Source organism: Helianthus annuus, chromosome 3 (assembly GCF_002127325.2).
Source record: "Helianthus annuus cultivar XRQ/B chromosome 3, HanXRQr2.0-SUNRISE, whole genome shotgun sequence".
Taxonomy (NCBI): domain Eukaryota; kingdom Viridiplantae; phylum Streptophyta; class Magnoliopsida; order Asterales; family Asteraceae; genus Helianthus; species Helianthus annuus.
This window is the reverse complement of record NC_035435.2, coordinates 91745746-91817834: the sequence shown is the minus strand read 5'-3', so window position 1 is coordinate 91817834 and position 72089 is coordinate 91745746. Positions and strand designations below refer to the sequence as shown.

The window sequence follows — 72089 nt, the reverse complement described above, 5'->3', positions numbered from 1 at the left end:
CGATTGGATTAGTAGCGTGACTAAAGGACTTCGGCTTTTGTTTTTGGAATTTAGCGATCCATATGTCTATACTATAAGTAGTATGGTTCGTGGTATTCTCACGAGTTTCTCCACCAGAGATTGGATTCGTGTTAGTACGTTCTGATTGACGAGTTTGTTGAATAACGGCCTCAGCTGTTTGAGCAACAAGGTTTGGAAGCAACCCAGCAACAGCCTGGTTGATAGCATTAATTACGGTTGGATCAACTGGAGTCTCGTTCGAAGAAGTGTTGTTACGTACATGGTTAGTGCGAGTAGTCCTACGGGGCTGACGACGAGGAGGCATCTATAAGAATAGACGTAGGAATTAGAAAAAAAAATATATAAAAGACCAAGTTGAATCCTATCCTAAATATCTACCCATTCCTCACAGGTTTCTAATTACTATCTTTAAGTTTTCTACAGGAAAGAGCCTTTGCTCTGATACCATAGCTGTAACACCCCAACCCGGAAGGGCTGACGTGTCACAATAACATTGGTATCATAAACAAAAGTCATAATTCCATTTATTTATTTGACAAGGATACAACCACACGACAACTAAACTTAAAATTAATATCCAAGCGAACACATTCGACTTGATTAACTAACATCTTCAGATTTAGTCCTACGCTTTATTCTTCTCTCTTTAACCCGCCCGAAGTAACCTGTGAACCTGTACATACAAAAGTTTACGGAATGAGCCAAATGCTCAGTACGGAATAATAGGCTCAAATAACAAATAATGCTTTATATGAAATGTTATCCGAATGGGACTTTATGTTAAAATGATACGATGTAAGTAACGAAATTTCATAATTTAAATCATACGGATGTACCCATGAGCCAAACTTAAAACGTGACAATACACAGGTAGCTACTCCTGCATAATTATCACACGAGATGGCGAGTTGGCATACCCGGTATCCACCTCCTTAACTTAAATCCTAGGATCGATCCATACGCCTCCTAGTAGCTTTGTACCATACTTGTACCTAGGGACGCCGTGAACTGATCTCTCCGTCACGGATGGAGCACATGATGTCGATGCCACAACAACATGCCCGTGGGACACTCCACGAGAAGCGACACTCAGGGTATCAGAGTAAAAATGGTCTTATTCACATAACTTATCAAAAATATTTTATCATAACAAGACGTAACATATATTGGAACATGCGATAATGAGTACAACTAAACATAATACTATCGCATGACATGAAAGCGGAATCCAATGTCATGATTAGAGTAAGAATTCAACGGACTGTCAAATGAATCGATAATCAAAGACGTACGTGAGGAGTGTTAAAAGATATATTAATTTAATGGGTTTATAACAATTTGAATATCAAGCAATAAGGAGTGGGATAAGGATCCGTACCTTTAATGTTTCAAAGCAAAATCACTTTGTTCACGAGCGATTGTTTGCAAGATTTACCTACGAGTTGTACTAACCTTTAGAAATATATAATTGTTAGTGGATTTAAAGTGCATTAGTATTTTATGTTTGGTTCTTTGAGCTCATATAAAATACTTACTGTATTACTACGTAAAACTTTCATGTTGAATTTGTAATGCTTTTAAAATATTGAACTTGATGATACTTTTATACTATCTATGTCATGTCTTAACAATTGTTTTGATACTTACGTGATTTATTTAAAATATAGCCTAAAATTCTCCAAATAACCATTATATATATATATATATATATATATATAAAATTCTGAACTAAACTGATGTTAGTTTTAAACAACAGTAATATGTTACCAAATAGTTATGTCCTTGGTGTATTTCATAATGATATCAAAATTATAAGTTGCTGGCCGGTTTAAATTTTAAAGATTAATCTTCTTTTAATTTTTTTTTCAAAAGTAAACCATAACTTTATAGATAAGTCTTCCTAATTTTATGAAATTTAAATTGATTTTTAATAAACAAAATACCTAAAGTTTATCTTTCGAAAATATATATCATCAGTAGGTTTTACAAAATTTCAAAACATGATTAAGGTAGATGTCTATTATATAACTTGTTAAAGAAAATAGCAAATAAAATCAGTTCGATAGATAATGAATATGATTTACTACTTATAATATTAATTCAATAATTAAATTAAAATAGTAAAAGAACCAGGTACTAAATTAGTATAATAGAAACTCATCTTCCTCCTTTTATAAAAGAAACACTGGTTACTATTCTTTTTCAACTTCTCCGATTATAGTCTATTGATTAGCTTGAGTATGTATGTTCTCATATAAAAGTGTATGGGGTTAAGTTTTTACCTTCTGTTTGAGAAGATCGGGATAACGAGAGGTTGCCGGAAAAGTCGGTTACGGTGGTTCAAAGGTGGAGGGGAGGTGATGTTGATCATGGGTATTGGTTTCATCCAACAGGGTTGATATACAGTCACCGGCGTTGCTAATAATTCAACGGAAAATGAACAGGTTGATAGGGAATGATCGGTTACTTTGTGACGTCGATCACGGTGGAGTTCTATTAAGCGAATCGACAGAAGCTTTGTCGAATTTATATTTTGAGGTGTGATCTTGATAGGGATACAACATGACTTCTTTATACTCCACTTTTCTTGGTTACAAAGGTAGAGAGGGACAGATGGAAAATTCTAGGATGGGACACCCTTTGAAGTTTTAACGGTTCACCACGTTGATTTTCTAATTTACCTACACGTTCTCTTCCTTGATTTGTGGATTTTTGTTGCTTATACTGGTTTTCTTTCTTTTCTTCTTTTAGTAATTTTCCTTCTGTCCTTGTCCTATACACATATTTGTCTTGAGATTTTGAGTTTATGACACATACTAACCTCTTATATCACACTACACAAATTTTATTTCATGATTTTTATTTTAGTTGATTACTTTGTAAAACTTTATATTATAAATATTTACTTTACTTATACTTTGTTTTAATAAAAAAACCACTAATACGAGGAAACTAGGTAACATTTGTTTATTTGATCTTACGTTTAATTATGTAGTAATTTTTATTTCTTTATTTTTATTTTTATGGGTATTACAGAGACACCCGGATTTTGGGGTCTTACATGTTGGTATCAGAGCTATAGTTCGAGAGATTCGGGCATCCCCTAATGCCTGGACTTGAACTGAGAATGGGATCAAAGCTAGAAATGCCAATACGGGTAGCCGCATGCCAAGAGGTACTCTTTACTGTATTGAAGTTTGTATAGATTTTTTTTTCATTGAATGCTTAATGACATTTGGTGATTGGTTGGAGGTTAATGCCTTATACGTTGATGTAACAAAAAAAATTGTTTTTTTTACTGAGCGCTTTAATGTATAATTTGTTAGATGGACTGTTAGTGCCTCATACTCGAGGTGGGATGGAACTAATGTTTTTATTAATCACAGAATGTGCTAGATGGAATGCTAATATCTTTACGCTTAGAAGTATGTTAGGATGTTTTTTTTTCCTTTGAATGCTTAAAGACATGATGTGCTACGTAGAATGCAGTGCTTTCATGCTTTGAAGTATGCATTGTTGTTTCTCATTGAGTGTTTAATTGTATGATATGGTAGATTGAATGTTAATGCCCTTGTGTTTTAGAGGTAGGATGGGATAGGATGTCTACCTTACATGGTTAATTTCCAAATTCATAGGATAGAATGTTAATGTCTTTGTGCTTAAGCTACGGTAGGATGTTTTTCTTGTGTGTATAGGTGCATTACGTGGATGGCAAAACACTCGTGTGACCGTGATGGGAAATGTTTAGAACGTCTGCGGTGACACGGACGTCCGATAGCACTTGATCAACGTTGTTGGCGGTCTATTGTCACTTCTCATGTTCTGGACGATGGCCTGTAATGAATCATGCGAATGTTTTGCCTTGGGTGGGTTGTTAGTCACAGGTTGGTGTTGGCGTTATGCTTCTACACAAGGTTTCTTGCTACATGCTTCCGGTAATTCAGATGTTTGTGTGTATATATGTGGTTGTTGTTGGATTATGTGTAGTTTACATGGCCATGTGGCAACGCTCGAATAGCTTGAATTTGTATTAGCATGATCTTTGTTGTGGTATAACGGTCATTATCGACCAATTTATGTGAATAGACTGGTATAGACATAGTTTGTGATTTCTCTGTGCTTATGGTCTGGATGGCGCTTTGCGCATGTATGAATGTTTATGATGATGTTATGCGCCCGGTTACTTTAATGTAACCTATGGAAATTGTGAAGATGTGCTTAGCCTGGGTAGGGTGTCTAGTACGATGATTGGTACGCCCACGTAAATTGTGTTTGAGTGTGTAGGTGATGGGTGGTGATAGCCACAAAACAAAATTAATGTGTTAACTAGGTTTGGAGTTTTCGTGTATGACGTAAGAAGTGGGTAGTTGGGTTACCATAAAGCAAGCATTTTATGCTTTGCTATTTTGAATGTTATGATGTTTTTTTTTTCTAGCAATATTAGTCTTGTGTAGGATGTGTCGTGTTTGTGCTTGATAGAATACCCTTATTTTTTTATATACTTTTCGCGATGAATGATATGGGAGTATGACACAATGTGTTCCGACGCCTTTCTGGATGAGTGGCGATGTGCCTTTGTGTGACGTTTGCATGCACTAATTGAGCTACAGGATGCGAAGTCTGTAGGGGAGGTTACAAAAATTGATATGGGACATATTTTTGCTGGCACGGTGGTCAGCCAGGCAACTATGACGAAACGATAGCGATGAGCGATGCTAAAGAATTTAGCATAAAGTAATGATGTGAGGTGGCGATTTTCAAGAAGACCTTTTCGTAGAGGATTTGATTGACATATCTTCTTGGGACTTAGAAAATTAGCAATGCTTGTGTTGGAATGAGGTGACAGACGAATGTGATATGCTAGGAAGTTGTGCTTTAGTAGTTTACTAAGAAATGAGAACGATCGACAGATTTCATATTCGTACGCGACGGCGATGATATGATGGTAGTTATGGTGCCTATGTTAAAGGTTGTGCATAAGCTACTAGAGGTCATCAATTGAGATAAAAGTGGTGTCTACACGGATAGATGTACGAGAAGTGTATGAGAAGTTAAGAACAAACGCCATAGTCATCAGTAGAGTTGAATAGATTATCCTTGCAGACAATACGGAAGAGTGTGCATGAATTTTGAGAATCATTAAGGGTCGATGATCATAGTATCAGTTTAGAACGACGTGTATCCATCCACCTTCCAGGTGTGATGTGTAGTAACAAAACAAAATAATGTTTTGATTTAGGAGTGGCATTGGACTTGCGATAGATGGTGGACGTTTGGATAACAGGCCCTTAGGGAGGCTATTTGAGAGACGATGATGGACATGTAAAAGAGGTAAGGATGATACAAGGCTTGACCCTATGGAAAATGTTAATGATGATGATATCGGCGATGACGTTGGTGATGATAGATGCAATGACAAAGACGGTTGTTTCTTTCAATGGGACCTTCATGTTAGGGTCAACGAGTTGAGATACAAATTGGGAGACATGGAAGCCTCACGAGTATGGATTCGAACGATATGTTGCTTAAAAAAATGTTTTAATAAATAATGTGAGCTGCGAGGTTGAAAGCAAGCGGTGGAGGGTGTTCCTTTGACTACCGCATATGGTACTTTAAGCAAGGATAAAGTTCAGTGCGGTGATGTTTTATAGTGAGTGGGTGTCACATAGAAACACAATCGTGTAGGGGTGAGGTTGTAGACATGTATGGTCTTTGACTAGCGGGATTCGAGGACGAATCCTCTTTTAAGAGGGGTAGACTTGTAACATCCCAAATTTTTCTTACCCAACTTTATTTTGTGAGAAATTACCGAATCTAGTTTGCGAGCACGAGACAAAGCATGGTTTTAAATTTTAATCACAACGAATTTATTTTGGTGAAAATTGAGGGGGCACTATGTAATTTATAAAACAATAACATATCACTTTATGGAATGTTGATTTATGGAAGAACTCAAGGGACTTTACTGTAAATTCTCAATTGATATAACCATTTGACTTTCATCACGTAAAAATCGAGAGGATCTCATCATCTTCGCGAAACCCTACTGCGCCGCAACCACCAACCAAAACGTGCATCCTTCACCTCGTTTAACATGATCAAGCACGAACCTTGATTCCTTCGTGACTTCCGATTAATCTCAAGAGGCATGTATTGTTCCGGTAGCGGTAGCAGAAACAAGATTGATCAGGTTAGTTCGTATGCTTTGATCTCATTTAGCATAAGTCGTTGTATAAGAGTTCTTGGGGTCGGGTTGTCGGATGAAAACAGAACCATGTTTAGACGCGTTAGATCACGATACCGGGGTTTCGAAGGCTGCCATCTAAATGTTGTTGAAGCTTGGTTGGTGTTGTTCTCAAACTACAATCCGAGTACATAAAAAAATAATAATAAAAAAAACTCGAAGTCTTGTCCAGTTGTTGGGTTCGGGATGAACGAAAGTGTTTGTCGGAATCGCGACCGGTACATGGTAGGGTCACGGCTTGGGTGGTTAAAAGAAATCCGATTGGGTTTACATGTTGATGGCTATCCTTAGTTAATCACGAACGTGAAGCCTTGTTACGTGATGGAACCGAACCGTGAATACTGTGTAGTTGCGTTATGCCGTGGCTTATTTGTTAGGGTGATAATGAAGGGTTGTAACGACATGAAGAGTATTAATGATGGTGGAGGGAAACGAAGGGGATGATGGTATGCATGGAGGTGACAATGGTGTACGGAGGTGATGGTGAGGGTGTCGGTGGCGTGGTTACGACGATGACGTACGACAGTGTGCGGTTCATTAAGATGGTGCGTGATGGTGTGTGTGTGTTTTGTTGTGTGATTAGAACGATGAAGAGCGTGTGATGAAGTGTGGGTAGAGGTGATGGCGTTGGTGATTGATGATGGTGTTGACAGTAGCATGGATATGGGAAATCATGTTTTGGAATGGGTTTCATCGAGAGGCCAATGATGATGATGAGGTTGAGCTGGTTGCATAAAAAAAACAAACTGATGGTTTTGGATGAGTGTGTGCACATGTTTGGGATTTAAAAAAAATAATAAAATATATAAAGATGATGTATGGACTACGAGTGTGTATGAATTTTCTACAAATTGATTTAGACTAAGGTTCAAAGCATGGGGTGTGGTTGAATGCATGAAGGTGGCGCAATAGCATGGGAAACAGTGAGTGTTTGAAATGGTTATGCATGTGTACATGCTTGAAAGTAAGGATGATGCATGGGGATTCATGGTAGGTGACGTATGAAGAGAATTTGGTCATGGTGACATTGGTGTGAGGATTGATGTTTTGCATGGTTATGTATCCTAGGGGGGATGGTGATGCAAATTGTAGGAACAAGGTGGTAATCCTAATTGTTTGACTAAAATATGTATTGTAGACACATGGGGTGGTGATGATGAAATACTTTCGGGCGAGTTTGCATGGGTGTATTCGGTTCAGGTTTAAGGGGTCGCGGTGATTCGTACTTGATGTTGTACATGTTATGGATTTGCATGGAGATCTCGTATGAGGGCGCAATTGAAGATGGTTAGCTCATAGATTTGGAAGCTTTGCAACCGGTGAGTTCTTGAGCCCACTCTTTTAAATGCTTTTAAATTTTTCGGGCTAATGTGCATGCTAAACTCGTACGGTTATTTTCATGAAGGAAGTTGTGAAGTTCTTTTTACATATTTATAAAATTCATTTTTTTTACTCATATGCTTTTTAAGCATGAATTGTGAGTAGGGTTATATGTTTTTATATACCTATTCGTGTAAAGGCAATTATTGATCAGAATAATATATATACTCATATTTATATATGTTTACATATATATAAGTATAAGTTTATATAGATATATTGTTATATAAATACTCGAGTTTATGAGGGAATATATATATTTATGAGGTGTGTAGGTATGAAGGTAGATGTATGATGGTTGAAGCATATATATACATATGTATGTGTTTAAGTGTAAGTTCATGATGCCTTTTATTTAATGTCTTAAAGTCTAAGGGCTTATAGGCATGTTGTATGTATTAAATTGTTGATGAACTTCTAAGATGTTTGTATAGTTACTTTGAATCTACATATTAACTATACATGAGGATTATTTGCTTGCTCAATTTATGTGCTAGTATGTGATGTGTTGGGTCATGCCACAGCCAGGTCGAACAGAGGAAGTCCCCTAACAGTTTATCTGTCCTTGGGGCAAGAGGAAGTCCCCTAGCAGTTTATCTGCCCTTGGGGTAAGATGAGAAGAAAAATTCCTTTATCCCCTACTTTGTGTTTGGGATTTAAGGTGAGGAGATCTGTGTTGTGTGCTTGACTCATTAAAAGATGAATTTTAAATTTTGAGGATAAAATAAATATATTTATTTATTTCGATGATGAAGATGTTTTACAGGTTTTTATTTGTTAAATTATAAACTTGAACTCACTCAGCGTAGCTGACTTTTGCATGCACGTTAGTTTGATTTCAGGTTAGACATATGAGCGCAAGACCACTTGGATGTTGCACGAAGCTACCCGGCATTGACATTGGCATCCCTAGTTGAAGACGCCGCTTTAATAAATCTTTAACATTGAAGTTTTGTATTTTTTGTTTGGATGCTTCCTATGTTTTGGTAATTTGACTTAAACGTTTTCCGCTGCGTAGTTTTTTTTTATGAAGGAAATTATAATAATTAAAATTTTCAAGTGTTTGGATTATTTATGCAATGATGTCCCAACTGTGAGACACCCGGATTTTGGGGTCTTACAATACAGAAATACGAAATACAGAAATACGTTATATCTTGTTCATACATATAGATGCACATGTGCATTTCTAATATTTGTAATGTAAAAAGTATTGTATTACTGATGGTAGTGTAAATGAAAGTGTAATTTTCTACTACTGGAAATGTATTATGGAATTTGTCAAAGAAATGATGCATATGCACATGTGCATCCAAAATTGCTGCTCGAAAAAGAAAAATTTAGAAACTAAAAGTAGCGATTTTTCTATAAAAAATAATAAAAAACTTTTGTGAGGTTTTTAGATATTTTTGGTTTTGTTCACATTGGTTTTTGTGGTTCTTGCAATAAAGGGTGGTTCCTAACCGATCCTTATCCTATATATATATATATATATATATATATATATATGTGTGAGGTTCATTGGGGAACACCAAAAAAGTGGGGAACCAGGGAACCCATCTCTTAACCTTTGGATTAAAAAAATCAAGGGTTGTGATTTAATTGATATCTCATGGTTTAAAAACACACGGAAGGGTATATTCGGAATAAAAAAAGTCTGATTTGTTTCAACTGTCCATTCCTCCATTCCAGATCTCAGACGCCGGCGAATCATGAAAATATAACCGTCGCACGCCACCGTCGTCGGAAAGTGACGGTACGGACTTGTCTACACCGTTGTGGTTGTCAATTGCACCTTTCCGTCCGTTAGAGGCAACGAAACCAGTAGACGATTCGTCATTCATGTGTCCACCTTCGGCAATGGCGAATCTGACCTAGAACTTACCGTCACCATGTTGTTTACGGTTTCCGATTACATATTCCAGATTATGAAGACGGTGCACATATCAATTTTTTGAAGATGCAACAGGACTGGTACGATCTAAGTTTTTATATATGTTTTACAAGTTAAACATAATTGTAATTTGAACTATTGCTGAATGTAAAATTGACCTCCAAATCGACTAGATCTTTTGTTTATTAACATGTTTCTATAACAATAACAATTTGCTTTTTTATGATGTATTGTTTGTGAAATGTGTTTTTTACATCTAAAACAAACTATTTTTACATTATTTTTACATGTTAAACAAATAATTTACATGTTTTAAATAAATTAGTGGCTGCAATCGAAAACACTATCTATAGAGGTTCCATGTTACAGGTTTACATAACTTTAAATCCAAAACATATAAGTTTTGAATGTTAAACAAATAATTTTACAAGTTTTAAACAAACCAGTGTCTGCAATCGAAAACTATCTATGGAGGTTCCGTGTTACTGTTTTGACCTCCATTGTGGTTAGTTAAAATTTTGATGGTTTGTAGGTTTCACGAAAATATAACGACTTTTGATGTAGAAAAATTCCAGAGACATGGTATTGATCTGAATTACTATGATTGGAAATGAGAAAAGAAATGTGGTTGTAATTGTTTATTATGTGGTTCCTCTATGTACTTGATAATCACTATCGGTTCAAAGAGATCATTCAGTTGTCATGTTCCCCTTAAAGAAGTCATAGAATGAAGGATTTCATTGTTCAACTATGGAGCCAACCATTTGCATCTCTTTTATTTGCATTACTGTTTCATAAATGGGTACGTTTGTCGTTATTACACTAATATCATAGCAATACTCAAAACAATAGTCTTCCATCAAATTACATGGGTCATAAACATTTATCTTGTAGCTATTGGAAGTCCAACTCGATAGTTCTGATCTTCTCCTTCGTTACTCATCAGCTCTTATTCAAGGTGCTACAAATGTCTTCTGGTATGGCCTTCTAAACACATTTGTTTTAAGTAACTATTTTTTCTGAGCTGAATCATTTTAATTTGTTTTACATATTTCATTTAGTCGCGATTTGCTAAGAGGATTCTGATATTTTATATGTTTATTAATAGGATTGACATCCAAACAAACACAACCCGCTTCCAGAGTCATTTCTGGGTGAGAAAAGCTTCTACTTGTTCTCATTTTGTGAGGGCGTATATAATGCACACCGACCTCTAGATTGATTTCTACTTTTATTTGGTTCTAGTATCGTCTTGATGGTGTCGTGTTAGTGCCTAAGAAGTTGAAGAAAATCCCTTTGCAGGTTCTGCTTCTGATCATTACTTTATTCTAATGTTCTAGTTCTTGTGATCTACGCAGGCGGCGTCACACTCTGCAGTAAACATTTGGTCGTTGGAGCTTTCTATCGCGCCGCACTACCTCGTTGTCGTAAACTGCAACATTTAGGTACTTACCAACTTTTGATTGGTGTTCTTGAATTCAAATAGAAGGTAACCTTTTTATTTCTACCAATACATTCTGAACTATGTATGTTCTAAATGTGAAAACTGAACCATACCGTTTAACAGCCTTTATTTTTTTGACTTAACGAATCTGCCCGTAATCTGTGTTTAACACCCAACAGACCCAGATGTGCCGCCGTACTATATCTCCGGGGACTCTACAATACATCGACTTACTCTCTTTCTTAACACCAGCTCCATCACGGTGTTGTATCAGAAAAGTTTTTATTTCAACTATGTACCAGGCAAAATGGTAAGGTCAGGTTGGGCGGTGTGTTGGTCAGAATGTACTTGCCGTGGTAATAAGTGGTCATTTTGGTTCAGGTCAAAATGAGTTCTAACCAAACTAGGTTTGGCTCATTTGGGTCAGTATATGCGGGCTCAAAATATTAAAATAAATTAATTTAACATGTTAAAGAAAAGTTTGCATTGATCAACTAAATTTGATTCGACTTTATTTGACCAAACATGTTAAAATAAGTTTTTTATAATAAACTTTATCATGTTAAATGAGAGTTTTCCTTGATCTACTAGGTTCGATTTAACTTTATTTGACCAAGTTATACATTAAATTTTGGATTAGAGTATAAAATAATAAAATAAAGTTTTGTGTGGAGTTTATGCGGGCTCAAAATATTAAAATAAATAAATTTAACACGTTAAATGACCGTTTACATTGATCAACTAAACTCGATTGGAATTTATTTGACCAAACATGTTAAAATAAGTTTTGTGCGATAAACTTTAACATGTTAAATGAGAGTTTGCGTTGATCAACTAGATGCGATTCAACTCTATTTAATCAAATTATATATTGAATTTCAGCCAAGAGTTCAAAATACTTAAATAAAGTTTTGTGTGTAGTCTATGCAGGCCCAAAATACTAAAATAAATTAATTTAACATGTTAAAAAACATTTGCATTGTTCAACTAAACTTGATTTGACTTTATTTGACCAAATGTATTAAAATAAGTTTTGTACAATAAACTTTAACATGATGAAAGGTTGATTTGTTCTACAAGGTTTGATTTAAATTTATTTGACCAAATTATATATTAAATTCTGGATAAGAGTTTAAAATACTAAAATAAAGTCTTGTATGGAGTTTATTCGGGCTCAAAATATTAAAATAAATTAATTTAACATGTTAAAAAAATGTTTGCATTGATCAACTAAACTTGATTCGACTTTATTTGACCAAACATGTTGAAATACGTTTTGTACAATAAACTTTAACACGTTAAATGAGAGTTTGCGTTGATCTACAAGGTTCGATTTAACTTTATTTGACCAAATTAAAAATTAAATTTTGGAATAGAGTTTAAAATACTAAAATAAAGTTTTGTGTAGAGTTTATGATGGCTAAAAATATTAAAAAAAATAAATCTAACATGTTAAATGAACGTTTACATTGATCAACTAAACTCGATTCGAATTTACTTGACCAAACATGTTAAGATAAGTTCTGTACGATAAATTTTAAAATGTTAAATGAGAGTTTGCATTGATCAATTAGGTGTGATTCAACTTTATTTAACCACATTATATATTGAATTTTGGCCTAGAGTCCCAAATATTAAAATAAAGTTTTGTGTGTAGTTTATGCGGGCTCAAAATATTAAAATAAATTAATTTAACATGTTAAAAAAAAGTTCGCATTGATCAACTAAACTTGATTCGACCTTATTTGACCAAACATGTTGAAATACGTTTTGTACAATAAACTTTAAAACGTTATATGAGAGTTTGCGTTGATCTGCAAGGTTCGATTTAACTTTATTTGACCAAATTAAAAATTAAATTTTGGAATAGAGTTTAAAATACTAAAATAAAGTTTTGTGTAGAGTTTATGCTGGCTAAAAATATTAAAATAAATTAATCTAACATGTTAAATGAGCGTTTACATTGATCAACTAAACTCGATTCGAATTTACTTGACCAAACATGTTAAGATAAGTTTTGTATGATAAATTTTAAAATGTTAAATGAGAGTTTGCATTGATCAATTAGATACGATTCAACTTTATTTAACCAAATTATATATTGAATTTCGGCCTAGAGTCCCAAATATTAAAATAAAGTTTTATGTGTAGTTCATGCGGGCTCAAAATACTAAAATAAATTAATTTAACAGGTTAAAAAAGTTTGCATTGATCAACTAAACTTGATTCGACTTTATTTGACCAAACAAGTTGAAATATGTTTTGTACAATAAACTTTAACACGTTAAATGAGAGTTTGTGTTGATCTACAAGGTTCGATTTAACTTTATTTGACCAAATTAAAAATTAAATTTTGGAATAGAGTTTAAAAATCTAAAATAAAGTTTTGTGTAGAGTTTATGCTGGCTAAAAATATTAAAATAAATAAATCTAACATGTTAAATTAAATGAGCGTTTACATTGATCAACTAAATTCGATTCGAATTTACTTGACCAAACATGTTAAGATAAGTTTTGCACGATAAATTTTAAAATGTTAAATGAGAGTTTGCATTGATCAATTAGGTGCGATTCAACTGTATTTAACCAAATTATATATTGAATTTCGGCCTAGAGTCCCAAATATTAAAATAAAGTTTTGTGTGTAGTTTATGCTGGCTAAAAATATTAAAATAAATAAATCTAACATATGCTAAATGGGCGTTTACATTGATCAACTAAACTCGATTCGAATTTATTTGACCAAACATGTTAAGATAAGTTTTGTACGATAAACTTTAAAATGTTAAATGAGAGATTGCATTGATAAATTAGGTGCGATTCAACTTTATTTAACCAAATTATATAGTGAATTTCGGCAAAGAGTCCCAAATATTAAAATAAAGTTTTGTGTGTAGTTTATGCGGCTCAAAATATTAAAATAAATTAATTTAACATGTTAAAAAAAGTTTGCATTGATCAACTAAACTTAATTCGACTTTATTTGACCAAACATGTTAAAATAAGTTTTGTACAATAAACTTTAAAACGTTAAACGAGAGTTTTCGTGATCTACAAGGCTCGATTTAACTTTATTTGACCAAATTATAAATTAAATTTTGGATTAGAGTTTAAAATACTAAAATAAAGTTTTTTTTAGAATTTATGCTGGCAAAAAATATTTTAGAATAAATAAATCTAACATGTTAAATGAGCGTTTAAATTGATCAACTAAACTCGATTCGAATTTATTTGACCAAACATGTTAAGATAAGTTTTGTTCGATAAAATTTAAAATGGTAAATGAGAGTTTGCCTTGATCTACTAGGTTCGTTTTAACTTTATTTGACCAAATTATATATTAAATTTTGGAATAGAGTATAAAATACTAAAATTAAGTTTTGTGTGGAGTTTATGCAGGCTTAAAATAACAAAATAAATTAATTTAACATGTTAAATGAGCGTTTACATTGATCAACTAAACTCGATTGAAAATTATTTTGACCAAACATGTTAAAATAATTTGTGTACGATAAATTTTAACATGTTAAATGAGAGTTTACGTTGATCAACTAGGTGCGATTCAACTTTATTTAACCAAATTATATATTGAATATCGGCCTAGAGTTCAAAATATTTAAATAAAGTTTTGTGTGTACTCTATGCGGGCTCAAAATAATAAAATAAATTTATTTAACTTGTTAAAAAACGTTTGCATTGATCAGCTAAACTTGATTTGACTTTATTTGAACAAACATATTAAAATAAGTTTTGTACAATAAACTTTAACATGATGAAAGGTTGACTTGTTCTACTAGGTTCGACTTAAATTTATTTGACCGAATTATATATTAAATTCTGGATAAGAGTTTAAAATAGTAAAATAAAGTTTTGTATGTAGTATATGCAGGATCAAAATATTAAAATAAATTAAGTTAACATGTTAAAGAATAGTTTGCATTGATCAACTAAACTTGATTCGATTTTATTTAACCAAACATGTTGAAATACGTTTTGTACAATAAACTTTAACACGTTAAATGAGAGTTTGCGTTGATCTACAAGGTTCGATTTAACTTTATTTGACCAAATTAAAAATTAAATTTTGGAATAGAGATTAAAATACTAAAATAAAGTTTTGTGAAAAATAAATTAATTTAACATGTTAAAAAAATTTGCATTGGTCAATCAACTAAACTTGATTCGACTTTATTTGACCAAACATGTTGAAATACGTATTGTACAAAAAACTTTAACACGTTAAATGAGAGTTTGCGTTGATCTACAAGGTTCGATTTAACTTTATTTGACCAAATTAAAAATTAAATTTTGGAATAGAGTTTAAAACACTAAAATAAACTTTTGTGTAGAGTTTATGCTGGCTAAAAATATTAAAATAAATAAATCTAACATGTTAAATGAGCGTTTACATTGATCAATTAAACTCGATTCGAATTTACTTGACCAAACATGTTAAGATAAGTTTTGTACGATAAATTTTAAAATGTTAAATGAGAGTTTGCATTGAACAATTAGGTGCGATTCAACTTTATTTAACCAAATTAGATAGTGAATTTCGGCCTAGAGTCCCAAATATAAAAATAAAGTTTTGTGTGTAGTTTATGCGGGCTCAAAATATTAAAATAAATTAATTTAACATGTTAAAAAAATGTTTGTATTGATCAACTAAACTTGATTCGACTTTATTTGACCAAACATGTTAAGATAAGATTTGTACAATAAACTTTAAAACGTTAAGTGAGAGTTTTCGTGATCTACAAAGTTCGATTTAACTTTATTTGACCAAATTATAAATTAAAATTTGGATTAGAGTTTAAAATACTAAAATAAAGTTTTGTGTAGAATTTTTGCTGGCAAAAAATATTAAAATAAATAAATCTGACATGTTAAATGAGCGTTTAAATTGATCAACTAAACTCGATTCGAATTTATTTGACCAAACATGTTAGGATAAGTTTTGTACGATAAAATTTAAAATGCTAAATGAGAGTTTGCCTTGATCTACTTGGTTCGTTTTAACTTTATTTGACCAAATTACATATTAGATTTTGGAATAGAGAATGAAATACTAAAATAAAGTTTTGTGTGGAGTTTATGCGGGCTTAAAATATCAAAATAAATTAATTTAACATGTTAAATGAGCGTTTACGTTGATCAACTAAACTCGATTGAAAATTATTTTGACCAAACATGTTAAAATAATTTGTGTACGATAAATTTTAACATGTTAAATGAGAATTTCCGTTGATCAACTAGGTGCGATTCAACTATATTTAACCAAATTATATATTGAATTTGGGCGTCGATTTAAAAAATATTTGAATAAATTTTTGTGTGTAGTCTATGCGGGCTCAAAATAATAAAATAAATTTATTTAACATGTTAAAAAAACGTTTGCATTGATCAGCTAAACTTGATTTGACTTTATTTGAAAAAACATATTAAAATAAGTTTTGTACAATAAACTTTAACGTGATTTAAGGTTGACTTGTTCTACTAGGTTCGATTTAATTTATTTGACCGAATTATATATTAAATTCTGGATAAGTGTTTAAAATAGTAAAATAAAGTTTTGTATGGAGTATATGCAGGCTCAAAATATTAAAATAAATTAAGTTAGCATGTTAAAGAAAAGTTTGCATTGATCAACTAAACTTGATTCGACTTTATTTGACCAAACATGTTGAAATACGTTTTGTACAATAAACTTTAACACGTTAAATGAGAGTTTGCGTTGATCTACAAGGTTCGATTTAACTTTATTTGACCAAATTAAAAATTAAATTTTGGAATAGAGTTTAAAATACTAAAATAAAGTTTTGTGTAGAGTTTTTGCTGGCTAAAAATATTAAAATAAATAAATATAACATGTTAAATGAGCGTTTACACTGATCAACTAAACTCGATTCGAATTTACTTGACCAAACATGTTAAGATAAGTTTTGTACGATAAATTTTAAAATGTTAAATGAGAGTTTCCATTGATCAATTAGGTGCGATTCAACTTTATTTAACCAAATTATATATTGAATTTCGGCCTAGAGTCCCATATATTAAAATAAAGTTTTGTGTGTAGTTTATGCGGGCTCAAAATCTTAAAATAAATTAATTTAACAGGTTAAAAAAAGTTTGCATTGATCAACTAAACTTCATTCGACTTTATTTGACCAAACATGTTAAAATAAGTTTTGCACAATAAACTTTAAAACGTTAAATGAGAGTTTTCGTGATCTACAAGGTTCGATTTAACTTTATTTGACCAAATTATAAATTAAATTTTGGATTAGAGTTTAAAATACTAAAATAAAGTTTTGTGTAGAATTTATGCTGGCTAAAAATATTAAAATAAATAAATCTAACATGTTAAATGAGCGTTTAAATTGATCAACTAAACTCGATTCGAATTTATTTGACCAAACATGTTAAGATAAGTTTTGTTCGATAAAATTTAAAATGTTAAATGAGAGTTTGCCTTGATCTACTATGTTCGCTTTAACTTTATTTGACCAAATTATATATTAAATTTTGGAATAGAGTATAAAATACTAAAATAAAGTTTTGTGTGGAGTTTATGCGGGCTTAAAATATCAAAATAAATTAATTTAACATGTTAAATGAGCGTTTACGTTGATCAACTAAACTCGATTGAAAATTATTTTGACCAATCATGTTAAAATAATTTGTGTACGATAAATTTTAACATGTTAAATCAGAGTTTCCGTTCATCAAGTGAACTTTATTTAACCAAATTATATATTGAATTTCGGCCTAGAGTTCAAAATATTTAAATAAAGTTTTGTGTGTAGACTATGCAGGCTCAAAATAATAAAATAAATTTATTTAACATGTTAAAAAAACGTTTGCATTGATCAGCTAAACTTGATTTGACTTTCTTTGAACAAACATATTAAAATAAGTTTTGTACAATAAACTTTAACATGATGAAAGGTTGACTTGTTCTACTAGGTTCGATTTAAATTTATTTGACCAAATTATATATTAAATTCTGGATAAGAGTTTAAAATAGTAAAATAAAGTTTTGTATGGAGTATATGCAGGCTCAAAATATTAAAATAAATTAATTTAAAATGTTAAAGAAAAGTTTGCATTGATCAACTAAACTTGATTCGACTTTATTTGACCAAACATGTTAAAATAAGTTTTGTACAATAAACTTTATCACGTTAAATGAGAGTTTGCGTTGATCTACAAGGTTCGATTTAACTTTATTTGACCAAATTATAAATTAAATTTTGGAATAAAGTTTAAAATACTAAAATAAAGTTTTGTGTAGAGTTTATGCTGGCTAAAAATTTTAAAATAAATAAATCTAACATGTTAAATTAGCGTTTACATTGATCAACTTAACTCGATTCTAATTTATTTGACCAAACATGTTAAGATAAGTTTTATACGATAAACTTTAAAATGTTAAATGAGAGTTTGCATTGATCATTTAGGTGCGATTCAACTTTATTTAACCAAATTATATATTGAATTTCGGCCTAGAGTTCAAAATATTAAAATAAAGTTTTGTGTGTAGTTTATGCAGGCTTAAAATATTAAAATAAATTAATTTAACATGTTAAAGAAAAGTTTGCATTGATCAACTAAATTTGATTCGACTTTATTTGACCAAACATGTTAAAATAAGTTTTGTACAATAAACTTTAGCACGTTAAATGAGAGTTTTCGTTGATCTACACGTTAAACATGTATTTAAATCGAGATATCAATGTGATGTTTATCAGTTCTCCTCTCCAAATCTCCGATTTGGAAGATCAGTTCTCCACTTCTCCTCTCCAAATCTTTCCGATCTGGAAGGAAATACGTGAAGCGTAAAATCCCCTCCTCTTCTTTTCCCTTCTCTCCCTGGAACATCAAATCCTTTCCACTCTCTTGCTTTCTCCTCCTCCTACATGAGGCTCAGGAACACGAACACAACGTTAGCATATTAAAGAAGCTTGAGATAATATCATGCTAGTGAAGTTCATATAGCTCTGCGCCAAAAAATAAGTAAAGTGAGAAATAGTACCCTATTAACTCAATTAAAATCCCTTTACTATTAGTAAATTTAACATGTTAAAATAGGTCTAATATTTAAAAATAGACGTGTCAAAATGATAACATGTCAAAATTGATTGGTCGGCTAATTTCTAAAAGCAATCACAAAGCTTCATCTTTAACACGAAGCTCCTACAAATACGCTTAGATCCAATAGTTGGGAATTAAAATACATCTTGATTGCAATATTACAATGTTTGATAATTTATATGCCTAATTAATTTTCTTAAATAAATGATACTTTTTTTTCAACTCAAGTGGTGCCTTGCCACCCTCTCAAGCCTAAATACATGTGACACTGTATATGGTGAATAGACTAAGCCACGACTAAGTAAGGTGATTTATAATGTTCACTTACAACTTTGCACGCAATAGTTGAAGGTCAGGACTTTATTTCTAAGTTGACTCCTTTCTTCTAGGGTCGGAACATATATAAGTGAACATAATAAGAAAGCACAAAGTAAATGATAGTACATTGTGGCTTAGTGTAAATGCATATTTTAGACAAACATTGCTTAATCAATGGCTTAGTGTAAAGTAAGCCATTTAATTGTGTGAAAAAATGACTAAATATGAGACTAAAAATAAAGAAACAGATAACTTACGTTAACGTTACAGCCATTGAAAGTTCTGTTAGGAGTTCAACATCAACAATACCCGCTATACATTCTCCAAGAATTAATACGTTGAAAAGGAAGGTAAACTATAACATATTCTTCTCAATATGTGTCCCAGCTTGATTTTTATTGGTCAAAATAATCAACAACATTTCCAGTTGTAATGCTTTTCATGTAGACAAATTATTTTGGATATACATAAAACATAAAAACTACAGGTACAAATTATGCAGTCTTAGGAAGTTTACATAGGAACTACAGGTAGTAAACTTACATAAACAAGCTTATCAACGATAACATGAGTGCTTCGGACCGTATTGACCAACATTGACTGCACCACCATTAACAAGCTTCAATGAAACCTGTAAGCACAATTTAAACAAAGAAAAACAACATCAGTTCGAAATTACTATTTCTTCCTATACCCTAAAAAATTAACTCAAAACCCTAACTAACAAACAACAGTTAGCTAATCGGGGGAAAATCAAAGAACAAACAAATCATCCAGTTATAGACCTTAACACATGAACCGAGCCATCATACCAAACAATTAGATAAATATGCAAAAATCAATAAACAAAAACAAAACATTTGGACCTGTGAGTTTTGAATAGGATCGAAACCAAGAAGAACAAAGCATTACAATAATTCAAATCTTACTTTTGGACAATTAAGTCAAAAAAAAAAAGGAAAGAAATATGAAATATCCTTCGTTTCTCTTCAATTTAACTTTACTATGTACAGAATTACCAAATTCACAGTGTATATCAATTGGAGTGATTAGATCCTGAAACCTAGGGTTGTAAAACTGAAATTAATTTGATTAACAATTGTTTATTTTCTGAAATGGAAGATGAAACCTAGGGTTTTAAGATATGATTCCATTTTGAATTGGACTTCAGAAAAGATGTATCCGCATTTATGTGCGTTCGCCGACGTGTGCGATGATGAGGCGGTGGTCTTGTTATCGGCTCCATGGAAGTTGTTGGTGGCGAGAAGGCAGCAGAGGAGATCGAATGAGGTGGATTGGGCGGAGGTGGAGGAACTGAAGTGGCGGAGAAAATGGAGACGTCGCCGGAAAAGAGTGGTGGTGAAGTCAGGATCTGGATAAGTTGATGTTGGGGATTTAATTAAAGCGAACGAAATTTATTTGGACAAAAATGCCCTTGGTTCCCCAGTTCCCCACTTTTTTAGTGTTCCCCAATGAACCTCCCCCATATATATATATATATATATATATATATATATGTGTGTGTGTGTGTGTGTGTGTGTGTGTGTGTGTGTATATATATAGGGTTGAGTTCATTTCAGAACTCTAAATAAATACAGAACTTTCAGAACTTCTAATAAACAATCATTTTATATATAAGTTTTTGTATTTACAATCTTTTTATCATCTATTATAATTATTTCTTTGATTACATACATGTTAAAAGTAGTTTACATATGTTTAATTTCCAAAATTATATGTATGTGTCATAACTAATTACATATATGTAAAAAAACTAGTTTACATATGTGTAATTATAAAATTACATATAAAAATGATAAATTTACTCTTAACAAGTATGTAATCGTAAAAATACACATAATAAATGATAAAATTATCCTAAACACAAAATATATAAATAAAAAGATTGTTTATTAGGAGTTCTGTAAGTTCTGTAAATATTTATGGTTCTGAAATGATCCTGGCCCTATATATATATATAGGGGAGGGTTATTTTGAGAACGCTAAATATTGCGAGAACCGTGAGAATGAATGAAAAACAAATCAAAACCATTTTTTTTTAATACAAACCTCATTGTAATTAAGATACAACATTAAAAAAAAAGAATTTACAACATCAAATAATTCATTTCTCCTTTCAAAATCACTCTTTTTAGATTTTTACACATGTGTAAATGCAAACTTACACATGTGTAAATTTTCTTTATTTACGAATTCACGTAAATTTAAACGTGTAAATTAAATTTCTAACATTGTATTCGAATAATAATGATAAGTGTAGAAAAAAATTTGAATTTGAATTGTTTTTCACCAAGTTCTCACGGTTTTTTCATTTGTTCTCACGGTTCTCACAATATTTAGTGTTCTCATTTAAACCTTCCCCTATATATATATATATATATATATATATATATGTATATATATATATATATATAGGAGGGTTATCTTGAAAACTCTAAATATTGCGAGAACCGTAAGAACAAATGAAAGAACAATCAAAACCAATTTTTTTAATACAAACCTCATTCTAATTATGATACAACATAAAAAAAAATTACAACATCAAATAATTCATTTCTCCTTTTAAAATCACTCTTTTTAGGTTTTTTACACATGTGTAAATATAAAAGATTTACACATGTGTAAATGGCAAACTTACACATGTGTAAATTTTCTTTATTTACGAATTCATGTAAATTTAAACATGTAAATTAAATTTCTAACATTGTATTCGAATTATAATGATAAGCGAAGAAAAATTTTTTGAATTTGAATTGTTTTTGAACAAGTTCTCGCGGTTTTTTAATTTGTTCTCACGGTTCTCACAATATTTAGCGTTCTCATTAAAACCTTCCCCTATATATATATATATATATATAGGGTGGGATTATGTTCTAGAGTGAACACTAGTGTATATACAAACTGAGCAAACTAATCCAGGCCATACATGTGTGTAAATCAATGGCCAGGATTTATTCACACATTTCGCAAATACACTAGTGTTCACTCTAGAACCATGCCATACATATATATATATATATATATATGTATGTATGTATGTATGTATGTATATAGGGTGTCACACCCTCAAAATACACATGCGGAGTATTACCGTGAGGCGTATGATTGACCAGGATCATGCCATCATATTGAGCAGCAAATAAAGTAAAGTAAAAACCACCACAATCAATACGATTAGTGTTACAAAAACAAACAAGCAAAACCGTGTTCAAGTGTCAGCAGAAGCATAAAGTTAAAAACCCAATAATTAGTTTAAGTTTATAAAGTTTAACAGGAATCCAATAAATGGTTCCCCGCCACAACGACCATTCCTCCGTGCAAGCTCCAGCATAGTACCTAACGTCCTGCAAAGCCTGTAGTAACGTATCAACAAAAATGTTGGCGAGTTCATAGTTGTTTAGTGTCGTTCTAAAACCATAAGTTTGTTAAATTTCTCTGTTCTTATAAAAACATGTCATGGGGAGCTACCCCACTGTTTTAAAGCACTAGACCTGTACCATACCGACTACTGATTGTAGTTATGTTGAGTGCCCCGAGTCAATGTCTATCATCATTGAGTAAGTTCCCAAGTATATTAGTCCACTCACGTCCTCTGCGGCATGGTGTGAGACTTGTCAAACGTAATATCGCTATTTAACTAATACCTCGTTCGCCATTGGCCGGCGATTAAGTCGGTATAAAAATGAGTGGGGACTTTCAGATAGAGTTGTTGTCTAGTACGCTTAAGACATATATTAAAATGGTTGTCGTCCTTCACCAGGAGGACGGGTTGTACGTATTCTACCCAAGGAGAATACGCAGGTTGCATCCCACCCAAGGGGGATAGTTGTTATTTGACTCATTCACAAACCACCAGGAATTACATGCTTTTAAGAAACGTGTGAACTCACCTTAGATTAGCTCGGCAGATAAGATTAAGTGTATGAAATCTAGAGGGACCGACCACGCCCTATAATAGTTACCACGGTATATTAGACTTTGTTTAAACATTGTACGGAAGTCCTACACATGTCTAGCAACTAGCACACAAACAACCAAATACATAGCACGTGTATCATATGGTTCCATAACCTTGTTCACAACCTTTCTATGATATTAAATATACTATCTATACAATTATCAAACAAGCATGGATACTAAAAGTAGCAAGTTTGGTCGTTATGCGTTCATGCTTTACTGCATAGTAAAATCACTGAAAATAAGTTGTTTTGGGTGACCCGTTTAACCTGCTTACAACTCTTCAAAAATTATCATTTTTTTTATGTGAAGCACTTCTCGGAGGGGTAGGCCTTGAGTTAAAATTTCAAGGTCTAACTCTGTACCAATAATTCATAAAAATTCATTTACTAAGCTGCAATTAGATTCGTCACTTCTGACTGCAGCTTACGGAAAAATTCATTTCAAATTTCTCGTTTATCCGATTGACAAAATTCCAGTTGGAGATTCATGCTGACACATAAGGCCATCGGCTGCATAAATCTCACAACCTAGTTCACAATATTCATTCAGATATGATAGAAAACATAAGCTACATTTTCTGCAGCTTTCGTACTGAAACAGAATAAATCTTTTAAAATAGTAAACGACGTCCAAAAATTACGATCCAGCACCATTGGAATCGTATTTCGAAATAATACGTCTTAGACTTCAGAAAATATATTTTTCGTTTTATTAAAGTCTGGTTACAGCCAACTGAAGTTGGCTAGATTTCCCGTTTTAGCTCTTGGTGACCTAAAACGAGTTTTCGAGTTTACTTGACATGTTTTAGCGATTATAGGATCATAATCAAACATTCACAGCAGGTTAATAGTTACTTATATCAGATTCGTCATACTAAACATCAAGATCATCGAGAATGTTAAACTCGAATCCATATCTAATGTCTTTACACGCATAATCAATATCACTAAGCATCAAACTTGACTATTATGAATCCTATACCACAAGCTATCATCCTACCATCAAGGATCCAGAAGTTACACCCAAAACGCAGCCAAAATATATAATAAAAATCATGCACAAACATATATATAATCATCACAAAACACAAGATCCAACTCGTAAACGAAACCCTAGCGGCACAACCAAATCCATGTTCAAGAATAACATCGACAAGCATGCTATCTTGCAACCCTATCATACACGTATCATTATAAAATTGAAAACACTCAACATAGATTATAAAACGCAGCCACTAATCAAGGGTATTACAAACCTAAAACTTATATAAACCGAAGGAACTATAATCAAAACCTAATGTACACATACCTAGAGACTAAGAGGAGAGTACAAGTCTTGAAACCGAATGTATGAATCCCTTGGTGCCCTTGGTTGCGTCTGAAGAAAAGAGAGAAAGGAAAGCAGTGGAGTTCGACCGTATGTATGATAGGTTAGGGTTTCTCTTTTTTTTATTAAATAATACGATTTGTTTACTATTTTACATTAAGGCCCCTCTAGTTCTAGAGTTTAAAACTTGTTCCAAAAGTTACTTAGTCAACTTTCATTTTGAGACAAGGTTAGCCCCTCATGGTTTACGTCAATTATTTATAAGGATTTAAGTGATAAAAATTTATAGTGTTTACCCGGAAATGAGAGGTGTCACATCATCCCGAAGTTGAAAGAAATTTCGTCTCGATATTCAGTAGTAGCTACAGTACTGAACGCATTTTTCTTAAACAACTAAGGATACTTGCACTTAATTTGGTCTTCTCCTTCCCATGTAAACTCGGGGCCACGACGTGAGTTCCTACGATCTCGAACTATAGGTATCTTGCTACGTTTAAGAGTTTTGACTTCCCATTCCATGATCTCCACCGGTTCTTCGACGAAACGTAGCTGGTCATCGGTAGTGAGTTCCTTGAAAGGAACGATGAGGGTCTCATCTGACAGACACTTCTTTAGATTCGACACGTGGAAGACAATGTGTACACCACTGAGTTCTTCTGGTAGGTTCAGTCTGTACGCCACTTTGCAGATTTTCTCAGAAATTTCGAAGGGTCAGACATAACGCGGATTAAGCATGCCCCGCTTGCCAAAACGAACCACACCTTTCCAAGGTGAGACTTTGAGTAGTACCCGATTCCCAACTTGGAATTCGAGAGGATTCGTACGCTTATCAGCGTAGCTTTTCTGACGGTCACGAGCTGCCGCCATTCGTTGTCTGATTTGGGCAATCTTTTCCGTTGTGTCGAGAACAAGTTCTGGGCTAGTGATTTGGTTGTCGCCAACTTCAACCCAACATAGAGGTGATCGGCATTTCTGTCACGGCCCCCGACCCGGTTTGACCCGTTTCAGGAGCCGCGGGACAGGAATCCCGTGGTATTTAATTTAAGCGACAGCGGAAGTCTTTTTAAAACAGGATCTTTCAATAATTTAAACTGCTCGTTTTATAACTTAGGGATAAATTCCCTTTAATTTACAATAATGTTATTTCTCAGGGAAATCTTTATTTTCAAAACATGTTCATTTATTTATTTACATTGAGCCACTTTTCTAAGCTGGGAGTGCTCCACGGCACTTTTCTTTGCTCATACCAGATCACCTGAAACATGTTTGAAAAAGGTTTTGTCAGCGGGGAAATACTGAGTGAATCATTCATTTTACTGAAAACGACACATTTGTTATAATCTACAGTATTAAGGGGAATTACAATGTTTCTGATATCAAACCAACTACCCACAGTATTTGTCACTCGACCATCCATTGGCTAGCCCATTTGTCCAATGGTGTCTGTGACTGTGGTCAGATCACCCCTTGGCCACCCGTTTGTCCAAGTGTGACGGGAAATAAGTAATGTATACAAAACCCCACATACCGGCTGTAATTTGGTGATTACATAGACTTAATCCCTGTAATTATAACTTTGAAAATAACTTGGAGTTTTGTAAAACAGTTGATAAAAAGAGAATGACTCACAAACTGTGAGAAAAGGGTTTATAAAAGAGGAATGACTCACATTGCAGATTTACGAGCAGAGTATAAGCTTTACTGATTAGCCTTCTAACCTAATTTAAATAACAATGCACACACAAACGGGATTAGTAAATAATTCAGCAGTTACGTCAATTCACGAGATTAAACCCTCACAACTATTATCAAGTGCGATACTTAACAATTCAATGGATTCACAACGAATGACAGAGCATAGTCCGAATTCGAACAGCACTCAAACATTCAAGTCGAAATCACAATGAATAACAAAGTACAAGCTCAATTTGAGCAGCACTCGGACAATCGTTGGATAGTTATAATCGATCGGACGTTGAATCGTAATAGCGATCGAGTTATTACCCTGATTGCGGCAGCACCTCGTGATCGTGTGTGTGTGGTGAACTGATTTCAGGATATCTCGACGTATACAGAAGCTTTTTACGTCGTTTTAAGTTCAACAGTTAAGTGCCAATGTCGGCTATTTATAGCAATTTTTGGGGCTCCCTTACGGACCGTAAGCCTGACCCTTTACGGTCCGTAAGCTAAGCAGTCTAATTCATAGGCTGCCTAGCTCGGGACTAGCTTGGGTGAATCAATGGAATTGGCCAATTAGAACTGTGCAACGAAATTTTTAGATAAATATTAAACTAGGGTTTACCCCCCTTGAGTTTTAGGGGCCCTGATCCTAATTCCGATCATTCTGAAAATTTTAGGGTTAGTGTAGAATTACTTGGGTGTCCCAATTAGGGTTTTCTTATTGACTAATTATTGTCCTAATTATGGATTTTAGTGACAGTTCTTACATCCTCCCCACCTTAAGAAAAATCTCGTCCTCGAGATTTACTGAAATAGATGAGGGTACTTTCGCTGCATTTCTGATTCCAGTTCCCAAGTATATTCTGGTCCTCTCTTGGATTCCCATTTGACTTTTACTAGCACTAGTCGTTTGTGTTTGAGAAACTTGATTTTCCGGTCTTCTATTTGTAAGGGTTTCTCTACGAATTTCAGCTTTTCATTCACCTCTATATCTTGAAGAGGTACTACCAGGGATTCGTCTGATAGACATTTCTTGAGATTGGATACATGAAATACATCATGTACTCCAGCTAACTCTTCTGGTAGTTGTAAACGATAAGCTACTGGTCCTATTCGTTGGATCACTGTGAATGGTCCAACATATCTGGGACTCAGTTTTCCTTTCTTACCGAATCGTACTACTCCTTTCCAAGGAGAAACTTTCAAAAGTACTTTGTCTCCTACCTGAAATTCTAATGGCTTACGGCGATTGTCTGCATAGCTCTTCTGACGATCTCTAGCTGTCTTCAATCTTTCCTTGATTTGAGTTATTTTGTCTGTAGTCTCTTGTACAATCTCTGGACCTGATAACTGACTTTCTCCTATCTCTGCCCAACAAACGGGAGTTCTGCACTTGCGTCCACAGTGCTTCGAATGGAGCAGCTTCGATGCTCGAATGATAACTATTGTTATAGGAAAATTCAATTAATGGTAAATGGCTATCCCAATTACCACCAAAGTCAATTACACATGCTCGGAGCATGTCTTCCAGGGTTTGTATCGTCCTTTCACTTTGTCCGTCCGTTTGAGGATGATATGCAGTACTCAAATTAAGTCGAGTTCCCATTGCTTCTTAGAAACTTGTCCAGAAACGGGAAGTAAAACGACTATCTCTATCCGATACAATGGAGAGTGGGACTCCATGTAAGGATACTACTTCATCTACATACAACTTGGCTAACCTTTCCATGCTAAAGGTTTCCTTCATTGGTAGAAAATGAGCTGATTTGGTTAATCGATCCACAATTACCCAAATAGCATCATTACCTTTTCTGGTTTTGGGTAACTTAGTAACAAAATCCATTGTTATGAGTTCCCATTTCCATACAGGCATTTCTAACTGTTGTAGTAGTCCTGAAGGTTTCTGATGTTCGGCTTTAACTTGTGAACAGGTTAAACACTTAGATACGTATTCGGCTATATCCTTTTTTATTCCTATCCACCAAAAATTATTTCTTAAATCTTGGTACATCTTATTATTTCCTGGATGTGCAGTATACCTAGATTTATGAGATTCTTCTAAAATCTTATTTCTTAATTTTCCTTGCTTAGGTACCCAAATTCGTTTCTTGTGGAATCTCCAAATTCCATCTTTTCCTTGTTCTAATTCCTTTAGGTAACCTTTCATTCCTTCGGCATCGTCCTTGATTGCCGTTCCCTGAATTTTCTTCAATTGTTCCATTAAATCTAATTGTAGATTTAACCTAAGAGCACGGACTCGCTTTAGCTTTTCATGATACTTACGACTTAAGGCGTCTGTGACTACGTTTGCCTTTCCTTCGTGATATTGAATATCACAGTCGTAATCACTTAGGATTTCCATCCACCTTCTTTGCCTCATATTTAACTCTTTTTGCCAAAATATATACCTTAAACTTTTATGGTCCGTATAGATAGTAAACTTACTTCCATACAGATAATGTCTCCAAATCTTAAGGGCGAAAATTATGGCTCCTAACTATAGGTCATGAGTTGTATAATTTTCTTCGTGCTTTTTCAATTGCCTAGAGGCATACGCAATTACCTTTTTGCGTTGCATCAACACACATCCATATCCTAATTTTGAAGCATCACAGTATACTTCAAAATCGTCAGTTCCTTCGGGTAAAGCTAAAATTGGAGCATTTGTCAATTTGTGCTTTAGAATCCTAAAAGCTTCCTCTTGTCTAGATCCCCATTCAAACTTAACGGTTTTACAGGTTAGCTTAGTTAAAGGTACAGCTATCTTAGAGAAATCTTTAATAAATCGTCTATAATATCCAGCTAAGCCTAGAAAACTTCTAACTTCCATAGCCGTTCGTGGAGCTTTCCAATTCGTGATTGCTTCTATTTTAGCAGGATATACGTGAATTCCTTCATGATTCACCATATGACCTAAAAATTGCACTTCTTGTAGCCAGAATTCACACTTTGAGAATTTGGCATAAAGCTTTTCCTTTCTTAACAAAGTTAAGAGTGCATGTAAGTGCTTACAATGTTCCTCCTGACTTTTGGAATAAATGAGTATATCGTCAATGAACACGATTACAAATTTATCCAAGTAGGGTTTACAGATCCTATTCATCATGTCCATAAATGCAGCTGGAGCATTTGTTAATCCAAAGGGCATGACTGTAAACTCATAATGACCATACCTAGTTCTGAAAGCAGTTTTAGGTATGTCCTCCTCTTGCACTTTCAGCTGGTGATATCCAGATCTTAAGTCTATCTTAGAGAAATACCTAGCTCCTTGCAATTGATCAAAAAGATCATCAATCCTAGGTAATGGGTATCGGTTCTTAATTGTGACTTTATTCAATTCCCTATAATCGATACACATTCTCATTGATCCATCTTTCTTTTTCACAAACAACACTGGTGCACCCCAAGGGGATGAACTAGGTTGTATGAATCCTTTGCTTAATAATTCATCTAATTGCTTTTTCAATTCTAGCATCTCAGTAGGTGCTAATCGATAAGGTGTCTTAGCTATTGGTGTAGTACCTGGAATTAAATGAATTCTAAACTCTACTTCCCTATCAGGTGGTAACCCAGGTAATTCTTCTGGAAAAACATCTGGGTATTCTGAAACTATAGGGATGTCCTGGAGTTCCTTACTTTTAGTGTTAATGATTACAGAAATCATATACACCATTTCTTGTTTCCTTGAATAACTAGCCAATTTCATTACTGAAATGAATTTTAGTGGCTTTCGAGGTCTATCTCCTGTAATTAGAATTACTTCTCCTGTGGGGGTACGGATTTCTACGGAATTCTTATCACACAGGATTTGAGCATGGTTGGCTATTAACCAATCCATTCCTAACACTACATCGAATCCGGCTAAATTCATAGGTAACAGGTTTGCAGAAAACTTATGGCCTAATAATTCTATCTTTACTTCTTGCAAAACCTTGTCTATGTTGACAGAATTTCCATCTGCCGTTTCAACAGTAAAGATCTGCCTAAGGGTATTTAGAGGTAAGTTAAGAGCTTGACAGAATGCAGTATTAATGAAACTTTGGTTTGCACCAGAATCAAATAATACTTTTGCATAGACGTTATGCACTAGAACGAAATCTCATTAGGGCTTCTGCATGAAAAACCAAAACGAAGGCGTAGTGTCACCGTGGTAAAGGAATGATAGATTAGTCTAAGTTGATAATAGTAATTAGATCGCATTAAACGGTAAGGATCGGCCAGTGCAATGGCTAGTGAAAAGATTCGTGTAAAAGAAGACTCTCATGGAATAACGACTCTTGCAATATACAGGGGGGTAAGGTATAGGTTTCAATTATCGCGTTTCATCTATAGGTTCACTAATTTGTTTCTCCGTCATCCAATGTCCCGAAGACCATTGAACCATTTGGGGAAATCTGTTTTCGGCGGCGGATACGCTAAGGTGTAAATCAAGTTAGACTAGTGATTAGCCACATAACAGGGTAATGAGGGTAGCCTTGTGATCAGTGGGGATCGTGATATGGTTATTAGCGTCTCGCTATTTCGGTTGTGGATCAGAAGAACAGGAGCTTGGTAATGCTTAGGCGAAGTATTAGGCGAAAAACAAAGAATTAGGCATATAACCGAAGAATTCTAACAATTATTCTGATCACCGACAGCAGCTCCACCAACGGCCGGCAACGTCAATGGCATGAGATCAAAGTTCGTCGCATCACGGTCATGTGTATATATCATTTGTCCAAAATGGAGTTTGGATGTTAGAGTTTCGCGCTGCGCGATAATAATCACGCATAACTATGACTTCCAGCCACTGTTGTCACACCCTAACCAATGGCGAAATCATCGGAGTGGGACTAGTTCAAGATTGTAAGAGACTTCATAACACTAGTTGTGACAATAATTAAATAATGGATTTCATTTCATTTCTACAAGTCAATTACAAAGTTTAAAATCAAATATAACAACTTCGTACACGATACGTTCAATACAAAAATACAACAAGTACAAACTGATACAACGAAATAAAGCTTAAGATGTCTATGTGTGTATCTAAGCATCATCACTACTTCAATTTCAAATCGTCATCATCCTCAACCTGGAACATGTTTAAATGCAAAAGCAAAAGCGAGTATACAAGTTTTCATACGTAGCATAAAAAGATAAGTTTTCAAACAATTCCATGTGGCAAGCCCTTGATACAAGATAAACAATAAATTCGGCATGTGTCTAACTTATCAAACCAATGATGAAACGCAATATGCTCATGACATAACCACAAGTCTACGGGGGGTGCGTTAATTCTACAGCGCTATATATGTCACGGATAGGCTCGTACGAAGTTAATGATAAGTCTAACACAAGATGTCATAAACCCAAGTTTAAAGTATCAAGTAATCAAATAAGCATGCGTGTATGAGGAATGTTTGTGCAATATGAATAAAGTTTGTGTGTAAGTTTATAAATAACATGTTACATCCCAAAAAGTGGTAAACGAAAAAGGGGTTCAAGTATACTCACAAAATTTCTAAGTCTCCCGATTATCCAATTGTTGACGAGTGTAAGAGATTTGGAGGATGGAACACCGAGGTCACCCTATATGGGCAAACGAAGGTGCACAAGTAAACGGAACAATGACAGAGGATTAGAATTGGAGTTTTAGAGTATAATCAGTTGATATAAATATGTATATATTCATATAAGTTTTATATAGTTTAAGCAATATTTCTAAATTAATTCTATTAAGAGTATTGTTGAAATGTTGTCAAAAATAATTATACTTTTATAGCTATTTTATAAAAATTGATAGAATTTGCTAGATTTCGATTTATAAAACTATCGTGTTTCATTTTACGGAATTTTACGAAAAACGGGCAGAGTTTCCCCTGTTTTTGGACGATCCCGACAACACAAGTTGTCGATCTATTTGTCAAAATTCAACAACAAGCTACACAATATAATTTTCTATATATTTTCCATCTAAATTTACAAATTATATAAAGTTTGGTTTTGCGATAACAAAATTTAAATACAATATAATATAATTGAAATATTTGTGTCGTGAAAATACTAAGTATCGTTTTAACCCGATGACCTGAACCCGTAACCAGACTGCACCGGGGCCTCGGCTGACCAGCTTTGACCAGGTTTGACCCGATAGTGACCCTTCGACGGGAACCCGACTGTAACATGAACCGAACCTGCCGAAACGAAATAAGAATCAAATCATCCTTCATCAGACTTAAAGAAAATAATAGACACCAACCAAAAAGAACAGAAGTGAGGGATTACCGATTAAACTCGACTGAACCAGATCTGAACCAATCGATCCGAATCTGAACTGACTGAACCGAATCTGAACCAATCGAACCGAATCTGAACCGAGACTGTGTTGCGAAACCCGAACCAGAGCCAGAGCCAAACAATCCAAACTAGAGCCCAAACTCAAGACCTGAACTGTTGGAGCCAAGCTGGAGTCGTTGCCGGACTGTCGAGACCCCGCTGTCGCCGCCGCCGCCGCGAATGGCGTCGCCTCTTCTCTCATCGCGTCTCTGATCTCTCTCTCATGCAACTGCCACCGTGTGCCACTACCATATGATGGTGGTCGGCCGGTTATTGGAGGGGAAAGGGTGGTTTGATGTGGTGGTTTAAAAAGAACAGATTGGGTATCTCGTCGGAGAACCCTTAGTCGGAAAAACGAACGGCCGGGTGTCGGCCGGTGTGTTAGTCAAAGAGGATCAAGAGGGAGAGTGAAACAGGTTGTGCGTGGCCGGAGGGGATCGAGAAGGACCTGTGCGTGGTCGGCCGGAACCGATGCCGGAGAGGACGGCCGGAAAAACGCCGGTCGTCGGTGTTTGCACGAGAGAGGGAGAGAGGTTTTGAGAGATGATGTTGTGATGTGATTCTTCTTTGTGTTCGTTGAGTTTATGTAGAGATTCAAAGGAGGGGGAGTGATAAGGGGGCTAGGGTTTTGAAATGAAGGAGATAGGGTTTGAGAGGTTTAAATAGTTAGGTTAAATTATGTTATAAAAAAAATATTATTTTAATAACAAAACTAACTAGGTTAACTTGTATTATCTACACTAACTTGAAACTTAACGAGACTAACTAAATTAAAGATGAAAAGAATGTAGCTTTTTAATTTGCAAATTTAGTTAATTTAATTAATTAACTAATAAGTAATCATTTCTATAATGAAGTAAATTACGAACAACTATTGTTCAATGGTTGTTTGTTTCACGAAGCTTTCGAATTTCGAGGTTAGGATCCGAATTTTAAAACGAGTCGGGTTTTGGGAATCCTTATTGGACAGATGTTACAGTCTCCCCTACTTTAGGAGATTTCGTCCTCGAAATCTAAGAGGAAGGCTTTTGAAAGATGACATCTAAAGATTCAAAAGAGGGAATATATGAGACTTGATCATAATGTTTGCTTAAGAAAATTGTTTATTGGAAGGGACGAGAAGGTTTGGTACTTTTAAAAAAAGTAATAATGGTCTACTAGTATGTTTTCACAAGAATAAAGAATAGAAGGATAGTTTTAACCAAGAAAGTACTTTTAGACTTCGCACGAGTAAACAGATTTGTTCGTAACGAGGTTTGTATGGAGGACAATGGATAACGGGGAATAATGGAGGTAGGAGAGGGAATGATTGATCCAATAGACGAATGAAAGTATGAGAAGGGTAAGTGTATTGGACGAACGAAAAACGTTGCGTTAGGGATGATGTCTCGTCGTGGATAATCGGATATCACTCGCTTAGCAATGAGTTTGTGAGTTATTAAAGTTTTGTATCAGGTCTAAAAGGTCTGTAAAACACTGAATTTCTCATGGCATGTTTTACGAAAACTTGGCAACATAGTGAAAATACTTATATATCGGAAGTACCAGTGGCGTATCCGCCATGTTTTAACCATGTTTTGTTGGTCACGTATTCGGGGTCATGTTACGTTCTGTGTCTTACCATACACAGTAGTACACTCCATGATTCTCATGCGCCTATCACTATAATCCCGTGTGCACCCGCGATTATACTGATCGTCGCATGATCCACATAGCTTGTACTAGTTGCGTATGAAGTAGGGTATACACAAATTTTGAAAATAAGAACGAGTACGTATATGGATGTCGTATGTAAGCATGTTTATGTTTAAGCATGTATGGGACCCACGTAAGCGAATCCCTCAGATTTCGCTCGCGTACGGGTATGAATGTACTATATAAGCATGTATGGGACCCACGTAAGCGAATCCCTCGGATTCCGCTCGCGTACGGGTATGAATGTATGAATCATGTGCATGAAGGAAAGTAAAAGCATACATATAAGTGTAAGTATAAATATAAAACATATGAGTATGAGTGTAGGTACGAATAATAAAGATTGCGTATATAGTATATATTGAAACGTAACGAATTTAAGCATGTGAAACGATCAAAAGGTTGAGTATGCAAAAACGAACGGTTTAAGTGAAGTTGTCGTGAGACAGTGACTAAAACATGTACGATGATATGCATGTATAGTTGTTTAAGCGAAACGTTGAGTTTATCAAATCGAAATAGATTGAGTTTGACTTGTAATGCAGATTCTGGCTTGTAAACGTAAGAAGAATACAAGGTACTTATTGGTTATACATAACGTATTTTGTAAGGAAAGGAAATGCTAATTTTGTTTTAAAAGAATATTTACGTAAGTTGAAGATTGTCGGTCCCCATGAAGTCTTCTTGCCCACGTGTTTAGAAATTTTGAATGATGTATTGAGCGGTGTATAAAGTTTCGTTGTAATTAATAAGTTCGTATTATCTCAAAGGATCTTGCACAAAAATATGAAATCTAAAACTTGAAGGTTCTAGTGAAAACGTTGATTCTTAAAAGAAATTTAGCAATGAACTTAGTGTTCGTTGAAAAGAGTTTTTTTAACAAAATGATTTGTTGGTTTTGAAAAGAGTTTGTGGTAAAACAATCTTATAATATCTATAAGATCTTATCAATATATGAGAATGTTGGTTTGATTTACGACTGAGCATGAAAGTCTTTAGTATAATGATATAACGTGAGCGCAATTTAGTGATTAGGTTAAATATGAAGTTCATGGGCAAGAGATCTATTGGACTGATTAAGTTGATAGGTAGCATTTCTGTAGGATCGTTTTCAGACCCAGACGAGTCGATCAGAAGAGTGCTTCACCAATACAAGTGGCGGAAACAAATGTATCAGTGTTATTTCAGTTGAATTGCACAAGAAATCACTTTAAACTGTCTTTTGATTGATATTAGATCGTTTACAATGCTGTAGACACTTCGACAGAGCTTCGCCGTCGGAACTAATCTCGTTACAAATGAACTAGGCACAACAGGTATTTATAGGCTCCTGATTCCGCTTGAAATGGTTCAAGCGGAACTTAACTCCGCGCGAAATTAACCCAAACGGTATTAAGCCCAAGCGGAATTAGGTTTCCAAGCGAAAATACAATTCCAAGCGGAATTATCATTTCGCGCGGAATTACCTAAAAACCTCATTCTCGTTTTGTGTGCCCTGATCTATCTATTACATTACAAGACTCGATACAAGACGAAGTCGACAGACGTATGCACCAACAGACTCCCCCTCGAATGTTGACGAGTCTTCAGTGTCGAGTCTTCGGTTGTCAAACATTCAGTCTTTATCAGTCTGCTCGCTCTCTTCAAAGATTCTTCATTTTAAGCATCCTCAATCATTCTCTTTCTCTTCTTCTCAACCTCAACCTTGCTTTCTGTATCTTCAAACTCCCTCTCGATGTCTTCAGACTCCCCCTTTCAATGTGCTGGGATCGTAGTCTGGAATTCACCATCTTCAGGTCATAAAATTGTAACCTGCCTAACAATCTGCTCAGGTATCTGAACTTGTCTTTTCCTGCACAATCTCTACCATTCACATAAGTTTCTCAAAGTTTAAAGATTAAAATTTAGAAACCACTTGCAGTAATCATTTAAAATGATTTAATCTCTGAAAATCACTTGTAGAAATAACTTCTTCATACACTTTTTCCCAAACCTGTTCATCAAGTTTAGCACTTGGAATTTTGAAAATCAGCTTTTCACTATCAGTTGTCGAAAATCTTTTTGAATTTTTCAAAAATATTATGCTAAAACACACTAAAATCTTTTTGGATTTTTGATTTTAAAGAAATGCAGTAAAGAAATATTTACAAACAATATTTTTTTGTGAGTTTGTGTAGGAGGATCATATCAGTTTTTGAGACAAATCACTAACACCGTTAAGCTTTTAACATTTTAAGTTCTAAACAATTCACTTAGATTGTCAATATACTGGTCCTCTTAAATTTTCACACAAAGTTCAACTGTTTCGAGATACGAGGTTAATATTTTAAGCACTTAAACTTATTCGCGTGTCCCACCACTTGAATATACTCACGTATCGAGATCCCAATATTCAGTCTTACAGGTGAGTATACCTAGATGATATCTGTAAAGGGTTAAATGCGAAACCGTGAGAGCTCAGGTCAGAACTTCCGTTCAGCAAAGAGATGATGGTTCGACTTTTGGTGTGTTCCCTTTAGAGAATCTTTTCTTCAACAGCATATGATTGACATTTTGCAATGTTTCATCATTTTTGCTGAGGGCGATGCTTTTATTTCAAGCAAGCAGAAAGTATTATACGGGGACTAGGCCATTGCTTCCGCAAAATCAGAAGTCCCGGGATAATACCCCAGATATCACTGAGTATAAAGACCTAGTATCTCAGAAAGAGGGACCTTTCAAACACGATTTCGGGGGCTACCCATATATCCAAGAAATGTTCCCCACGAGATAAGTAAGTATATGAATTTAGGTTTATATCTCGAAAACAATTTACTGAATGTTTAAAAACCTACTGACACGTCCGTAGTGAGATCGTTTATCACATTTTGACTTTCCATTTCTTTAGCGTGCTGTGATAGTCCACTGATGTACTATCATTTCTTCTTTTTACAACAAAACTCATTTTTTATTTTTTGATGTTTTTGGCTTTTCAAATTTTCTAATGTTTTTGGATTTTTTGAAATTTTCTTACTCCCCCTAAAATTCAAAATCTAACGAAAATTTGAAAAAAAAAAAAAAACTGTACAAGAAATGACAACTGTTGTTTCAAGCTTCAAATCGCCATCCTCTTGGCACAAACAATCAGAACTCCCCCTCTCAACAAACAATTTTCCCATTATGATTTCAAAACAATCAAATTTGTTTTAATCAAAATGGTTTTTCCAGAAAATAAGTTTAGTTGATTTTACCACTTGTAAAAATGGGGATCAATTCATCACATTGTTTACCAAACTTTTGAATGATAGTTAAATCAAGTTCAACCTAATGACCTTGATTAACCAGTTGTAAGAATAACTACCAACTTCTTGCAAGTAAAACATTTCTTTCAACCACGAGTCGGTTTGCTTACCAACACTTACCACTTGTAGTTGAAATCTCAAAATGCCGATTCCTACTCCACACTACCAACCTGGGAGTTCCGGCAAGTCACACTTAACCATTTTCAAAAACATTTTTTTTAAAATGATGCCAATTCATGCTCCGCGATTACCAACTTGGGAGCTCCGGCAAGTCAGGTTTTTATTCTTTGAAAAATATTGACACCCAGGTCTGACCATCCTTGGGTGTAACTACCTCTTCTTCACTGTTACTTTCAACAGAATTGTGAACTTTCTTTTTGGAAGCATAGAATTCTTTCACTCCTTTGGCCTTACCATTGACCATTTTTCCAAAAATATGTTTCACATTTCCATTGAAAGTCTTTTCAACATCAAATTTATTCTTTTCAGAATAAAATTGATTTGAAATTTCAACTTTCCCAACTTTCTTTTTAAAATTTTCAGCCCTTAGTGGTGGAAAGTTTTCATCATCCACAGTCGGGAAAGATTTCTCACTTTTTACAACAACATGTGGCTCCTCTGCCTTTGTGGAGACAGATTCATCGCCAGCAGATAGCTCCTCTGATTTTGATAAATCAGAATCATCACTAGAACTACTTCTTGAACCCTTAACCACCCACTTTTGGTTTTTCAGATTTTCTTTTCTTTTCAACACATTCTTTGAACATTCACCAATCTCAAATGTTGAATTTTTAAAAACTGTAAATTTTCTTGTTGAAATTTCTATTTTTTCAACAATCTTTTCTTTCAGTTTACCAGAGACTCCCTGTTTTGTCTGTATCGCCTTTAAACAATTCCTAGCAATATGACCAACCGTTTTACATTGAAAACAGGTTCTCGTCTCTGTCTTCTTCTGAGCAATACTTTTCTTCATTTCTTCTTGCTTTTTCGCAAGGAATTCTTTGTTCGTCTGCTTTCTGAATTCTTGCTCTTTCTCAGCTTCTGAAGATTTTCTTGAAACAAATACAGTTTTTGGTTTATAATTTTTCTCATTTTTATAATTTTTCGGTGGAATAAAACCTAGACCATTTTTTTTTTGAAGTTACCGTTATGGTTTAGTTTCTTTCGATAACCTGAACCAGAACTGTAACCCATTTTCTTGTTTAGTCTTTGTTTAATTCTTGAGGTGTAAGGATTAAGTTTTTTCAGAATGATTTTCATCGTTTATTTCAGAAAAAATCAATTTCTGTTAGTTTGAAAACCTTTTTAATCATTTCTGATTTAACACCTCTTATTGGGAAAATCTCATCAGAATATAATTTGTCAGAATCTTTCAAAGTATAAGCTACTTTGACCGGTTCGTCATTCAAATTAGATTTTGATAACAAGAACTCTTTATTATACACCCATTTTCCCTGTTTAACTTTTTGACTTGACGTGTCGGACTTTGACTTTGACTCTGATTTTGACTCCGACATTAACTCCTCTGTTTCATCCTTTTCCAACACCTGATCGACCACCTTTTTTATTAACTCGGACTCATGGTCAGTATCGGATGACGTGAAAGTGACATCTATACTTTCTAGCAAATTATCTGTAGACTCAAACTCCCACTGTAAATTGGTTGCCTTTTTGACTCTTTCTGAATTAGTATTTCGCGGAGAATGTGCATTTTCAACAGGAGGCAGACATTTGTTATAAACCACACTTGGTTTCTTACCAGATGTCTTCACTTCATCATTTTCTCTTGTTTCAGACTTCTTCTCTTCTGAAGTCTTCTCTTCTTCAAATGTATTCAATTCTTTCACTATCGGGTAAATCCTGTCAACCACAAAAGTAGAACATGAGTAACTTTTTAGCAAACTATTAACTCTCTCAGTTTCAATTCTTTGTGTTTCCAACTTCAATTCAAGCTCAGCACACTTCTCAGTGTAGTAGTTGACATTGTCAAGCTGTCTCATGTATGCTCCTTTGAGTGTATTCATTGCTACAACTTGTTCACTGCTTGACTCATTGTATTTATTCATCTCTTTGTTCAAGACATCATATGATTCTTTCAGCCTTTTTATGTTGTGGAGCAATTCATTGTTTTGCTTTATCAGAGAGTCACAATTCATACACTTCTCAGAAACCTTATCTGCATCAGCATCTGTTTTAATTTCAAGTTCTGGAATTTCTTTGACTACTCTTACTTTTACTTCTTCTTCAACTTCCTTCTTTTTCTCAGCTTCACCACTTAGACGTTTTCTGATTTTTTCTGCCCAATAATCATCAGTATAATCATTTATAACCTGAGCAACAACAACTTTAGCTTTTAACCTCTCTTTGTCTGGACAAAACTTGTCCCAGCTAAAGTTTTCCCAGTTAAAACCTTCCGGTAATTTCTCATCATCTTGATTTATCAGACACGCTTTACTATCAGTTGGAATATATTTATCCCAATTGAAATCCTTTGATGAACTTCCATCATTCTTATTGACCAGACACGCTCTCTTTGAATCTTTGATGAACTAAAGTTGAAACATTTGCATCACGGAAATCATCTCTTCTCGTAATTTGTTTAAACTTTTCAGCTCTTCTCAACACCCTCGCCATGCACCACTTTATATCCATCAGCTCCATTTCTTCAGCATCCACTTGATCGTAATCCTCTTTTGTAAGCATTGGATTCCCGATTCTCCCTGCAACCAAACTGCCATAAGATTCTAGCACAGTCACCAACAAAGACATATGACTCTTAGCTACTTCCTCTGAATAGTTTTGATCATTTTCCAAATTTAATGCAATGTTGCATTGAAGTACTTTGCCACTCTTTGTTGTAGTAAAATGTGGATCAAACGATGGAAACAAAGAGAATCCCATTTTGCTACTTGATCCTTGCGATGACTTTTCAGAAGAACCCATTGTATTGAAAGCAGTTTCAACTTTTGGCGAAAGATTGGTTTTGTCACCAACACCACTTTTGTAGTATAAACCAATGTCTTGCTCTCCATCTTAGTTCTTCATTCTCGCTATCTTTCGTTGCTCCATCTCTTGAGCCTCAAGCTGGTTAATAAAATCACTCAACGTTAGATCATTAAAACCCGGTTTGTTTTTCAACATCATAAGATATGTGCCCCACTCATCATGTGGCAACGCATCGGCCAACTTTTCAATCAACTCATCTTTATCTTTGGTAATGCCCAATCTTTTCATACTTTCAACAAATTGCAGTATCTCTCAATAATCTGTTTGATGCTTTCATTTCTTAAACCTCGAAACAAATCAAATTCCTTCTTCATAAGCGACTTTTTGTTCTTTAGCATATCATCACTTCCAAGAAACTTTGATTCTAATTCATTCCATATCGAACATGCACTTCCATTGTGTTGAAGTAAAATGAAGATGTCTTCTTTTATTGCCTGCTGTAACAAACTAATTATCAACTTCTCATCTTTGTATTTCTTTTTCTCCTCAGCACTCAATTCTCTAATTGGTATATTCACCTTGTTGTTCCCAAGTGGTCTACTATATTCAACTTCAATATGTTCCCATGCATCTAAGTGATAAGCTTCAACCCAGTTACCAAAACGATCAACCCATCCACTAAAATCATCAATGTCCAAAAGCTTAGGCGGTTTTTGTGTTGTTCCAGTTTCATTTTCAAGCATTGTGTTCTGAGTAATTGTCATTGGACTAGCAAAGGCATTGTAACACTCGTTGTCCATGATTCAGTTTTCAAAGGTTCACAATCAGTCTGTTTGAAACGGAATTCCACTACACACGAAATTACTTTTCAAACGGAATACTTCTATCCAAGCAGAATTATCCTCTCAAACGGAATCACCTTGAAGTTTCACACGAAATTACCCTTTCACACGGATTTACCCTTGAAGCGTAATCACTTTACAAACGAAATTAGTAATTCCGTTCGAAATGGTCAACTGGAATTTAATTCCGTGTGGAATTAAGCTAGCTTTCAAACGAAATTAGGCTCCTTTGAAACGAAATATAATTCCATATGAGAATTTCACACGGAATTACAGATTCAAACGAAATTAATCCTAATTCCGGGCGAAATTAATGCAAAGTTCGAGCGAAATTATATCAATCTTTCAAACAGAATTAAGTTTTAGAACAAATTTAAGCCGAATTAATGTCTGAAACTCTCAAGGGTTTGTTAAAACACTATTACGCACACTATATTTGAAAATTAACCCATTTTAACAGTGAAATCAAGTTTAATTGAGAAAAGAAGGTGTAGAAATCAGAAATTGCAGCTGAAATGGTAAGAACTCTTCCTCCTGAGCTCTGATACCATTTGTAGGATCGTTTTCAGACCCAAACGAGTCGATCAGAAGAGTGCTTCACCAATACAAGTGGCGGAAACAAATGTATCAGTGTTATTTCAGTTGAATTGCATGAGAAATCACTTTAAACTGTCTTTTGATTGATATTAGATCGTTTACAATGTTGTAGACACTTCGACAGAGCTTCGCCGTCGGAACTAATCTCGTTACAAATGAACTAGGCACAACAGGTATTTATAGGCTCTTGATTCCGCTTGAAATGGTTCAAGCGGAACTTAATTCCGTGCGAAATTAACCCAAACGGTATTAAGCCCAAGCGGAATTAGGTTTCCAAGCGAAAATACAATTCCAAGTGGAATTATCATTTCACGCGTAATTACCTAAAAACCTCATTCTCGTTTTGCGTGCCCTGATCTATCTATTACATTACAAGACTTGAAACAAGACGAAGTCGACAGACGTATGCACCAGCAATTTCGCAAGGTTTTGAAATTCGGGTGATAAAACGTTTTAAGGCATGATTAAGAACTTTTTTGTATATGATTTAAGTGAAATAGATTATGAGATAAAGAGTACGTTTGATAAAATAATAAATTTTGAAATTCGCATAAATAGGGATTTTGACGAATGATAAACGATTTAGGTGTAAAATATGATTGTGTTGTTTGATGAAGTCACTTTTGAAAGAAAATTTTGGTAACGATCACCTAGGTAAGGGAATCACCCCTAACTCGTCGGTGAGGTCGTTTTAAGAAAAGAAGGAGTAGAGTTAATCGTCAAGGTAAGGGAATCACTCCTATCTAGATGATATGTCTCCATTTTGGTGTTACAAAGAATGTAAACAAAATTGAGTGATGTTTTGAAATCATGCATATGTATAATGTATGAAAAGATTTAGTATGATGTGTGTGTGAGAAAAATGATCTCGAAAATAAATTTGAATTTGAAACAAGAGAATTGTATCATATAAAAGCGATGATAGTAAAGCATAGGTTTGATTTAAAACTTGGATTGTTCCAAAACGGAACTTTGACTAAACCAAAGTGGTCGAAAATTCCTTTGAATTTGAGAAACATGCTTTGGCCTAATAGGTGGAATACTCTCGCCGATGTCTCGGTTAACGGTATTCACCCTTCCAGTTATTACATGTTCCAAATCAATCCGAAATTTGAGACTTGGTGGGATTTTTGAAAATCGAGGAGCGGAACTAATCGACAAGGTGCAGGTTTCACCCCTAACTTGACGATTTCGTGTCCTAAGTGTGGTTGGTACTCGTCGGGTCAAAATTTAATTTCAACACTTTGACGAGGGTCCACTAGAATTTGAAATGGAAATTCTCCATCAAGGTGAGGATTTCACTCCTAGCTTGGTGACGAATCTCGCATAAAAGAATAGATGGATTGAGAGTCGTTCACCAAATTATGGGTTTCACGCCTATTTTGCTGAAGTCGTCTCGTCTGTGTATTACGGGTGGTTTCGATTTTTAGTATAAACAAGTAAAATGCCTTAGGAAGGCGTACGTTTCAAATATTTAAACAAGTATAAGCACGTAAAGCATTTCAAGAAATTAACACATAGGAAACGTTTTTGAGAAATTAACACATAGGAAGCGTTATAAGAACTTAACATATGAATCAAGTATGGTCGAATTTGGTACTTAACTATAGACTAGGTCAAAAGCATGGCAATTTTCCTAATTCCCTATAGCTATGGCTCTGATACCAATCTGTCACACCCCAACCAATGGCGGAATCATTGGAGTGGGACTAGTTCGACATTGTAAGAGACTTCATAACACTAGTTCTGACAATAATTAAATAATGGATCTCATTTCATTTCTACAAGTCAATTACAAAGTTTAAAATCAAATATAACAACTTCATATACGATGCGTTCAATACAAAAATACAACAAGTACAAACTGATACAACGAAATAAATCTTAAGATGTCTATTCGTGTATCTAAGCATCATCACTACTTCAATTTCAAAGCGTCATCATCCTCAACCTGTAACATGTTTAAAATAAAGTTCAATGCAAAAGAAAAGGCGAGTATACAAGTTTTCGTACGTAGCATAAAAAGATAAGTTTTCCAATAATTCCATGTGGCAAGCCCTTGATACAAGATAAACAATAAATTCGGCATGTGTCTAACATATCAAACCAATGATGAAAGCAATATGCTCATGACATAACCACAAGTCTACGGGCGGTGAGTTAATCCTATAGCGCTATATATGTCACGGATAGGCTCATACGAAGTTAATGATAAGTCTAACACAAGATTCATAAACCCAAGTTTAAAGTATCAAGTAATCAAATAAGCATGCGTGTATGAGGAATGTTTGTGCAATATGAATAAAGTTTGTGTGTAAGTTTATAAATAGCATGTTACACCCCAAAAAGTAGTAAACGAAAAAGGGGTTCAAGTATACTCAAAAATTGCTAAGTCTCCCGAAAGTGTAAGAGATTTGGAGGATGGAACACCGAGGTCACCCTATATGGGCAAACGAAGGTGCATGAGTAAACGGAACAATGACGGAGGATTAGAATTGGAGTTTTAGAGTATAATCAGTTGATATAAATATGTATATATTCATATATATTTTATATAGTTTAAGTAATATTTCTAAATTAATTCTATTAAGAGTATTGTTGAAATGTTGTCAAAAATAATTATACTTTTATAGCTATTTTATAAAAATTGATAGAATTTGATAGATTTCGATTTATAAAACTATCGTGTTTCATTTTACGGAATTTTACGAAAAACGGGCAGAGTTTCCTCTGTTTTTGGACGATCCCGACAACACCAGTTGTCGATCTATTTGTCAAAATTGAACAACAAGCTAAACAATATAATTATCTATATATTTTCCATCTAAATTTACAAATTATATAAAGTTCGGGTTTGCGATAACAAAATTTAAATACAATATAATTGAAATATTTGTGTCGTGAAAATACTAAGTATCGTGTTTAACCCGATGACCCGAACCCGTAACCAGACTGCACCGGGGCCTCGGCTGACCAGCTTTGACTAGGTTTAATCCGACAGTGACCGTTTGACGGGAATCCAACTGTAACATGAACCGAACCCATTGAACCGAAATAAGAATCAAATCATCCTTCATCAGACTTAAAGAAAATAATAGAAACCAACCTAAAAGAACAGAAGTGAGGGATAACCGATTGAACTCGACTGAACCGGATCTGAACTAATCGATCCGATTCTGAACCGACTGAACCGGATCTGAACCAATTGAACCGAATCTGAACCGAGACTGTGTTGCGAAACCCGAACCGGAGCCGGAGCCAAACAATCCAAACTGGAGCCCAAACTCGAGACCTAAACTGTCGGAGCCAAGCCGCTGTCGTCGCTGGACTATCGAGACCCCGCTGCCGCCGCGAACGGCTTCGCCTCTTCTCTCGTCGCGTATCTCGCTCTGATCTCTCTCTCTCTTGCAACTGCCACCGTGTGCCACTACCATATGATGGTGGTCAGCCGGTTATTGGAGGGGAAAGGGTGGTTTGATGTGGTGGTTTAAGAAGAACGGATTGGGTGTCTCGTCGGAGAACCCTTAGTTGGAAAAACGAACGGCCGGGTCTCGGCCAGTGTGTTAGCCGGAGAGGATCAAGAGGGAGAGTGAAACAGGTTGTGCGTGGCCAGAGGGGATCGAGAAGGACCTGTGCGTGGTCGGCCGGAACCGACGCCGGGGAGGACGGCCGGAAAAACGCCGGTCGCCGGTGTTTGCACAAGAGAGGGAGAGAGGTTTTGAGAGATGATGTTGTGATGTGACTCTCGTTTGTGTTCATTAAGTTTATGCAGAGATTCAAAGGAGTGGGGGGAGTGATAAGGGGGCTAGGGTTTTGAAATGAAGGAGGTGGGGTTTGAGAGGTTTAAATAGTTAGGTTAAATTATATTATAAAAAAACTATTTTAACAACAAAACTAACTAGGTTAACTTGTATTATCTACATTAACTTGAAACTTAACGAGACTAACTAGATTAAAGATGAAAAGAATGAAGCTTTTTAATTTGCAAACTTAGTTAATTTAATTAATTAACTAATGAGTAATCATTTCTATAATGAAGTAAATTACGGACAACGATTGTTCAACGGTTGTTTGTTTCACGAAGCTTTCGAATTTCGAGGTTAGGATCCGAATTTTAAAACGAGTCGGATTTTGGGAATCCTTTTTGGACGGATATTACAACTGCTTTGTTTTCCGGCGACTATATCGGTTGTTTCCGGCAATGTCACAGGTGGTGATGATGGGGTTCGTCGACAATCATGATCTTCACATCATAAAACACAAAGTGAGGATGATGACACAAGAGTGTGAAAAGGATAACATAAGTGAGTTTTGACCCAAGCACATAAAGTTCCAAGTAAACCCTAAGAACTAAACATACCATGAGCAATATATCGAATAACTATCAAGTAGGCAATATAAAGACAAACCATATCACCTAAAGTGTTGAGCCTTGCACGTGGAGCGGAGTGTCGTTGTGGATCGTTGAATACTGAGCAGGTTATAGTCTAGTTTTTCTCAAAAAGATTTTCCCTTTTTTAAAACCGAGTTCACTATAACCAATGGCTCTGATACCAATCTGTTAGACCCTCAAAATCCACATGCAGAGTATTACCGCGAGGCGTATGACTGACCAGGATCATGCCATCAATCATATTGAACAGCAAATAAAGTAAAGCAAAAACCACCACAATCAATACGATTAGTTTTACAAAAACAAATAAGCAAAACCGTGTTCAAGTGTCAGTCAGAATAATAAAGTTAAAAACCCAATAGTTAGTTTCAGTTTATAAAGTTTAATATGAATCCAATAAATGGTTCCCCGCCACAACGACCATTCCTCCGTGCAAGCTCCAGCATAATACCTAACGTCCTGCAAAGCTGTAGTAACGTATCAACAAAAATGTTGGCGAGTTCACAGTTGTTTAGTGTTGTTCCCAAAACATAAGTTTGTTAAATTACTCTTTTCTTATAAAAACATGCCATTGGGAGCTACCCCACTGTTTTAAACCACTAGACCAGTACCATACCGACTACTGACTGTAGTTATGTTGAGTGCCCCGAGTCAATGTCTATCATCATTGACTAAGTGCCAAATTTTATTAGTCCACTCCCGTCCTCTGCGGCATAGTGTGAGGCTTGTCAAACCTAATATCGCTATTTAACTAATACCCTGTTCGCCATTGGCAAGGGGATTAAGTCGGTAAAAAAATGAGTGGGGACTTTCAGATAGAGTTGTTGTCTAGTATGCTTAAGACATGTATTATAACGGTTGTCGTCCTTCACCAGGAGGACGGGTTGTACGTATTCTACCCAAGGAGAATACGCAGGTTGCATCCCACCCAAGGGGGATAGTTGTTATTTGACCCATTCCCAAACCACCGGGAATTACATGATTTTAAGAAAAGTATGAACTCACCTTAGATTAGCTCGGCAGATAAGATTAAGTGTATGAAATCTAGAACGACCGACCATGCCCTATAATAGTTAGCATGGTATATTAGACATTGTTTAGACATTGTACAGAAAGTCCTACAGATGTCTAGCAACTAGCACACAAACAAGCAATCACATAGCACGTCTATTATATGGTTCCATAACCTTGTTCACGACCTTTCTACAATATTAAGTATACTATCTATACAATTATCAAACAAGCATGGATACTAAAAGTAGCAAGTTTGGTCGTTATGCATTCATGCTTTACTGCATAGTAAAATCACTGAAAATAGGCTGTTTTGGGTTACTCGTTTAACCTGCTTACAAGTCTTCAAAATTATGATTTTTTTATGTGACGCACTTCTCTGAGGGGTAGGACTTGTGTTAAAATTTCAAGGTCTAACTCTTTACCAATAATTCATAAAAATTCATTTACTAAGCTGCAATCAGATTCGTCACTTCTGACTACAGCTTACGGAAAAATTCATTTAAAATTCCTCGTGTATCTGATTGACGAAATTCTAGTTGGAAATTCATGCTGACATATAAGACCATCTGCTGCACAAATTTCATAACTCAGTTCACAATATTTGTTCAGATATGATAGAAAAAATAAGCTGCATTTTCTGCAGAATTCTGCAGCTTTCATACTGAAACAGAATAAATCTTTTCAAATAGTAAACGACGTCCAAAAAATATGATTCCAGCGCCATTGGAATCGTATTTCAAAATAATATATCTTAGAATTCAGCAAACACATTTTTCGTTTTATTAAGGTCCGGTTACAGCCAACTGAAGTTGGCTGAATTCGTTTCACAGATTTCCTGTTTCAGCTCTTGGTGACCTAAAACGAGTTTTCGAGTTTACTGGACATGTTTTAGTGATTATAGGAACATAATCAAACATTCACAGCAGGTTAATAGTTATTTATATCAGATTCGTCATACTAAACATCAAGATCATCGAGAATGTCAAACCCGAATCCATATCTAATGTCTTTACACGCATAATCAATATCACTAAGCATCAAACTTGACTATTATGAATCCTATACCACAAGCTATCATCCTAGCATCAAGGATCCAGAAGTTACACCCAAAACGCAGCCAAAATATATAATAAAAATCATGCACAAATATCTATAATCATCACAAAACACAAGATCCAACTCGTAAACGAAACCCTAGCGGCACAACCGAATCCATGTTCAAGTATAACATCGACAAGCATGCTATCTTGCAACCCTATCATACACGTATTATTATAAAACAAAAAACACTCAACATATATTATAAAACACAGCCACTAATCGAGGGTTTTACAACCTAGAACTTATATAAACCGAAGGAACTATAATCAAAACCTAATGTACACATACCTAGAGATTAAGAGGAGAGTACAAAAGAGCCTTGAAATCGAACGTATGAATCCCTTGGTGCCCATGGTTGTGTCTAAAGAAAAGAGAGGAGGGAAAGCAGTGGAGTTCGACCGTATATATGGTAGGTTAGGGTTTCTCTTTTTTTAATTAAATAATAAGATTTGTTTACTATTTTACATTAAGGCCCCTCTTGTTCTAGAGTTTAAAACTTGTTCCAAAAGTTGCTTAATCAACTTTCGTTTTGAGACAAGGTTAGTCCCTCACGGTTTACGTCAATTATTTGTAATGATTTAAATGAGAAAAAATTATAGTGTTTACCCGGAAATGAGAGTTGTCACATAGGGTCAGGATTTAGGATTTAGGGAAAACGCTGAAAAGTGTGAGAACAGTGAGAGCGCTTATGGATCGTCTGATCAAAACAATCTATGGACTAGATTGGCGCGGTGGTGTTTTCGTAAATAACATCAATTTTTTTAAGTGGACACGCTTCATTAAGGGTAAAAAGGTCTTTTACTGCTCAAATTCAAAACGCCAAACTAAAATGAGAACACGCCATTCAGAACGAATAAAACGCCATTAATACAAAAGCCAAAGTTTAATGATAAAACGTGTTCCAGACTTACAGGTAGAAGAAACAAACAGTAAATGAAATTCAATTATTAAAATTTATTAGAAGAAATTCCCTCCTAAATTATGCGCCAAAAAAATCATTATATAAACGATGTTAACATCGCTTCCATAATCACTTCCATCCATCATTCTAAAAACATCTTTTACCAAAATGCCAAGTTTAACCAAAACGCCAAAAATGGCAACCATTATTTCATGGAGATACACCCTGAGAATCAGAAGATTCGGCATACGTTTTGACAACAGAAGAAGAATGTTTGTTAAGACAAACAAAGCAATTTTGAAAATGGAAGAAGATGTACAGAGAGGTATCCTATCGCTTAGCATCCCTCTTGATAACGAATGTGATGAAACACAAAAGCTTATGAGAAGATTAACCAGGAAATTTGGACCAAGCAAAGCAGATGGAAAAATGGACACAGTCATCACATCATGGCGTTTTGATGAACAAACAGACATGGTGACCGTTATATGTGACAACGGAGCGCAGGAAAACTACATGCTTGAAGACATCATGACCAAGAAGGCGGTTGGGTTCATGGAAGAGTTACACAACGCCACATATTTGAACACAGACATGGACATAAAAATGGCGTTGAAGCAGGATATGTTCAAATGGAGGCTTCAAAATCTTCAAGAACAAGAAGCCAACAAAAGTGAAAACGTTGACTTGGATGAGAGACTAGAAGAAGACTCCGAAGAAGAAGACGAAGGAAGTGATAGATACTTCTCAGAAAAAGTCCCTTCTGAAGGGGAGTTTTAATTTTTTTTTCTTTTGTGTATTTTTTCAGATCAAAAAATACTATATTTCTCTCCTTAGTTTAAAACGCCAAAAAAGTACCACAAAAGTCATTGATTACAAAACACCAAATAATAAAAACTATTTTTCCTGTGTAATATTTTATCTTTTAGTGTATTTTGTCATCATGGTCTACAAAACGCCATTAAATATAAAACGCCAAACTTGGAAGATTGGATGTCTCACACCCTTAACTGATAAAGCTGAACAAAATAGTAAATACTCACAGTAACTGAAAAGGACGGTTACTTTATTACTAGCATTTATTATAATAAAATCTCGCCTAAACTACGCGCCAAAAACATCATATAAAGAGAAACGTCTCTGCACAATCAATTGATCACACCCAAAAACAACGCCATGTTTCCTAGAAACCACTCACTTTAAAACGCCAACAAAAATAATTAAAAAAAAACATAGATGGCAATCCTCGTTTCTTCGATATTCAGTATTGTTCTGCATGAAGTTTCACTGAATGGATTATTGCCTGAGGTGGGTATCTCTATAAGCTTTTGCTGAATGAGATGGACAAATATTCAAGAAAAAGAGACTGATGACAGTGATATGTCATTATGTGAGCTTTGTTCTTAATGGATATATTGATAGCATGAAGGGATCGATACCGGTGTAAATGCTATTTTGGACTCCATGATCATAATAGCATCCACACAGGCGTTGATCTTCAACCACATGTCACCAAACAACAATAGATCACACCAAAATACAGGATGGCACTAATCAGTTTCGTCTAAAGACGAGCGTTATGTAGGAAAATCGGCATCTAGCTAAGGTATTCAAAGGTTCAAGGCACAAAAAATTCAAGAAGAAGAGGCTAATGACAATGAAGATTTGATGAGAAATTAGATTAGCATTTTTTATTTTTTTCTCATTTTCTATTTTTTAGGGGATCATTTTCTGTTGTTGGTTATTTAATTCTCCACTAATAAAATACATTATATCTGAGAAAACATGTTTATAAAACGACAAAAACTACAAACACCAAACGCGTAATAGTATGAAAACTGTGAGAACGGATACAAAGCACGTTGTTGCTATATAAACGCCAAAAAATGTCAAAACTAATAACGAAATTACTTTAACAAATTATTATTAAAAACACCAATAATTGACTAAACACCATTAAAACAATGTATAAAACAACATACCATCTTTATCTAAATGCGATTAAAAATAAAACGCCAAACCCTGAAAAGATGGGAATTGTTACAGCCTTAACTGATGAAGCTGAACAAAACAGTAACTGCAAACAGTAACTGAAATGACAGAAAACTTTATTTCTAACATTTATTATATTAAAAGCCACGCCATCATAATTGAATTTATTTATCTTTCCAAAATGACATAATTAGCTGTCACATTATAGGCCTGCATCCTAGATGACACAACAATTGATACACAAAATACACATCAAAAAAATTACTAATGTTTTATACTTCCAAAAACATATATCTACCAGGCACAAAAAAAGGTCATTATATAAGAACAACAGCTAAACAAAGCTTCACACTTCACACTCCACACATTCACTAAACACGTTACACATTGTCTAAAACGCCATACAATTAAAAAAAATAGCTATTGCATGGAGGTTTGAGAGGTCAGAAGGACGTTTCGTCCTGAAGTTCTCTGACAGGAGAAGCGTGAAAGTCAAAACAATCAGGGCCATACTTAGAATAGATGAAGCAGTTCAGAGGGATATTCTAGCCCTTGGGATTCCAATGGCCTACGATTGTGAAAGGACTCGAACAGTAATAAGAAGATTAAAGAGAAAATTTCCAGAAGATGATGATGATGATGTTGGCGATACTGATCTACCAAAAGTTGGGTTCTGGATGAACAATCAAGAACGGTGAGCGTGTGCCATCAACATGGGGTGGATTATTCATTGACAATGGACGAAGTGCTGAACACAGATAGACTACATCTTCTTGAACAACTTTGTGAGTTAGCACCTTCGAACAATGCAAGATCCAGCGTTGTGAATACATTCAAGTATAGGATGCAACAAAGAAGAGACGATATTTTGGCATTATACGCCAATGAACAAGATGATGATGACGAGTCTGATGAGAGTGATGAACAAAGCGATGGTTACATCTCATATGTAATACCATCCACAGAAGACTATTAGTTTTTGTTTGATTTCGTCTTAGCTGTACTCTTTTAAATTACTAATGAATTTAAAAACGCCATGAACGCCAAGAAATTTACCTTGATAACATATATAAACTGTTGAAATCTACAAAAACGCCTGATGAATTTGGGAACGCCATGGACGAAAAGAAGTTATAATTACTAATTGATTCTATTGAATTTGTGGACGCCATAAATGCCAAAATGTTTACTATGCACGTGATCTAAAAAAACAATAAAACGTCATTTAGTTGTTGAATCTAACTAAATGCTAAAAAAATCTTACACGCCAAAAAATGAAGCGATGTTTTGAAACAAATTTAAAAAAAGAATATAAAAGGACAAAAAAGCTCCTCCGCTCTTCACTAGATCGCGTGCCACGTGTTGGGCCAAGATCCGTTCTCACCGTTCTCACACTTTAGGGCGTTTTCTCCTGATCCCATTTCTCTCTCTCTCTCTCTCTATATATATATATAGAGAGAGAGAGTTGAGATAGAGGGTATTTGTCAATTAGAGCAACCACATGGTGTTGGTTTGAAATCCAGTCCAAAAAGCAAACTTGCACAATCCGAACCACCCTCATTATTAAAGATGACATGTGCTAGTCCGGTTTGGTGCACCAGACTAGTCCAAAAGCCCCATGTTAATCCCCTTGATTTAATATATAATTAAATGTAAAAAAAGCTATTTTTGTGTTTACATTTTTTTGTGTTTTAATTAAAAAAACTTTAAACATAATTATATTTATATATCCTTAAAATATTACACAAACCTAAATAAAATATTACATATAAACCCAATTAAAACATTACATAAACATAATAACTCCTACATAAAATCCATAAACTGTTTGAAACTAGTCTTTAGAAAAGAGCCGTTGTAACATTAGCCGTTTGAAAAAAAAGAGTTGTTGGAAATACTAAATATTATTTTATCATTTATTTAATATATTATTCTCTTTCTAGTTTATTATAAATTTTTATATAAAAAGTAATAAATAAATAACGAAATATTAAAATAAATTCATGGAAAATATATTTTTTAATATAAAAGAAATACAATTATTAATGAAATAAATTATCAATATATGAGGTCGATAATGATGTGAAGTTAGAAAGGCCCTCTTATTTACACATACCATATATCTTATTTTCACACCCCCTATCCGTATAACATTATACGGCATGTATAAAATGTTTTTGAATTGGAAAATGCGCAGGAAATGTTTTTTTTATTTTACTATATACGACCCGTATATAGTTATACGAGTCGTATACATGTGTATACGATTTGTAAAACGTATACGGCTCAATGGATTTATTTTGTGAGGTTTTTGATGTTTCCAAATGTATACGGGCCGTATAACTATATACGGCCCGTATATAACGATGTTTTTCCAGTCTCCCATTTTTTTCAAGTAAAAAAACAATCATTCTACGGTTTCTAAACTCTTCATCACCTTTAACAATGTCGATAAACGTTGATCGGAACACGCCGCTTAAATCGGAGCACAAGTAGAGTAACATTACCGATCAGTCTGTTGATGGAAACCTTAGCGATCGCAGAGATCTTCGTGTTGGTTGTTTATCGATTCTGCTAGTTGTCGGCGGGGATGGGTACAGAAACCACCAAGGGTGATAATGGATTGATTATAGAAATCACTAGCAGAAGAACCCAACACGTCTTCTATGATGATCCGAAACATTCAGAATAACTAGCAGAAGAACCCGACACAAACAAGTTCTCCACAGTTTGTTATTCAAATCTCTATTCGGTCATCTTTCAAACTAAAACACACGATAACTTTAAACTTTATATTGTGTGATTTGACCAGGAAAGGATTGGAGGTGATCTCTACTTTTTAATAAGCTGTCACAGCTGTCAAATTCGTTGCGTGCATTCATATTGTTGAGACAACAACAGGTAATGAACGGATTATTGGACTTCTTGTTCCAAATGCAGCTGTAGGATCCGTACTTAAAGGTCTCTCTAAAATATTCAACCGAGACCGCCTTGTTAATTTTAATGAAGCAATGAAGATTGAATGTGCAAACCGCAACCGTCTTTGGCTACGGAAACAGTGGCTATGGGAAATCACCATTTCCGCTTACCTTAATCACATCTTCCGATCTGGAATTGGAGAACCGTTGTGTATTTGCTTACTGATCTGGAATTGGAGAACCGTTGTGTATCTGAATCAGGTTCTCAAACGAATACCACTAAAGATGAGTTGGTATTGAACCAAGAATATGAAGATCACGGTGCAGACACGTGGGAAGAAAGTCATTGGACTGCCGCAGATGAAGTCAAATGTGATCAAACTTGGATATCAGACGTAAATCTTGAAGCAAATATGTGGTTCCCAATTTGTTACAGAAACCACTAGCAGAAGAACCCGACACGTCTTCTATCTAGTCTAAAAATTGAAAGTGGATATGATCGTGTCAAGATCTTTATCTATCATGTCATCGACCAACTGCTCAAAATCTCTTTCGTTTCTCATGTTAGGGAGAATGTTCTCGAAATTGAAGGAAAAGGAAAAATGGTTGCTGAAGTTTCGTCTTCTATGATGATTCGAAACATTCTGAATAACTACAAAATGTAAACGTGGAATTCGTAATGATGTTTGAGAATTAAACGTATGTACGTGACAAAACAAGGATCGTTATAATAAATTAAAGAGATTAAACAGTTGTCAAATTCGTTGCGGGTTGGTTTTGGAAGAAAAGAAGGGGTTTAAGGTGTTTTGGTAGGTTGAAAGAGGTGAATGATCTTGAAAGATTTGTTGAAATTGAAGAAAAGAGTAACTAGCATAATACGTGTCGGGTTCTTCTGCTAGTTATTCGGAATGTTTCGAATCATCATAGAAGACGTGTCGGGTTTGTATTTCCCATAGCCACCATTTCCGTAGTAAAAAACGGATGCGGTTTGCACATTCAATCTTCATTGCTTCATTAAAACTAACAACCTGATTCAGATCATCTTTAGTAGTGTTTGTTTGACAACTTGATTCAGATTTAAACGATGCACACCTCATTTAATCTTTTTTACTCATTTCTTCGATTTCAACAAATCTTTTCAACAATCAGTAAGCAAATACACAACCTGATTCAGATCTCTATTCGGTCATCTTTCCAAACTACAACACACGATAAGTTTACACTTTATAGTGTGTGATTTGACCAGGAAAGGATTAGAGGTGATTTATACTTTTAATAAGGTGTCATAGTTGTCAAATTCGTTGCGTGCATTCATATTGTTTAGACAACAACAGATAATGAACAGATAGATTGTTGGACTTCTTGTTCCAAATGCAGCTGTAGGATCTGTACTTAAAGGTCTCTCTAAAATATGCAACCGAGACCGCCTTGTTAATTTTAATGAAGCAATGAAGATCGAATGTGCAAACCGCAACCGTCTTTGACTACGAAAACGGTGGCTATGAATGCTTACTGATCTGGAATTGGAGAACCATTGTGTATCCGAATCAGGTTCTCAAACTAACACCACTAAAGATGAGTTGGAAAATTGCATCAACTCTCCTATATCAATGCTCATATGAACACAGGGTGATAAACAACGCTCATATGAACACAAACCAACTGCTTTATCTTGAGTCGTCGGGAAAACTTTTCCTTAGGGGAGGGTGAGTAGTATGAGTCTGAGTCCATTGTGGTTCGTGAATGTTTCGAATCATCATAGAAGACGTGTCGGGTTTGTATTTCCCATAGCCACTGTTTCCGTAGTTAAAACGGTTGCGGTTTGCACATTCAATCTTCATGTTACTTTGATTTGAATTTTGAAAGTTGGAAGATGTATCTGGTGGGGGTGATATAGTAATTTTCCATAATGTAGGAAGGATTGAGCTTGATGGATGTCCGTTATCTCAACGCTTCTCCTTACATTACTGATCTGGAATTGGACAACCGCAACCATTTTAGTGCTTCTCAATCAGATATTATTTATTGAATCATAACTGAAACAGTCGGAAAAAAACTAAACCGAACCAACATAGTTGAAGGTGCATGTTTACAAAAGGTGCAAGAGAATGGCGAGTAATCAGTTGTATTTTTATAGATTTGTTTCTTATTGGCCATTATTCGACCGAGTAATCAGTTGTATTTTTGCATATTTGTTTCTTAAACATAGTTAACTCTCAGATTCAGGGAGACATGTCGTGCATTGTTTAAATCTGAATCAGGTTCTCAAACAAACACAGCTAGACAAAACAAGGACCGTTCTAAACCCTAGCTGGAAACAAACCAACAAAATCCGAATACTGAAAAACATCAGCAACCATTTTTCCTTTTCCTTCAATTTCAAGAACATTCTCCCTAACATGTTAAAACCGCTTATTTTGCTAGTTGGTTTTATAAGTCAAAGTTAACTTTCAGATTCAGATTCAGAGAGACATGTCGGCTTCTGTACTCATCCCCGCGTTGATAGCTTCCGTTTTATTACAGTCATACGACACCGCTTTTGTTCTTCAATCTTTTTACTTGTTAATGTTTTATTTTTTTCTACTTTTAGAAAGGTTTGAGCATCTCACGACTGTAATAAATCGGAACATAATCACAGATTGTCTAGAGAAGCGCTTTTATCATTTATCATATGTTGGACGGAATATATGGATGGAAAGCCCGCATAGTTTGTTTTTTTTTTTAAATTTTACATACGATTTAGAGAAACAGAGAATACATTACGAGATTCTTCGAGAATTAGAAAAGGAGAAAATATGGGACGACAACGGTGCTGGTCTTTTCTCCCACGTATTTTATCAAATGAACTGTCTCGTGTGATTGGCACCGTAAACCCCTTTTATACTTTGAGAAAAATCCAATTTTCAAGGAATATGGGCCGTATAAGATTATACGGCTCGTATAATATGTTCGTATACATTGTATACGACCAGTCAACTTATTTTCACATGGTGTATACGAAACGTATAAAGTTATACGGCCCGTATAGAATTAAATAAACTAACAAAGTCAAGTATTTTCCATGTATTATTATTAGGACACTAGAAATGAGTGTTAGAGGAAAATTTGTTGTTTGGAGTGATTTGACATAGTGATTTATAGAAGTCTAGATTCTGGAATAGTCCAACATAGTGGATGGTGTTACCATTATCATATCGTGCGAGGTCATTGACACTTCTCACTGTTTTAGTTTTTATTATATTTATTCAACTAAACATCACTATGGTTCCTGAAGGTCATTGACAATTCTCACTATTTTGGTTTTTATTATATTTATTAAACTAAACATCAATATGGTTTCCATTTAATGTATTAAAAAATACCATGCAATCATCATCTGAACACAATTCGAATTTTAAGTGACTTATGTATCTTACCCACTAAATTGGAACAATTATCTAAGAAAAAAGAAAGACACTTCATGTTCATGGAGGCCAATTTTGATAATCATAATTAATAGTACACGAGCATGGGTAAAGGATCCTGTAAAAAAGACATAAATTGTGAGAAAGGTGAGAAAGATTCTCAGCCAATAGATCATTCCATATTAATTTTATTAGATCAAGGTTATATTAGTAATTATACAAACAAACCTAATTAAGGTTCAAATCTTTTGTAACCGATTGTTATGAGTTTTTTAAGGAAATTCGATTTTTGAATTTTTTTATCAGATCATCTAAATCTTTAAATCATATCGATCTCGTAATCATTATAAATTCGCTTGCAATTTCTTATTTTTGATCACGCATACATACTGAATTACGCATACAATCGTTAATCTGAGTCATATTTCTTTCTTCATGGAGAACGACGATCAAGGTATTTATGTATCTTTTTATTCGCAGATTATTTATGTAATTGTAATCAATATTCAATTACAATCATCTGTTTAATTGTAGTTGTCAATTTTTCAATCATCTGTTTTTTGTTTTATTGGAACTCTGATGAACACCAGTTATAACTCTCCATGTCGTGTTTTTTATACGTGCATGGTGTTTTTTTCCATTGGATGTTCCTTACAGGGGTTTTATAAATACATGGTGTGTTTTTCATATAATTAGAGGCTCTTTATGTTGTGTTTTTGTTATACGTGCATGGTGTTTTTATGTATGTTATCGAAGTTGAAGCTGGTATGTGTTATTTATTTAGGTTGATGATGAGTCATGGTGTTTTTTTCCATTGGATGTTCCTTACAGGGGTTTTATAAATACATGGTGTGTTTTTCATATAATTAGAGGCTCTCTACGTTGTGTGTTTTATACGTGCATGGTGTTTTTATGTATGTTATCGAAGTTGAAGCTGGTATGTGTTATTTATTTAGGTTGATGATGAGTCATGGTGTTTTTTTCCATTGGATCTTCCTTACAGGGGTTTTATAAATACATGGTGTGTTTTCATATAAATAGAGGCTGGTTTGATATAACAGTTGTTTGTGGTGTTATTTTAAACACATTATGTTGTGTTGTGTTTTTTACTGTAGAAAAATTTAGTTGACGATGAGTAATGGTGTTTTTATATAAGTTAGGGTGTTTTTTATACGTACATGGTGTTCTTTTGTATTAGTAGAGGGTGTTTTTCATAACAGTGTTAATGTGGTGTTATTTTCATACGTATTATGTTGTATTGTTTTTTTACTGTAGAATTTTTTTCACAGGATTTCAAACATATCAGCCGGTTGGGAAACTACATCTGTCACCAAACTCCGGTAAGAAGACTTATTTACCGGAGGTAGATGAATCGATTAAGCCGAGGGATAAGATGACCTTTGACATAGTGAACAACGCATTCCTCTTTTATCAGAAGTATGCAATGGCTTCAGGCTTCACTGCCAGGAAGTCTTCTCAATACACACATAATGGTGTTATAAAATCTAAATGGTTTGTTTGCTCAAAGGAGGGGACTAAACCTTTTAATGCGATTGATACATCTAAAAAGATTGACACCTCAAATAATGGGTCAAAGAGGAAATCTGTTCGACGTGTTCCTTCTATAAGGACTGGGTGCAAAGCACGTATGTGTGTAAAGTTAATGCCTTCGAATCTATACGAGGTATCTTCTTTCATTGAGGCACATAATCATTTTTTTTGTTGCTGAGGAAGATAGGCATCTACTCCCCTCTAACCGAGGTATGAACTATATGCAAGAGCAAGCCGTTAACGCGTTGAGTGCCTTGAACATTGGCCCTGTGAAAGCGTTTAATATCATGAGGACATTGTATGGTGGGTTTGACAAGGTTGGGGCAACCAAAAACGATTATAAAAATTTCAAGCGAGACCTGAACAGTTATATATCGGAGTTTGATGCTGATATAATGATTAAACGGCTTTTGAGGAAGAAAGAGTACATGCCTAACTTTTCAATGGAGTATATAACAGACGAGAATGGAGTTTTAAGGGGTTTGTTTTGGGCAGATGAAGATGCCAAAAGGAATTTTTCTGTGTTTGGTGATGTTGTTTCATTTGATGCCACATATCGTCGTAACAAGTAAGTTTCGTAATTATTATATTTATTTTGGGTTTTACAGCTTATTTTTTCTTAAGTATGTGTAATCCATTTTTATGGTGTTATTCAAACCATTTGTGGTGTTATTTGGAAATATAAAGTGTTATTCAGTAAACTGTGGTGTTATTTGGAAATATAAAGTGTTATTCAGTAAACTGTGGTGTTATTTAGAAATATAAAGTGTTATTCAGTAAACTGTGGTGTTATTTGGAAATATAGAGTTTGATCCGTATTTGTTTTTTAGGTACAACATGATGTTTGTTCCATTTACCGACATCGACAATCACAATCGCAATGTTACTCTTGGTGCCGCTATAATAGGAAATGAAACTGCTGAAACTTACAGTTGGTTGCTAAATGTGTTTCGTCAAGCATTTGGCCGTGCCCCTCCGGTGATTGTCACCGACCAAGACCCAGCCATGAAGAAGGCTATCGAAGATACATGGCCCGAGAGTAGACACAGGCTATGCATGTGGCATATCATGGACAAGCTTTCTGCTAAGGTGTTTAGTTGTTCGTCCTTTTAACCTTTCTTACTACTTTTTAAATACTTTTTGGTGTGTGTGGTGTTATGTTTTTATTCAATGGTGTTTTAGGTTGGTGCATCAATCTGCAATAATACATATTTCAAAAAGAGGCTGTGTGCCATTGTGTGGACCGATTCAATTATACCAGTTAAGTTTGAAAGTGAGTGGGCTACCATAATGAACGATTTTAACTTGGTTGATCATGAGTGGCTGCAGTCACTTTACCAAATCAGGGATACTTGGATACCAGCTTATTATCGTGAGGAGGTCATGTCCGGGCTTATGCGGACCTCTTCTCGTTCCGAGAGCGAGAACCATTTCTTTGGACAGTTCTGTAACCCGGGTTGCACACTTGTCGAATTTCTCGGGCATTTTGATTCTGCTATTGAAGCTCAGAGACACGAGCACAGGAAGAATGACCATGACACCAGAAATACAAACGCTGAAATATGGGCTGAAGACTTTGTTTTGGAGGATTAAGCGTCTAGGATATACACACGCACTATATTTTTTGACCAGCAGTTGGAGATACAAAACGGTATTCACAGATGTGCTATCGGAAAGTGGGAAGACATTGGTGACTTTGTCAAATTTTTTGTGAAGGACTGGGAACAACCATGCACTACTTTCTTCGAGGTATACACATGATGTTTTGTAGTGTTATTCTTGAAAGTTGTATATATCTTGGTGATTTCCAGTAGCATATGGTGTTTTATAGTGTTATTTAAGACAATTTTATGTCTTTTGAATGGTTTTTTACAGGTTATGATGCGGGAGGCCGACATGACTGTGTATTGTACATGCAAAAGATTTGAACAGTTTGGGTTGTTGTGCTCACACATCTTTTGTGTGCTAAGGATGCTTGACATTAGGGAGTTTCCACAACGCTATATATTACGACGTTGGACTCGGGAGGCTGTTCCAAATAGTGCCCCTGGTGCTATTCTAGGTATCAATGAGACTGAGGATCGTTATAATGAAGTTAACCGTGTTGTACGTGAGATCACATATTCTACAGAGTCCGTTATTAATAAGCTTGTCACCAACTTTGATGCGCTATGCTCGTTCAGGGATCATGTTGTTAATTATTTCAAAACTGCTGATGAGTCTGTTGTCAATGCTCCACCTAAGAGCCGTCGTGAAAGGTTTGCAGAAATTACTGGTAACACAAAACCATCAGAAGCAACTGTTCGTGTTCCCATTGGAACAAGATTCAAAGGTATGGGTAAGCCTAAACGGATGAAGTCCAAACGTGAAATTGCAGTAAGTCAGTTGGGTAAAAAGAGCCGTCAATGTCAAAACTGTTTTAGATACGGTCATAACAGACGTTCTTGCAAAAACCCTACCCGGACTAAAGAACAAGCTATGGCCGAGGATCACGGTGAAGAAGCTGATGAAGTCGACGAGGAGGAAGATGAATGGGAGGAAGTTGAAGAAGATATGGATGAACAAGATGAGGATGCATTAGACGAGGAGGATGGAGAAGAGGAATAGTAAGTTATTTAGAGATGCCAAAAAATTTCGTTATTTTTAACGTACTTCCTTCTTGTTTCGTACATTGTTAGGTTTTTTATCGTTTTCCGGATTCGCATACACTCATGGATTTATTTTGTTTGCTTATGGTTGAATTTTAATATTACCAGTCACAATGGTTTATATATTGTTTCTGTTAAATTCGTTTGTTTTTATTTTAACCAATTCTGTTATTTTTTTGTTCAGTGTGTTTTTATTTTAACCAATACAGTTAAATTTGAATAGTGTTATTTGTCCTCACTAAGATATTTATTCTAAACTGGTGGTTTTTTGTGTTTTTTTCATGTAGTTATTTTGTTGTTAATGGTGTTATTTGTTAATTACAGTTGAGTAGTGTTATTTATCTGTATAGAATTTATTTTTTTTTTATTTTTGTAGAACTGTTGTGTTTTGTGTGGTTCATGGTGTTATTATTGTGCAGGTTGCTTATTTATGTATGTGTAGCGTTATTGTGTTTTTTATTTGACTATAGTGCAGGTTGCAAAGGAGTTGGTATATTTTTTTACATATTAAGCATGATCATCATTTACTTTGTAAAAACTTTCTGGCCAACGCGCGTTCTATGTGTAAAAACTGTTTGTCCTCACTCAGATTTTTATTCAAAACTGGTGGTTTTATGTGCTTTGAAAAGAGTTATTTTTGTTCTTAATGGAGTTATTTGTTAATGCAAGTTGACTAGTGTTATTTGTCTGTATAGAAATAATTTTTTGAATTTTGAAGAACCATGGTGTTTTTAGTTGTTCAGGGTGTTATTATTATTATTATTGTTCAGGGTGTTATTTTTGGTGTTATTTGTTAATTCCAGTTTCCAGGGTTTTATTTTTGGTGTTATTTGTTAATTCCAGTTCTATGTGTAAAAGCTGTTTGTCCTCACTCAGATATTTATTCTAAACCTGTGGTTTTATGTGTTTTTAAAAGAATTATTTTTGTTGTTAATGGTGTTATTTGTTAACGCAAGTTGACTAGTGTTATTTTGTCTGTATAGAAATAATTATTTTTAATTTTGTAGAACCATGGTGTTTTTAGTAGTGCAGGGTGTTATTATTGGTGTTCATATGTTTAGGTTGCTTTACTTATGTAAGTGTAGCGTTATTGTGTTATTTACATGACTATAGTGTCTTAATTGTGCAGGTTGCAAAGGAGTTGGTATTTTTATTTTCATATTTAGCATGATCATCATTTACTTTGTAAAAAACTATCTGCCCAATACGCGTTCTTATTTGTGCCGGAAATCGTAATATTAATTGATTAAAACACGGAACTTTGTCATAGTAAAACTTACATAAAAGATCACAACTTTGTCAAAACGCTAACATATCATATAATCTATATTTCCCAAAATGTTTGTCAAGTAACAAAAAGATTAACTTGTTCTGCTGTCCACTTACACTTCAGCTCCCAACCTTTCAGCAATCCGATCAAACGCATTCTCTGCCATTCTCAACCTATCATCCTCGTCCAAAAGTGCATAATCTTGTACTTCCTTTTCCACAACTCCCCGTTCCGTGTTCACGTCGCTTAGGAGCATTTTTGAGAGGTACTTCTTACGCAGATCCTCGATTTCGCGTGCTTGATCAGGCAAAACCACGTTGTTAACGTCCCTCTCATTCGATAAACCACACCTCCAATGTCCAACGTGTGTTCCTATTCAATACCAAACCATCAGAATTGTTCATATTTCGTGTAAATTTATTTTACTTAATTTTTTAATAAACAGAAATATAAACGCGATTACCATTGTAAGTTTCCATATGCCGCATAAGGAAAATACCACAGTCGATACCATTGTAAAGTGTTTGCCATGGCAACTCTAGTCGAATTGGTTGTGTATTCCTTAGCTGTGCAGCGATTCTTGGATGCATTGGTCTTAGATACCGACAAAATGTACTTATCTGCAGTTACAAATCATCGATGTTAACAAATTAAAATTTTTTTTTGTTACGGTAGCTGTATAAGTATAAACATTCACAAACATACCATCTTCTCCACATTTCCATGATATCTCTCTAATCCTGCTGCACCTTCTACGTTGTCAATAATATACACATCTTTTGTTTTCAAGTTGAAAAACAGCAGATAGTAATGCCGCCCAGTCAACATGGGTATAAACACCATATCAAAGTTGCCTTTAAATACTTTTGGTCCCGTTGAATCAAGCACAACATTCATGTTGTTTGTAAATTCTGCTAATCGTTTATCTTCAGACAACGCGAAATCTTTTTCCAGCTGTGGTGTTATTTAGGCAAACAAAAAATGAAATTATGGTGTTAAGTTAAGAATTCATAATAACATAGATATCTTATTTAAATCCTTTTCCAGCTGTGGGGTGTTAAGTTAATACATGCTGCTATTTAACTATAATCACAATTAAGTTAAGAATTCATAATAACAAACAAACAATCTGTGAATTTTACATAAACATGGTGTTAAGTTAATACATGCTGCTATTTAACTATAATCACAATTAAGTGTTATTCAGTAAAGTGTGGTGTTATTTAGATACATAAAGTGTTATTAAGTAAACTGTGGTGTTATTTGGAAAAGTAAAGTGTTATTCAGTAAACTGTGGTGTTATTTAGAAATATAAAGTGTTATTAACTACCGATGTTTCGGTATAAGTAACTGTGGTGTTATTTAGAATTCACAATAACATAATTATGTTATTTAAACCCTTTTCCAGCTGTGGTGTTTTCCAGGTAAACAAACAAACAATCTGTGTATTTTACATAAACATGGTGTTAAGTTAATACATGCTGCTATTTAACTATAATCACATGATACAGTCTGTAGAAATTAAACTTACCAGCATTCCAGCGTTGCAGAATAACCTCCTATCTGTCCCCATCCTCATATTTTTTTCTTCATGGTTCAACAACGCGGCCCAGGCACTGATGACATTCACGTGCACAGTTACACCAGGCATCATCGATTCAAAAGCCCCCCTCATAACTGACACGTTACCGTTGTCGCTGAACAAAACTTCCCTACAAACCAAAACACCGTCGACACGAATGTATAATTCAATATATGTTCAAAACTAGTCACGTATAATACACCACATAAATACGTTTTTTAAGGTCCAATTTGGATACTTACCATACGTTTCCTACTGCAGAAAATATACATCGAGCAAGTGCTTCTTCAGCCTTCTCACGAACGGTTCTCAACATAACAGGTCGTTGCACGTACGGTGACCGCAGTGCCGCCGGAAGCTTGATTGTTCGTTTCGGCCTCGGCGATCTTTGACGCTGAACAGGATCCATTACTTCTTGACGTTTTTCATCCGTTGCTGCATCGGCAGTCTTGCTGAAAAGTTCACCGTTTCAACTCCTGAAACGTTGAACTTTGTCTCTGGTGTTATTTCACTTTGAACCCTTTCAACGACTTTGTCCAGTTCTGCGACAAACGAAGCCGTCATTGGTGAAAAGGGAGAAGTGTGTGGTGTTATATGATCTATTTTTTTCTCGTTCATAGGAGTGTTATACCCGTCTAATGATACACTACCTTTTTGCGGTTCAACTGGTTCAACTGCCACAGCCACGTCATCCTTTTCTGCCTCAACGTTTTGATCTCCCTTTTCCAGTTCATCTCCATCCTTTTTTTCCTCATCGTCAACGACAAGCATCAATTTCATTAACTCCTTCCAAACCAAACCTTTCTGTTTCAGCAGATCACTATCCGGGAACATCAGACACGATTCTGTTATGGTGTTATTGATCTTGTTAACGCATAGCTCAAATTCTCTAAACAAGTTATCCAATAAATTCGCTCGAACCTGTACGAAACACCGGTATAAAGTGTTATCATTAGAAATAACATATACTTTCAAGTATAGTACAAATTTTAAGATGTTTACCAGCTCAAAATCGTCATGAACGGATGTTCCTGATGCGGATGGAGTGTGCCCATGCTGAGAGACCATCAGAGTGTTGACTCCGCCATCCGGACCTACAAATAATGAACATGTTTGGGTGTCAGTCTGTGACAGTAGGTAATCAGCACAGTGTCTGTATATACCCAAGTGCGCATCATCATCTTCGAACAGCACATTGTCCATTCCCTTTTTATGTCCTTGTTTTTGCTTCTTGAATTTTTTTCTATCACCATCAACCCCTTCTGCTCGTTTGTGTTTTTTATCTTCCCTTTTATTTGTCTTCTTTATTTGTTCAGTATCCATCCTTTCTATAGCACCCTCGAGATTGTCAAGAAGATCGTCATCAACAAGTTCAATTATATTTGAACTGTGTGATGAAGGTATCTTCTTTAACACAATTCCGTAAGCAATCTGCGACAACATTTTGCAGTACGTTTTATTCTCAGAATCAGTTTCAAAATAATTGTGAACCAGATAGCAATATTGATGTTATTCAGTTATATAGTGTTATTAAGTAAATTAGGGTGTTATGCAAGATATATAGTGTTATAAAGTTTCATGGTGTTATTCAAACAACTCGTGGTGTTATTTGGAAATATAAAGTGTTATTCAGTAAACTGTGGTGTTATTTGGAAATATAAAGTGTTATTTAGATACATAAAGTGTTATTCAGTAAACTGTGGTGTTATTTGGAAATATAAAGTGTTATTCAGTAAAATGTGGTGTTATTTAGATACATAAAGTGTTATTCAGTAAACTGTAGTGTTTTTTGGAAAAATAAAGTGTTATTCAGTGAACTGTGGTGTTACTTAGAAATATAAAGTGTTATTAACTTACGATGTTTCACAATAATTTTTTAATACTAAAAGTTAACTACTTACCGCAAGTAATAACATAGGCCCTCTAAAAGCATCATCGCCACCATGCCACGCTGTTTTCGTTCTTTTGAGACACGAGATCATGTACGCACACCAATTGAAGCTTTTGATATCCACGTCCGGCTGAATATTTGAAATGAATCGCACATTGACGGAGTTGTTCGTCGTGGTTTCTCCAAGGAGTGAGAAGTAAAGAACCAAGAAGTTCAGTACAAACAGTCTTCCGTTATCAGACTGGAAATCCAATATGTAATTCATCAGCTGAACCGGGGACAAGCGGGTGATATCCATATGCTTAAACTGATCTCTGAACGCTTGGACAACAACATCCTTCCTTTTGCTCGCTTTCTTTTTTTCAGCAAGATCCGTTGGACTCATAGGCAGTCCGAAAACACTCCTAACAAGCTCCGACGATATGTTTACAGTGCGCCCGCCGTCCACGTTTAAAATATCATTGTCTGGGTCGTAATTTGTAACCAACCAATTTGCCAAAGCAGTAGGCACACCTGTCACCTTGTAATGAAAAATCGAACCAAACCCAATTTCGCCCATTTTGTTACGTTGTTCCTCATTTAGGCCGGATGCTAGTGTTATCAGATTGTCGATACCTACTTTTGGCCTGATACGGGCACCCGTGAATGGCTTATATGGCTGCCTCACTTGTTGATGCATTCCACGAGACGTTCCTCTTTTAGCAGCCGATTTCCGTCGTTTACCCGGTGATGGGGTGTCGACAAAATCGTCATCCGGGTCTCGCACCAGATCTACAACAATTTTTAATATGAATTTTAGTAAATAACTACTTCAAAATATTAACGCTTCAACATAATACCTTTTTCAGATGTTATATTGATGGATGGGTGTACGACAAGTTGACTATCATTAACATCCTGGGCTGCAAACAAAAAACATTGTAAAAAACATAACTCTTATTGTTTTTGATTTCTCTATAATTTAAACTACATTTAGATTACCTTTGTCGTCCTTATTTGACGTTTCCGAGTCACTACATACCAATGGTCTTTCAATTGTGTTTTTGAAACGTGATTTGTACATTTTGCCCCTAAGCCGATGGCTTGACCTGACTGTAGAAATAATTAAAAACTATATTTAATATACTGCATCACCAAATGGCTTGACCTGACCATATATAACACTCTTATTTATAGATCAGCATGATAAATAACACCCTTCATATATATATAAGACCATACCTATTTATAACACCATTCAAAACAATGACACTCTTATTATAGATAAGCATGATAAATAACACCCTTCATATAATTCAACAAGATAATTAACACCCAATATGAAGTTGCAGTATAAATAACACCATATCCATTTATCGCACCCTTCAAACAATGACACTCTATTAAATAACACCATTAATATAAATCTACAAGATAAATAACACCCCATATGAAGTTGTAGTATAAATAACACCATACCTATTTATCAATCCATTCAAAACAATGACACTCTATTAAATAACACCATTCATACAAGGAATAATGGAATTTAATAATCCCAACTTTCACCAGTTGGCCGGCAACGGACCCAACTTCAAAAATAACACCATACCTATTTCTAACACCATTCAGAATTTATAACACCATTTAAGATTTATAACACCATTTAACAAAAACTATCTGCCCAAATACCAAAACCTAAGCAACCTAAACACACTAAACCAATATAACACCCAATAAAAAACACCATATGATAAAAAACACCCACACCTGATAAAGACTCCATACAGCACTTATAACACCATTTAAGATTTATAACACCATTTAACACAAACTATCTGACCAAATACCAAAACATAAGCCACCTAAACACCCTAAACCAATATAACACCCAATAAAAAACACCATATGATAAAAAACACCCAACCAAGTGTTATAACACTATTATTGTGTTATAACACCATTATTAAATTGACCACTAAGGTTTTTGTTCATGATAAAAAACACCATTAACACATTAGAAGACAATCCCAAACTAAAAAACCTTAACTGATGAACTACATAACACCATGGAAATACACCCTTAATCAATGAAACCCTAGTATTAAACAATACAGTCGAACCTTTTTTGAAATCAGAGGTTGATTTCTTAATCTTTGGTTTTATAATCCCCCGATTTGTAGTGTCTTCCACTGTTACATGATCAAACTTCTTCTTCGTCCTTCGTTCCATTGCATCAAACGACGGCTTTCGCTTCATTCGATGGTAGACGATTTCGATTTTAGGGCTCATTGAATCTACTAAATCTTATAATCTTTGGTGGGAAGAAATCGCCCCTGTTTATTCGAGCGTAAAAATCGTGAATGAGAGAGAAATCAGGTATAATAGATACGGTTTTTGATTTGAAAGAATATGAAAGCCCTATTTTACCCTTATCAAATCAAATCAGTATTAAAAAAACACTATTTTAATTACAATATTGCCACTCTAATCTTAACCATTAGATCAATGATCTAATGGTTTATATTCTTTCCTATCTTTCTCACAAAAACTACCTTTTTTACAATAACCTTACCCCACGAGCATGATTAAATAGTACAAACGGAAAATTTAATTTAAAATAAAAAGTTAATTTACTTACAAAAGAAGATATGAGATACTGTAATAATTTAACACGAAAAAAAATTACTATTCAACAATCAACCCAGAAGGTGAATAATTGATGTTATAATAATAGGGTTACAATATTATCTCACGTTTTGGTATTAATTTTGAGGTTCAATGTTTTTACTTCTACTTTATGTTTGGTTTAAGAGTTTCATCGCAACACACGGGTTCTAAATACTAAGTTAAGTTATAAGTTTGAAATAAATTTACACTTTTAAAATAAAAAGTATATGAAATAAAATTACAGTTTTAAAAGGTTTACCACCTTGTGGGTTCCTATCCGGGAGTGCTCAGGTTCGAATCCTACTTCAGCCGAGCTTTGATCATGTATAGCCTTGATCAAGATGCTATTAGAAAAAAAGGTGGGCAAAGGGTGAACTGTATATCCAATGGCAAGTGTCCACGTAGGTTGACTATGTAATAGACCATCATCAAGGCAAGGTCTACAAACACATCAAGTCAGTTGTGACATCAAATTTTTATAAATACATTAAAAATACTTATTTTATCTCAAACACTACAAAAACTATTATTTTATAGCCTAGTAATATCTTAGGGTTGGATAATACTATAGGACCAAGAGGTCATGTGTTTGATTTCCACTAGAGGGTTTTCTCATGGGTTTTCTCCTGAATTTGTGTATAGGCATTGTGCCTAGTGGAGATAGATATAATCGGGTGGTTCCGCTGATGGTACGATGATACTCCAGTAGTCTGTCAGTGATCCAAATTTGCCGTTCAAAAAAAAAAAAAAATACTTACATTTTCACATCATCACTATTTTTTATATTTTGTTTCTTAATCTATTTTCAATTGTTGTATTATTGAAAATGTAAATAAGGTAATTAAATATAACGAAAATAGTTAAACATTGTTAATCCATTTTCTGTTATTAATAATTTATTTACCAAGGTTTAGTTCGAAGTTGAACATTTTTCTACTAACCATTAAAAAAGAAAAGAAAAACCATTTCTTAGAAAAAGTTGACAATTCATGAGGAAAACATTTTTTTTAATATTATGTTTTCCTATTGAAAGATGTATAAAATATGTTATTTATAATTGATATGAAATTTGAGACTTTAAGGGATAAAAAATAAATATTTTTTTTGAAATAGTACTTTTTTTTTAATATGAGAATGCTATTGTTTCATTTGTAATTTTTTGAAAGGCTACTTTATTTGTAATTGAACTGAAAAAAATAATAACAATGTTAACTTAATTACACATGTGAAACAAATGCTATCAAATAAAATTCATGTGTCGTTAAAAAAAAAAAAAATTAAGATTCATGCAACACATATGATTACACGCACCAAATAAAATTCATGTGTCGTTAAAAAAAAAATAAGATTCATGCAACACATATTGTTACACACCTAAAGAATTAAAATAGTCAATTTACCCTACGTATACAAAACCAAGTTTGGGAAACAGTGCCACACAGCTGGCACTTACCTATTGGACTATATTATTTTTAATTTAATTTTATTCACAGTTTAAAATTACGTTTTCGTCCTTCGTTTAAAATTACGTTTTTGCCCTCAGCTCAAAATAAAATTATACCTTTGCCTTTAGCTCAAAATTACGCTTTTGCCCTCGGGTCAAAAACTCTTTTTCTTATTTTGTTCCCAGTTTAAAATTACGGTTTCGCCCTCCGCTTAAAATTACGTTTTTGCCCCAGCTTAAAATAAAATGTTGTTTTTTCCTCTAGCTCAAAATTACAATTCTGCCCTCAGCTCAAAATTATGTTTTTATCCACAGTTCAAAATAAAATTATGCTTTTCCCCGTAGCTCAAAATTATGATTTTCCTCTTAGTTTAAAATTATGATTTCGCCTCCGGTTCAAAATCTAATTACGATTTTGCCCTCTGTACAGACATACATGTTATGAGAGAGAAATATTCGGCTTATTGCCCCGCAACACGGGCGGGGCAAAAACTATTTTAATTACAAAATTGACCTTGATACACTGACTTGTGTTTTAGATATATCGTAGTTGGATTCTCTCGCGTTTCGCGGCGGGCTTTTAGGTAGTATTAGTTCGGTTCGCGTTTCGCGGCGGGCTTTTATATATATGGATTAAAAACTATGAAAAAGGATATTCGTACCAGTAACGTTGTTGTTGGTCAGTACCGGTACTTGATATATGTTACGATACCAAAAAACGTTATTTTGAATACAACTCTATATTTAACAAATTTTATACTTTATACAGCCATGTCAAGAAAACCATAAAAATGAACATGGTACATGTGTCGGTGTTGTTTCTCGGTATTTGTTTGGCTTGTAACGATAAAAAAATCAACAATATTTGACCCGTTCAAATAGAAATTTTATTAAATACATAACATATTTAGAATTTAGTAAAGCATTATATATTAATAAAAAAACGAAAAAAGGGTAATCGATGTCATTTACAAAAAATAAATAAATAAATAAAACTATACCGTTGTTATACGGTACCGATACTGATGTTGTTCGGACGGTATCGGTAATATTAAAAAAAGGAAATTATTAAAGTGAAAAGGGTAAATTACACTTTTTGTCCTTTATGTTTGTACCGGATTGCGATGGATAGCCTTTAACTTCAATAATCACAGTCACGGTTCTTTATTTGCAAAACTCGTTACACTCTACGTTCTTTAACACTAACCAAATTAAAAACTTCAGTTAAGTTTATTCACCTAAGGGTATCCCGATCAATTCATGCTTTTAT

General features: G+C 34.6%; 2 protein-coding genes and 2 long non-coding RNA genes across 4 annotated transcripts; 1 reads left to right on the top strand and 3 right to left on the bottom strand.

Annotated features, from left to right (window-relative positions):
- Nucleotides 1-522: 522 nt before the first annotated feature.
- LOC110927774 lies at nucleotides 523-2961 on the bottom strand. The gene is made up of 3 exons (XR_002585889.2): nucleotides 2304-2961; nucleotides 1400-1456; nucleotides 523-694 (listed from the first exon to the last, which is right to left on the bottom strand). It is a non-coding gene; the product is annotated as an uncharacterized LOC110927774 (long non-coding RNA).
- A 29345-nt stretch (nucleotides 2962-32306) lies between these two features.
- LOC110929197 lies at nucleotides 32307-33333 on the bottom strand. The gene is made up of 2 exons (XM_022172324.2): nucleotides 32650-33333; nucleotides 32307-32558 (listed from the first exon to the last, which is right to left on the bottom strand). Exons 1-2 carry the CDS (start codon nucleotides 32900-32902, stop codon nucleotides 32440-32442), a joined length of 372 nt encoding a protein of 123 aa, XP_022028016.1. The 5' UTR covers nucleotides 32903-33333; the 3' UTR covers nucleotides 32307-32439.
- Nucleotides 33334-44847: 11514 nt separating this feature from the next.
- On the bottom strand, nucleotides 44848-45888 carry LOC110929198. Its single transcript, XR_002586905.2, has 2 exons — nucleotides 45168-45888; nucleotides 44848-45084 (listed from the first exon to the last, which is right to left on the bottom strand). It is a non-coding gene; the product is annotated as an uncharacterized LOC110929198 (long non-coding RNA).
- A 12331-nt stretch (nucleotides 45889-58219) lies between these two features.
- LOC110931654 (protein FAR1-RELATED SEQUENCE 5-like) lies at nucleotides 58220-61942 on the top strand. The gene is made up of 7 exons (XM_035988088.1): nucleotides 58220-58238; nucleotides 59074-59430; nucleotides 59519-59903; nucleotides 60166-60424; nucleotides 60518-60913; nucleotides 60968-61084; nucleotides 61211-61942. Exons 1-7 carry the CDS (start codon nucleotides 58220-58222, stop codon nucleotides 61940-61942), a joined length of 2265 nt encoding a protein of 754 aa, XP_035843981.1.
- Nucleotides 61943-72089: the final 10147 nt, after the last annotated feature.

Excerpts from the sequence above, each read along its gene's own strand:
- LOC110929197 (XM_022172324.2), bottom strand. The coding sequence starts at position 32,902 with ATGAGAGAAGAGGCGACGCCATTCGCGGCGGCGGCGGCGACAGCGGGG. Across the intron at positions 32,559-32,649 it reads GGTTCAGTCGAGTTTAATCG|GTTCGGTTCATGTTACAGTC; the intron begins GTAATCCCTCAC and ends TCGTTTCGGCAG.
- LOC110931654 (XM_035988088.1), top strand. Across the intron at positions 59,431-59,518 it reads AAGGACTGGGTGCAAAGCAC|ATAGGCATCTACTCCCCTCT; the intron begins GTATGTGTGTAA and ends TTGCTGAGGAAG. Across the intron at positions 61,085-61,210 it reads CATGCACTACTTTCTTCGAG|GTTATGATGCGGGAGGCCGA; the intron begins GTATACACATGA and ends GGTTTTTTACAG.